The sequence below is a fragment of the Medicago sativa genome, chromosome 1 (genome assembly GCF_051527215.1).
Source record: "Medicago sativa cultivar Bolivia chromosome 1, Bolivia_mono, whole genome shotgun sequence".
Classification (NCBI taxonomy): domain Eukaryota; kingdom Viridiplantae; phylum Streptophyta; class Magnoliopsida; order Fabales; family Fabaceae; genus Medicago; species Medicago sativa.
The window spans coordinates 21,677,861-21,749,949 of NC_140749.1; the positions used below are offsets into that span (position 1 = coordinate 21,677,861).

At 37.3% G+C, this 72,089-nt stretch overlaps 3 protein-coding genes across 3 annotated transcripts; all 3 read left to right on the forward strand.

The window, feature by feature from the left end:
- Positions 1–13,424: 13,424 nt before the first annotated feature.
- On the forward strand, positions 13,425–19,396 carry LOC146953605 (uncharacterized). The gene is made up of 6 exons (XM_085748960.1): positions 13,425–13,498; positions 13,683–13,796; positions 13,963–14,011; positions 17,300–17,403; positions 18,610–18,869; positions 19,135–19,396. The coding sequence occupies exons 2-5, from the start codon at positions 13,698–13,700 to the stop codon at positions 18,865–18,867; spliced, it is 510 nt and encodes a 169-aa protein (XP_085605086.1). The 5' UTR covers positions 13,425–13,498; positions 13,683–13,697; the 3' UTR covers positions 18,868–18,869; positions 19,135–19,396.
- Positions 19,397–24,794: 5,398 nt separating this feature from the next.
- Positions 24,795–26,962, forward strand: LOC146953606 (uncharacterized). Its single transcript, XM_085741925.1, has 3 exons — positions 24,795–25,112; positions 25,263–26,822; positions 26,951–26,962. Exons 1-3 carry the CDS (start codon positions 24,795–24,797, stop codon positions 26,960–26,962), a joined length of 1,890 nt encoding a protein of 629 aa, XP_085598051.1.
- Positions 26,963–37,556: 10,594 nt separating this feature from the next.
- Positions 37,557–38,078, forward strand: LOC146953607 (uncharacterized). The gene has a single exon (XM_085741944.1). It carries the CDS (start codon positions 37,557–37,559, stop codon positions 38,076–38,078), a length of 522 nt encoding a protein of 173 aa, XP_085598070.1.
- The last annotated feature ends 34,011 nt before the right edge of the window (positions 38,079–72,089 follow it).

The following is a 72,089-nucleotide window of genomic DNA, read 5'->3' on the forward strand; positions in this document are numbered from 1 at the left end:
AAAAGACTCTTTTTTGTGTTATCGAAGGGTTTTAGACAAATTAAAAACTTGTAAACATTACTAAACAACAATTAACATAAACGGGAAACAAACAATCAACATATAGTTTTACAAGACAATTCCGACATAAACAAATGGAAATAACAACAGGAAATGGAGGTCCTCAAGCATAGGAAGTGGAAGCATCATCCTCAGACTCAGACTCATAGCTGCAGTATCGTGCATAGAAGTCACGGGCACCCCTAGCCCTCTTAGAGTCTCTCATAAGCAATCTATCTTTCTCCTCAATCTCTCTCCTAGCCTTAGCTAACTCTTTCTTTAATGTCAGGACCTCATGAGTCTGCTGCTCATCCTTTCCATCCAAAGTCATGATCAAGTTCTCAGCCTCATAGTATCTAGCCCTCCACTGATGCTTCTCCCTACTCTCCATAGCTAGATGCTCCTGATACATCTCCTGGGTAGGTGGGAGTAGAGGCAGAGGCATGGTAGGAATAGATGCAGACACATATCTCATAGAGGGGTAAGGCATACCAATCTCCTCAGCTTGGTTTATCACCCACTGTGTATAGGCTTCATGAGCAACACCGGACCTTACACCCATGTGCTTCACCTCTTTCTTCCGAAGCTTGGACCAAGCTCCTATGAAATCCTCTCTTATGCCTGTGGGAGCATTGGAGTAGTGAAAGAAGTAAGGAGCCGTAGCAAGATTGATGGGTTTATCTTTCATCGGGAAACCAAATTGTCGCAAAGCGAGCTCCGGGTTATAGTTGATTCCACCCCGGGTACCAAGAAGAGGTACATTAAGAAACTTTCCACCACCAAAGATGATTTCCTTGACTCTAGAAGCGGGAGTGAGCCAAACCACTTCATTAGGAGTGAGAGCCATAATCCTCTGTGAAATAGACCAATTCCTCGGATTGGCGTGGAAAGACTCCGGAAGGTGCGAAATAAACCACCTATAGAGGAGAGGCACACAACAAAGAATGTATCCACGACCCTTGCCGGAACGATCATGAATAGCATGGTATGTGTCAGCTAGCAAAGTAGGAACCGGATTCTTGGAGTGGAAGATCATAATAGCATTCATGTCCACGAAGCCATCAAGATTCGGAAAGAGAATAAGCCCATAGATGAGAAGTGCAAGAATAGCCTCAAGAGTGTCCTGACAAGTGGTATTGAGGTTGGCTTTCCCAAGAAGATACTCTGAAGTGAACCCTCGGATGCGTGCCTTAGTGATAAGATTCTTGGAGACATCGGTGGTCTTGAGATAGAGATCCTTAGCAATAACCAATGGAGTAGGAGGATTTTCAGGTCCTGAGAAAGGTACCCCCTTAGCAATAGACAGATCCATCAAGGAAGAATAAGCCTCTAGAGTAGGCACCAACTGAAAGTCGGGGAAAGTAAAACACCGATACTTCGGATCATAGAATTGCACTAGAGTGTGCACAAGCTTCTCATCCACATTAGTCTGGAGAATAGTAAGTAAAGCCCCGTAACGACGTCGGAAACCAGTCGGATCCTCAATCTTGAGTGCCAAATCTCTCAAACTAGCCAAATCCACTTCCTTGAACTTGTAGGAATTAGTCCTCTTCATTCCTACAATTTTTACAAATTCAACTTGTCTAAGCCCTTCGATAACAATGCATGGAAAAAGTTTATGCATGTATGCATGAATGCATGATTATGTTCAAGTTCGGAGAAAACATGGTGGGTTGAAGTTCAAAGTCGAGGAGTCACGGGTGGACACGGTGTCCGGTGAAACTAGGGCTTTAGGAAATAGTAACCGGGTTCTAAAAAGGTTCCCAAATTGCAACCTCTCCGACGTATCTCATGGTGTCACGAGACAACACTCGCTCCATGATTATACGTGGAAGGTCTAACTTGAGTGTAGTATCGCGTGACGACTAAAACTCGAGACAACACTCGGTTTAGCCTCCGCACTACGTCCTAGAAAATGGCCATGGATGGGTTTGGTTATCTACGGTTCATAGCGTCATAGAACAATTAGAAGTAAAGTGCCTAAACGCGACAACACGCGCCGACAACATCACCCCCAAAATGCCTCAGCTATGTGGGATTGATCGCATAATCCTAAACACGAGGCAACCCCCGGAATGAATTGTCGATTATATCCCTCCTAAATCCTAAGTTCACTCAGCCCAGGTGCAGGACTTTTGCTATTCTCACCCCACACGTTTGCAAGAAATTAAACATTTATTCACATAGGAAAGCAAGTAAAAGAAGCAAGTAAAAATACAAGCGCGAGCGTGGAAATAAAGACTAGGCGTAACTCTCGAATCTCCCCAGTGAAGTCGCCAGCTGTTTTATCTTGGTTTTCGGGTGTCAAACATTGATTACGTTTGAACCTTTTAAACCGGTGATATCTTATTTTTTCTTGGGAAGGGAAAAAGTAAGCAAAACCCTTGAGAATCGAGGTCCGGGAGTTGTTTTCGCTACGGGAAGGTGTTAGGCACCCATAACGACTATAGTATCCTATAGGAACCGTCTTTAATTTCTACGCGTGCGCTTTATTTTTGAATGCTATTTTGAAAGATGTTATTTAAACCTAAGAGTTTCTAAGTGAAGAATTGGAGGGAGAAGAATGTGTTTGAATTTTTATTTTATTTGAATTGAAGGAATTTTATTCCCTGCCTACGTACCCGTTTAAGGGATCAAATCCACCGTAGTTCTCTTCCAAAAATGTTTTTGTTTTTGGTTGGTTGATTTTAAGTTTGAAAATGGATTTTGAAGAATGAGAGAGAGAGGCCTCAAGGGCATGAGAATTAAGAAAAGAGTGAGGTTTGATTAGTCATTTTGCAAAAGAAGTCAAAGTTTGATTATTTTTCATTGAAGTTTGATTAAGGAAATAAAAGGAAAATTCAATGAGGTTTTGACCCCAAGGTTTATTATGAAAAATGTTTGAGTGATGTTTGTTCATATTTTTTTTGGAAAGATTTTTCTAAGTTTAAAGCCTAAACATACATCTAAACATGCAATCCTAAACATACATCTAAACATGCATATTCTAGCTATATACCTAAAGTGGTGTGTGTGCATGTGTCGGTGCTTGTGTCGGTGTACATTATTAGAGTCCATTGTCCTTATTACATCATATCCTAGATACATTCTATGGCCTCTTTGCCAAGAAAATTAAAAGTGCATAAAGGAAAAATATTACAAAAACTCCTAAGTGTTTACATTCTAACTTTGGTACAAATTAAATTGCAAGAAAGAAATAGAGATGAATATAGGATGAAATGGAGATGCTTATGAAATGATGAAACATGAAATGAAAGGAGTTAGTAGCACATGACAATATCAAAGGAAATAAAGCAAGAGAAACACTAGAACATAAAGGATAGAAAAAGAGTGCAAACATGGCTAAAATTTGTTCATAGAATGCAAGAACCATATGACCTATAATTCTCACATTCCAATACATTTTTAAAGGTTTAGAATCAAGTCTTGGAATGGGAATTAAGGCAACATGATTTACTTGGCATTTTAAAACAAACTTCAAGCATATTTGCATTATTTATTTACACAAGTAACTTGTAAACTAGGTAACCTATTAAGATTCATTCTCATGTGTTAATATCAAACACAAACAGTAGCAATAAACCCACAAAATCATATAACATGTATCACAAACAATTATCAAGAATTTAAAATAGAATTAGACAAAATTTTCATGACTTTTCACAAAAAAAAAAAATCAAGGCAATAAAGCAAGAAAATGCAATAATATTTTTCATCAAGATTTTCAGTAAACAAAATGCATAAAAACATCACAAAAATTAACAAGAACATGTACAAAAATTTATAGAATTTTCAAGTAATTTTGATCATAAACAGAGGTGTAAAAAGCAAAACAGTGTTAGGAAATAGCAAAGATGCATGAGAAAAACGAAATCTGCAGAAACACAAGCGCAGGCCCAAAGTCTTGATGGATATGGACTATCCAAACGCATCAGGAGCGTTGGATTGATCCAGATCCATCAAAACCCTAGATCTGAGGGTCCAGGACAAGCAGCGCATGATAAGGCAAAGCAGGCACACCATAACATCAGATCTCAGGCAAACACGTGGCATGAACGGCCAGGATGAGAGGAGGAGGAGCTGAACCGAAGTGAACCGGCCGGTTCAAATGTCTATAAAAGCGAAGGGAGGCCGGTTCACCTCATTTCCTTCCCTTCACTCTCTCTCTCTAGGTTTTAACTTAGAGAGAGAGAGGCTCTCCCTTCTCTCTTCCTCGTCGTTCACTTCTCTGCCGGTTTCTGGAATGAAACGGCCGGAGAAGATGAAGATTCATCGGAATCTTCATCAACTCCGCCGTGAATTCCAGATTCCGGCGAGCTTTGAACTCCGATTCACATGAAATCAAACCCTAATCTATACTACTTTTCACACTGAGTTCGAATTTGTGCTTAGATCTTGCAAACAAACGGTGAATCTTCGTAGATCTACATTTTAAACTTCGGTTTCGAATTTTTTTTCGTTAAATCTTTTCAAGAACGAGTTCAAAAACTCCGATCTACTTGTTTTCACCGTTTATTTTCTCAGAAAAACCTTCGATGAAGCTTTGAAATGAAAACTAGAAGGCTTTGAGTTTGTTACCTGAGTTTGATCGGAGATTTATGCGAAGAGTTCTTCGGAAAACTTCGTAATCGCCTCGGATTCTTCTGGTAAGTTGTTCGAAGCCTTTGAGACCGAAAATAAATCGGTGAATCTTCTTCTCTCTCTTGACTGGTTCTTTGGTTTCTCTTCTTCTCTTCCTCAAACTCTGTGATCACACCGTTTTATCCTCTGGATGATTCGGTGTTGGAATTGCAGAATTCTTAATTCGATGATGATGATTCCTTCGAATCTCTGAGAATTGTGAAGCAAAATCACCTTAATTTTGAACTGTTTTCGTTGAATTTGAGCTTTTTGTGATGAAATTGGTACGGTTCTGTGAAGAATTGAGCTTGAATTGAGTTAGGGTTTATGAATTGGGGATGAAGTTCTTCATGATCTTCATCGTGTTTCTGGAAAACGGTTTTGGATTCTGTTAGAGGAGAGAGAATGGGTGAAAATGCGTTTGTGTGATGTGGCCCTGTGTGATTGACGAAATCTGACACTTGTGATGAGTTGGCCTGCATTTATAGGCCAACTAGTGATCCCTAGACCATTGTGGAACTGCCACGTGTTTTGGACCTACTTTGGACTGGATTCTGGACTTAGGACCTGAGGGACTAATCTGCAATTTGTGAAAATTGGAGGACTGGAAAATAAAAAAGGACCATTCTGCAAAACTTTGGACAAAAAGGACCTTAAAAAAAATGACTTAAGAGGACTAAAAAGAACTTAAAGATTCGAAAATAATAAAAAAAAACTTAAGAGTAAAAATTTAAAACCTAGGAGGACTTGAATGCAAATTTTGGAAACTTTGGACTTGAAACGAAAAAATAATAAAATTGACTTAAAAAACGTAATTTGAAACAAACGTAAAGCGAAACGACTAAAATTTGACAAAACGGACTAAAACGAACCAATGGCCTAAATGAGGTACTTTAAAGTAACCTCTCTCTGCCGAAATTTCGTGTGAAATGACCAAAATGCCCCTGGGGCTAAAATGACTGAAAATGACTCAGATACAAATTTTAAGATGGATTTTTAACAAGAAATTGAAGCAAAGACTCATACAAGCAAAGTTAAAAGACTCAGAGACAATTTTTAAAATTTAAACAGGGTTTTAACACATGAAAAGACTAAAATGCCCCTAGGGGCAAAACTGACTCAAAATGACTTCAAATGCAACTTTTGGAAAGGGTTTTGACATAGAATGAAATGAAGACTTATTCAAACTTATTTGAAAGGACTCAAACAAAAATTTGAAGATTGGAAGAAATTTTGACACAGGGAATGACTAAAATACCCTTGCATGTGAATTTTGCAAACAATATTGAAATAAAATGCAGAGAAAGATGCAATTGATCAGAGCCAGTTCAAATAGCTTGCAATGCAAGAAACAGAAGAAACAAGTATTTTTAGGTCCAAAATTAGGGTATAACACTTAGCAGACTGAACAAGATCATGCATCCACTAGTAAAGGTCCTTCCATCAGAGTTCAGAAGAATCATCCTCAAGAACTCATTATTGGAAATCCTGATCAAGGGATCACAACCAGAAGGTCCAATGGGGTTATTTCCAATTCTTGTTTTGTTTCCAAGTTTGAACAAAAGAATGTTAAAAAAGCTCTCAATGATGAATTCTGGATTGAAGTAATGCAAGAGGAATTAAATTAGTTCAAGAGAAGTGAAGTGTGGGATCTGGTTCCAAGACCAGAAGGTATGAATGTTATTGGTACATAGTGGATTTAAAAGAACAAGTCAGATCAGAATGGAATTGTGACCAGAAACAAGGCAAGGTTAGTTGCTCAAGGCTATACACAAGTAGAAGGCCTGGACTTTGATGAAACTTTTGCTCCATTCCCATTAATCATATTGCACTTGTCTAGATGACGACCAAATTAATAATGATATTAACTGTCATTAAATTATCTTTCACTCTCAATATTTTTATTGAAATTTTGTTCATTGTACAAAACTTTCCTAGTTCAACCATTTCGCGACACCATATATCAATGATCAATCAATTTTAATGAAAATGTATGCGTACTTCGGGAATCTTCTTTTTCTTGCTCGATGATAACAAATAAAGAATGGAAACAACCAACCAAATGTAGTCTATTATATTGGAAAATGTTGTGCATTATTTAAAAAACAAAATACGATAATACAATAAAATTATTCAAATTCATTTCCAAAAACTAACATAAGTCTTAACGTAAAAAAAACTGATAAATAAGAACAACAAACAAAATTGTAACCTAAATTAATCTAAGTACATTTAACACTAAAATACTAAGTCTCATTCATCCCTGCTATTGGAGCAGCAACCATGACTTCCGCGCCTGGATGAATTTTGCGAGCATCATTCATTCGCTTCCGTTGTCCTCCAATTTTGAAGTGTCCATATAGAAGTGATCCAAAAATTAAAATGCAAGGTATAATGTCTCATTCTATCCGGCCATTAAAGCACCAACCACGATGTTCATACCCTCATTAATATTGCGTGCAACAATCATGCGCTTCCACAATCCTCCAATCTTGAAATGTTTATACGGGCCTTTTGTTATAAAAAAAAAAAAACACAATCATTGAACCTCTTCACCAACACTTGTGACTCATTGTTGTTTGGATCGACCAATGTTGCATAATGACCGATTTGATCACCAACATCTATAGCAAACACATTTCATAGCATTACGGAACCTTGAACACACACAAATTTTTGGCAAAAATAATTTTAAAAAGAGAGATACAAATTTGTGCACCATTATGGACAAATAATTTAACATATAAATCTTATACTCTCGCATGGTGTGCATCAAACTCCATGTAGTATGTTCTATATTTGATCATTAGTTTGTTTACGATCTTGTCCAAATTAATTATCAGATGCGGGACTAGATGTGCTAATACATAAAAACAACAGAAAAGGCTACGCGTTAACAACATTAGAAGAAATTTTTTTTCGATAAGGCCAAGAGAAAGGTTGGGTATCCGGGAGAATCAGAAGCATCCCAACTAGGTTGGCACCCAAAAAATTCCCTCATCCTCTTCCGCCTTTCCAATACGTAAATTTTATTAAAAAAAGGAAAAAAAATTACAAAGAGGGGGGACTAAGCCAATACCCTCGAAAGAAAAATAAATATATACAGAAAACTAGGGACATAAGTAAATAAGGAAATAAAGTTCGGCTTCCCATTCCTGACCCGAGCAAAATCTTCCCCCAAAGATGGAGGTAACAAAGTGAACCACACCGTGTCATGAAACAACAAACACAAGCCGGGAATCATTGTTGATGATTCCTTGGATATTCCAATAAATTATATTCATTTAAATGGTGGTCGAGAGTGGGTTCTGAGTGAAGTTTTCTGAATAGTCTGTAAGTTCTTTTTTTTTCTCTATGACAACCTCTATAAATGGTGTTTCGGTCTCTGCTGCCTTTGCCAACCAAGTCTGCATAAAGTTTAAGTCCTTCTGCAGCACCGAATCAATCTTAGCATCATCCGGGGCCACAATGCTACCGATATCAAGATGTGTATTTTTTACGGGAGATAAAATAGGCATATAATTCCCCTCGAGATTATTTTCAATTAGCTCATCGGAAACATTCTCAAGAGGCATACTAAAATTATTCTTTTGGAGTACAGGAATATGAGAGGTGGGAATTACCATAGGAGTCGGTAAAACTGCGGGCACTGCCTCTGATCTGACAGGAACTACTTCCTCCGTGGCTGCCTGAATAGGTATATCACTTGGCTGCTCCAAATTCTCCTTAACATGATTGATCGTGGTTGTGTCTGCCACATGTTGTGCATCTGAATTCTCAATCGCTAGAGTAACACTCTCTTGTTGGGTGTGATCAGCATTCTGATGCTCCTCTGCCGTGAGTGTAATGTCTTGCTGAACGGGGACAGGGACCGGGACAGCCGTGGCTGAATTGTGTGGTGCTGGAGGTGGAGGCACCTCTATTGTCGGTTCTGGAGGTGGAGGCACCTCTGTTCTCAGTGCTGGTGTCACATCTTGTTGAGGGCAAGCGAATGCAAGCGATGACCCTATGCCGGAAGGATTTTCAGTAGTAGGAATCCATGTCTGTTTCTTTGTTGGTACTGGTTTTTTCCGTTGTGCAACTGCTTGTTTGTGAGCATTATTGTCCTGGCGGGGGTAAAGCCAATACAAAAAAATAATAAAATAAAAATATGAAACAGATGAATATTGGTCAAGTAGTGATACAAAAGTAATGTCTCTACATTATGATTAGTCATTGCAGAAATGAGAGATGAACATTAAAGGACGGTGTTTTGACAAATGAGAGATACCAAAAGTTGAGATCTGAATTTAGAGAAGAATGGGTTGATGCGTAATTTGTATATATGGGAGGGAAAATTAATTTGGAATTTGAATTTCATATCTCATATAATCTCTTGATATAATCTCACGATTAATTATGGCACGTTGTTAAATATCATGTTAAATGTAACTTAATTGAGAGCAACAAGGAAGGACAAATTTATCCTAATCGAAAGCAACTGGGAAAATTACGTCATTGTAAATGGTTTGAAGTAGGGTGTTCGCGGTGCGATTTGGATCGGTTTTGATGTTAAATATCTTCCGATCCAAAATAAAATTCACATGTGGTTCGGTTCGGTTTGAACGACTATTCTAAAAAAATCCGAACTGATCCGATGTAAATATATGTGGTATAATTTTGATCGATTTTTGGATATCTAAAATACAAAATATATAATTTTTTTATTTACTTTTTTTAAGAATATAATTTTTTTATTAATATTAATATTACATAAACAAGTTAAAATAATAGGTTTGATTCAAAATATATCAAAAGATTAAAATTACAGTATGAAAATTATCAATTATTTTTAAAATATACAAAGTAATAATAATTGAGGTGTGTGTCGGGGTGCGGCATAGATGAGTCAGCATCCCACTTGTTTCTTCATTGTGTTGTTTTTGGTTCATTATGACAGCATATCAGGTCCTGGATTGGTATGTTTGGTGCAGACCCTCACAATATTAGTGAGAATTTCTTTCAATTTACTCATTATACAGGTCATTCAACAGGCTATTCAACAGGCTATTCAATAACATTGAAACTTCTATTCAATAACATTGAAACTTCTATTTTACAGCTCATATGAAAAGTTAAATTTCATTCGTTTTGGTGGCTAAAATAAAATAACGCCACGTTTGTGTACGGTTCTCATAGATGGTGGTCGGTCCATTTGCTTTGTTTGGGTATCGACTATTTGTTTTCTGGGGTGGACCCTCTGGTACACCTTGTACTGAGGAGCTCTCACCGTCGTTGTTAATATATCCCATTTTAATTTCTTAAAAAAAATAATATAGATTAAATTAGATTTTGTCAAAAAAATAGATTAAATTAGATATATAAGATTAAAACTAACAAGATTTATAATAAGGCAATATATAATACTAATAAAAAATAAATAAGTATTAATTTTTAGATTTGCAGTTTGTTTTGGTTTGGTTTGACCTTGAAAAAATGATCTGAAATCTGATACGATTCAACCGGTTTTTACAAAATAACAACCCAACGCATCCAAAAATATTCGGTTTTTTAAATCAGTCTGCGGTTTTATTTTGGATTGATTTAAATGGAAACAAAATTAGATTTAGCGTTAACTTAACCATACAAGCTTTTATAATATGAGAAGAGATTAATATTCTTTGATTATGATTTTTTTAAGTGGAACATTTAATATTAAATTTTGGTATATTTAATAGTAACATTTTCCTTTTTCTAAAAAAAAGGTAACAATCCCCCATGAGCTTAGTTCATATGGTAGGGATATTGCATTTTATATGCAGGGGCCGGTGTTCGAACCCCGAACACTCCATTTCTCCACAATTAAATTTGTTGAGCTATTGCCACTAGGCTATTTGACAAAAAAAAAATAACAATTTTCTTAAATATTTTGACTAACAATGAATACAATTATTAAATACTTATTACTTTTGTCTCTATACCTACGACTCCAATGACCAAAATAAGGGTTACAAGTTCTTTTTTGAAAGAAAGAGAAGATGAGTGACACTGACAACATTTATTTTGTATCTTTTTCTTCAATCAACATTAAATACTATATTGAAAACATAAATTAACTCTCTCTTTAAGGATAAAATTGTAAAAACAATAGAAATTAAAAAAAAAAATTACCAATATCAATTTTCTTAATTCCCGTTATTTTTTCAAAAGGACCCTATAATTAGGGACAAATGCAGTAACTTTTAAATCTGAGCCACTTCGTAAAATCTAATAGTTGTGTTCCTCTCATCTCTCACAATAAACATTCCTCTCACTTGATATATATATATATATATATATATATATATATATATATATATATATATATCCAGAGACACTTGTTTCCCCAATTAATAACTAGTTACATCTTAGGTTCCACAGATTTTACTCAATATTAGTAATGTCACTTCGTAAGTACTTACTATAACACCCTAAACCCCATGTGCAATAATCATGAAATTAATCGAATAAATCAAAGAGTTTAGATGCTATATCTATATTTTTCCACAAACATGCATAATCTGGTTTTCATGAAAATTTGCAACGGAAGACAATCATCATGAACAACAAAAAACATGAAAGTCCAAGTTAGTAAAATTGCACATTTTCATTTGGACAAAAAAACAAATATCCACTAGTGTAAATCAATTTAAAGTAAGGGATAGTTTAGTAAATTTCATTTAATTTTATTTTTCAATAAAAATACATCCATTTTATAATTTTCTGGAAAATTACGAAATTATCCCTCAAGCTATTTGTTATAAAATAAAAGTGGGACTATATTAGCAAATTAGTGCAAGTTAACAAATATGTTTTAATGAAAATTACTAAAGTAACCCTCAAGCCATTAGGTTTAAATAATAAAGATGAAGGGTATTTTCGTCCAAATGAAAATATAGAAAAATTACTAAACTATCCCTCAAGCTATTTGTAATAAAATAAAAATGGGTCTAAGTTAGTAAATTGGTGCAAGTTAACAAATATGTTTTATTGAAAAATACTAAAGTATCCCTCAAGCTATTAGTTTTAAATAATAAAGATGAAGACTATTTTTGTCCAAATAAAAATGTGTACTTTTGCTAACTTAGACCTTCATGTTTTTTATTGATCTAAGTTAGCAAATTCCACACAAATTAAACTTGTTAAGGTAATAAAAATTACGATCAATTTTATAAAATTTCCTATTCTCAGTGGTTTGAAAAAGGTTAATTGAACACATTGGGAAAAAGAGAGTATTTCTTTAGACATCGTTTTGGATTGTCTAATTATCGATTTCTTTAGGTCGTATTTTTTAATTATTGTTTATTCTGTTATGTTTTAGGGTTTTGATCCCCCCCCCCCCCCCCCCCCCCCCCTCGCCCATATATATTTTTTCCCTTTTTTTTTTAGAATATATAATGAATAGGCGACATAGGATATGGTCTCTGAGAGTACTCAACTTTGTTGGAATTTCTCAGCCTCCCCTTGATGTCTCACCTTTCACTTGGTTCATCGGAAAAAAATCATTTTTTTCCTTTCATTAATTGAAAAAAACATTCAAAATTCAATTTAAAATTCTTGTGAGAAGTCCAGTCCACATTTATTACACTTTAATTTATTTTGACTTGAAAGATATTAAAAGAAATATAAAATATTAGTTCATAAAAAAAGGTTTTTCTTCCATTAATTGAAAAAATATACAAAATTCAATTTAAAATTCCAATGAGAAGTCCACATTTAATACTCATTAATTTATTTTGACTTGAATGTTAAAAAACTAAAAAACAGAAAAGAAGTATATATTTTTTATTATAAAAAAATAATAACAAAAACCAATGTCAGTTTAATTTGACTATGGAGAGTTTAAAATATATGAAACAAAAAGCAATAACCATTTCAATAATAATAATAACAGTAACGACGAAGACGATTATGATGATGATGATAATATCTATACTATATATATAAAGAGAATACATAGTTTTGGACATTCTTTTATGCTTCCAATTATACCCATAAACAATTTGTCTTTTTTTTTTTAGTAGTGCCATAAACAATTTCTCTTTTCAACATTACCCTCAATTTTTAATACAAATAGCACATATGATATAACAAATAAATAAGAGTAAATTCAAATATAAAAATAAAAGTGTAACAAACTAGATAACCATATCTATTACTTTTTCATTATCCCAATTATACTTTTAAACAACCTTTTCTATAATAAAGATTGTTGTCACTGTCATTAAAAAGATAAGAATTTAAATTATATTTTTTTGTTATATTGTTGGTGTCTTTAAAATAGATAATCATGTTTTTTTTATTTGTTATAATTTGAAAGAAAAAAAAATCATTCATAGTTTTACTTTTGATCAAAATCAAAATTTTATAAAAAAGCATTATTCATAATTTTCAAACGTTAGTGCAATAATAATAATAATAATAATCTATACTGATATATAAAGAGAATACATCATTTTTGCTGAATTTTTATTGATCAATTTCACTTTCTTACCAATTCTCTTATAAATAGGAAAAAACTTTTATTGATCAATTTCACTTTCTTACCAATTCTCTTATAAATAGGAAAAAACAAAGCACAAATAAATAAAAGAGATTATGATGAACACAGACAGTATCAGATACAATATTTGTATTTTGACTTTGCTTTTTTTTTTTTTTTATAAAGTATTTTGGCTCTCCAATTAGACAAACAAATGCTATTTTACAGAAAAATATTTATAAGATAAGATATTGTCTCCACTATTAAAAACTCTTGCATATTTCCCTCCCCAGGTGCCCAAGCCACATAGACATCTGATTCATTCAAACTCACTATTCTGTATTTTTTCTCACCTCTATCTAGTTTCTGCATGAATTCAAATTCAAACGTGTTTTTTTTGTCAATTCTTCTACCTTTCTCTTTTATTTTTCTTCTTTTAATTTCTCATCTACTCTAATTATTGATTTTCAAAATTGCATTGGTTCAGAATAAATTGACGATCTTATAACTCTTCAAAAATCAGGATTGAGACTTCAAGATGAGTGAGGGGCCCTCAGAACCTCGTCATGTTCCCTTCATTGACCTTGAGGATAGTGATGATGATGTCATTGAATCTTCACCTAGATCTTTTGCTCAGGTTTACGTCCATTTTTTCTCCATTAAACCCTTGTTCATTTAAATCATTAATTTTAGATTATTTAGTATTTAATTTATTATTACTTATACTAAAGTGCTTAATGGATTTAAGATTAATTTGATAGAAATTGATCTTCTTTGTTTAATTTTGTCTTTCCTCATCTTAGGCGAGCGCAAGGAGAAATCGAAGAAGGGTGGGAACTGGCTCGAATTTGGGTAAACACTTTTTGCTATCGAAATCTAATAAATAATTTTGTAGTTCAACTTTCATTATTATTTTCATTATCATTTTGTTGTTGTCAGTTGAAATTATGAAATGTTATATCTGTGTCAACTTTCATTTTTTTTTTTTTAACATTTTTATTATCATTTTGTTGTTTTCAGTTGAAATTATGAAATGTTATATCTGTCACATATGGAAACGATCTTGCTGCACTCACCCAATTATGTTTTTGAAAATATTTATTGTTTGATCATCTGCATGTTGTGTTCATGATTTGGACTCAATTGCAATTTTAAAATGATTTTTTAAACAAGAAAAAGTATTGTAACCTCCGGTTCTAATTATAAGAAAGAACGGATTTTTTTCGATTAATTAAATAATTGATGAATATGATCTATAATATTGATCAGATACATCAATTATTTAATGAAACTAAAAAGTTAAGTGTTTCTTAAAAACAGGACGGGATGAAATATTATATCAATCAGAATTGGTATCTGGAAACACATTTTTTTATAACAAAACTCAATTTCTACAGCATTGTTCACCTTATCTCTGTACGGTAATATATTTTTTTGTCACTATTAATTTTGTTAAAAAGATAATTGTTATTTATATTGTGGCCTATGCGATGTCACTACTTTTTTTATTTTTATAATGTATTATTTATACCATCCGAACTATATGACATCAATTTTTTTTATTTATATTTTTGGTGTTAGCCCTTCAGTTATCAGGGGAGGGCCTTGATATTTTGGAGTTTGACCAGGAAGTAAATAACATCTGACCAAAAATAGTTTCACTTAGGAATCGAACTCAGGTTTTTCTCAATTACTCGTCTTTGGTAGAGCTCATTAACCATTCAACATATTACCCCCATTATGGTATGGGCCAATGTTCAACCCCACATATGTTCCATGTGAATCCTTGCACAAGGTCCATTAGGGTAGTGACCCAAACTGAACACGGGATCACATGTAAATAGTTACCGCAACTTAGTCCGTGTGGCACTAATCTCACAGGCAGCCAAGTGTTCGTAGCTATCCCTAAGGAGTACAACTATTCCTCAAGAACAGCTTTCCAAGTAAAGGTATAATGACCAAAATCCTAAACCTACTTTATAATTAGTCATGGATATTGAGTCGGGTACACTAGCTTTTACCCACATATACCTATCATTCCACGACGCTTACTTACTTGACCATCAGAGTGTTTGGAGGTTAACTACCCACTTATCCTGTAGAAGAAGACTACTGCTGATGGAAGTGCACCAATCAGAGGTCATTCAACATCATCACCGAAGGATCTCAGGTCCAGGATGATCAATGTCAACTTTACTGAGGACCGAACCTAAAACAAATATTTGTATTCCTTTTCCAAAGTGAGATCCCATGGTTCACACACGTTTTTGTCCGACAGTTGTCGATTGGTACACTCCTCAATAAAAAGAAATCAAAATACCCACCCATTTGCTAAATACCCCTTCGGCAGGGGAGCCATTCACCATATCCTCCGTACATAAGAATGGGTCTATCTCCAACATCTCAGGAGCACCTAACCTTCCGGTAACGTCAACCTTCAGCTGAAAGGGGGGCCCAGTTTCCCACTCTATCAATGAGGTTACCAAAGATTTGAAAGAACCTCGATCAAATCCCTCTAGAGAAAGTTAAGTGAAAAGTTATCTCCATAAAAGTACAACGTGCGTTCTCCGTGAAGAAAGAAATACGGATAGCCCTATCCAGGGTTCAACGATATAGATCTGGTTAATGGGACGCATTGCAACCTGATGGTAGTTCAAGCCATGCAACATAATTTACACCAGCCTTCTCACTACTACTGGCCACGCAAAGAGAGGGATCGTTCCCACTACGAGGGTTATGACCTGCAAGGTTTCAACATATCTTGTTCACGATCTTGTGGCTTGGTGAAACTACTTGTGAATTTCGGGAGGGGGGAGTTTCGAAAGACAGTCAATAGTCAATTATTGGTTGTTGGCATCCCATCGATATACAACTGTACCATTAGATGCCCATTTTGGCAACTTTAGGCACGACATTCTAGTCGATTCATGTCAAAATGTGGTACATAGTGATAATGGAGTCGTGGGGAGCACCCTATAACGGGGTCAAAGCGAGGCACAAACTGTTGAAGAATACTCCCTCCGTCCTAAATTATAATAAAAAAGTCTCACTTTCTTTGTCCTAGATTTTAAGCAAAAAAGACCAACTTTTATCAGATTTAATTATGTTATTTCAAAAGATCATCTTTTCCAATGATAAAATAAATGCAAATTGCACTCATTTTGGTCCCCCTTATATTTTCTCAATAACTAATAACAAATGAAAATTGTTTTTGCATCTTTCTATGAAACTTATTCCAAGGATAACACAAGAAACTATATTACAAACTACTGTGTTTTAGTTTTCTTCATTAATGTGAAATGATTTTATTTTATTTTTTTTATAATTTGGGATGGAGGGAGTATATTCACATTTATGCATGGTCTGTCTGTTAAACTGTTGACATGAATAAACAAATGGATAGGGAATTTCATATGGCTAGATGTATTTCCACCAAGAATATTATCAAATTTTCTTGGCTCAATTTGGTGAAGAATAGAATTAAAATTCTGTGTCAAGCGCCAATATTCTTTCATAATATCCTCTTTTAGACATAATAATAATATCCGCCGACAACTTTTTGTTCCTAGATACACACCACCAAGCTTACACATTTAGTATACCATATTTCTTATATTCAGGTTTGCACTCCAAATAGACCCCAAGAAATATTGTCCCATGGAATGAATATATATATATATATATATATATATATACAATAATTTACCTTTAGAAACATGCATATAACTTAGAACCTTCCACTCTACCCTGTTGCAGAGACAATACTCTAAACACATCGGGAATAAATCCAAAGTTGCCAACAAAGCCGTTCATAAATTGTAGTTATGTAAATACTTTGCAGAAAAAAAAATATAACCACACCAAACCGGCTTATGATGTTAGGATTCCTCCAATTGTAAATACTTTGTCAGGTCATTTCGTATCTTATGTGAGACTATTTAACATACTTCATGAGTAAATGGATCAATACATGTATTTAGTTTTTTTAATACAACATATCAATGGACGTTGCTTTGTATTTCAAAACTTTTATTAATATATGGAGACTTTTCGTGATTCTTGTATTGAAATTTCTCATTTTATTATCCTCTTTAATACTATTGTCATTTGAAATAGCTCTTTTGTTCATGATTATTGCAGGAAGTCAAACCATACCAACTTATGCTATGCGCACAAGAGAGCAACGCAGAATCGAACCAATTGCTGATGTTTATATAAATTTGGAAGTCAATACTGGTGGGGAGGTAATACAATTCTTATCTTCTTCTCTCAATTAAAATGTTTATATGAACCTTATAACTCGTGCACTTATTGATCATGTGAACTTGAAGATGTTGTTATCTACTTCCTCTGTCGTATTTTGATTGTTGCTTTAAGCAAAAATAATTATAATTTACAAAATCTAGAAAGAATTTAAAATATCTTCATTATACACTTGACCATTCAATACACCGAGCGGCAATATTAGTCGTAATAGCAGGGCTGTATCCGAGACAAGGCGAGGAGGGCGACCGTCCTAGACCCCAAAAAATAAATTCATAATTTGGGGCCCAAAATATAAAATTAAGGGTTCATTAAGTTAAAAAAATAATAATTAGGGAATGCTAAAACCATATACATTTTAATTGAAAAAAGGACATATTAGAGAATTGAATATCACATTTCCTAACGTAATAAAAACTATCATCTTCGAGAAAATTATTTTCACACATTAGGAATTCAAATTTTTCTTTTATATATACTTATTAGTTAGATCCAAATTGTAGGTTCATCCGTAGGCCACCAGCATCTGAGAAACGGCCCTGCGTAATAGTGGTAGATATTATTTTATTATGGAATAAATTATACTCCCTCCGTTTCAAAATGAGTGTCGCTTTAGCCAAAAAAAATTGTTTCAAAATGAATGTCGCTTTCAGTTTCCAATGCAATAATAACTTTTTCTTTTCAATTGTACCCTCCAATTAATACTCTGCACACTACTTCCAAAGTATTACTTTTAAAACTAACCATTAGTTAATAAGGATAATTTGGTAAAATAACCATTATCTTTCTTTTAATCATTGCATTTCTTAATATGTGTGTAAACACCTAAAACGACACTCATTTTGAAACGGAGGGAGTATGATATATCAACAGTATATCAAAAGTATACGAGTCATGCTAACCGGTGTGTGTCCCGAGAGCACCGGCTAAAGAAGCCAAAAAAATAGAAGGTTTTAAGTTGAAAATAACACTTTTTTAGACTTTTGAGACGTTGACTGCACAACTTCTAATGTCATATCACTGTATTTAGTTCTTTATCCTGTGCGAAAGGGGCACCGATTAGCATTTCCTATAGTATATTTTTCCAGTCATTGATGTATAAAAATATTCCTTAACCAGATGAACATGCATTTTATGGCAGTGGTTTATTGGTGTTTAAATGTCTAACTTGAATATTTCTTTTACAGGCTGAGAATGCCAAAAATTCAGCTGAAACTAAGAAGGAAGCCTTAGAGCCTAATATTGAAGCATCTGAACCTCCAGAGGAACCTAGATGCCCAATATGTATGGATCCTTTTGTGGAAGAAATGACAACAAGGTGTGGACATATTTTTTGCAAGAATTGCATCAAAAATGTAATAAGAATACAAGGAAAATGCCCTACTTGTAGGAAAAAGGTCACTTCAAGACAGCTAATAAAGGTGTTTCTTCCATCTTTCGGTTGAAGGTATGACCCTAATTTATAAGTTGGCATTGTAGTTTATCAGGACATAACTGAATTGATTTTTGTTTTTGATATTCATCTTATGGATAAATCATAATTCAAACATAAGATTGTGATCCTACTATTATAAATTATTAGGATGTGAAACAATTTGCAACTGGTAATTGAAGTGCCTTTATGTAGTTTTACTTTATAGATGCAACAAGTTGTTCTAGAAAAAATTTCAATTACCATAATCTCATTTTGTTTTTATTTGTCTAATCAATAGAATCATCTAAGCTGTGTTGCGGAAAATTGGAAATCCAGTGTGCTGCTTTGGAGATTGTTGAGTGATTATATTATTTCTATTAAGTTCCTTGTAGTAGATGTTTCAAAATTATCATGTACCAGATTTTGGCATTCATTTGTCATATTCACAGTTTTTCTTTTCTTTTCTTTTTTGACAAATTTGTCACATGTCACATGCTTACTTAAAAAGGTTTGCTGGGTACAATTGGATGCTCAATAACTTAGTTGGTAAATTCTTGATACCCATCTGGATTGGCATGATACAAATGGTAGATTTAGAAAGTAATTTTCACATAGCTATTAAGCAAATTATAATTCATAACACATTTGACTAATTACCAAGTTACCGTTGGAACATTAGTGTGAAGTTGGAAGGAAATTGAAAGTTTTAAAGATTAAACAGCAAGTCATGAGACTTTGAACTATAGTTTTGTGAATTAAATAAAATCGAGTGTGGGAGGTCCTACATAGAATAGAACATACAAATTAGTAGTGTTTATATTATGGTATTTGATGATAACTTTGTCAAGTGCACCAAACCGTAGCAATAATAAATTGATAAGTTATCATTGTCAAGTGCACCAAACCCTAGGAATAATAAATTGATAAGTTATTGTCTCCACATGAATTGTCGTTCAACTTTGCGATTTACTAAACTTATTGAATTAAAAACAGTAAAGGAGTTTATGATGTTTGCAAGTTTGATTGATTGCATAATATGAGATTATATTTTGGTTGATTTAGATTTTTAATGGTGATTAGGTTTTGCTTGAATCCCCTGTGTCTTCTTTTTTGGATCAACAAATGTTTTGAAATTAGTTATAACCTAGACTTGATCATAAACGATGATTCTGATTTGACCATGATAAATTGGTGGGATGCTCCTGTATTTGTGCATAGACAAAGGCTATACTTTTTGGCTTTCCTTTAAGATGAATTATATCATAATGTCATACCTAAATTCAATAATCAGATTAAAGATAATCAAGCAATTCCTAAAGTTCTTGTTCAAGTGAGATCAAGATAGTCAGTCATATACGCAAACCTACATATTAGGTTATAATCAAGTTGAAAAGCATTATAACGACCGGAACAAATAAAAATTATATAAGACTATGATCTTAAGTGAATAAAGATTTTCATCAATTGAATCAATACTGTAGAACAATTGGGAGGTAGAAACCCTTCTTTAATGCTCTAGATGTCTTCTTTTATGATATTTCCTCGACTTTTCAATGAATTACAGTGTGTGCAAGGGTCTCGTTTTATAGTCATCTTTCCATTTAGCTTTAAGTGAGAATTCTAAGCTGTTTCCCCTGATTCAGCTTTAAAAACAGGTTGGAACACAAAATACTCTACTAGTATGTGTGTGGTGCTTTTACCCATCCACCTTGGCACTTTAGGCAGCCCCCAGGGCTTTGAAACTCCCCCACAAGGCTGAACATTGTAGATTTTTTGTCTTTCTTCGCGCGTTCTTCCGTCTTTAGATGCCTTGGGACTTGATATAAATTAACCTAACTTGTATTATCTTCCAAAACCTTCCAAGCTACATTAATCTTCATTCTTCAACATCTACAATCATTCGTGTGGTGTCTTGTTTTACCAAATTACATAATTTATCAATAAAAATACTCAAAACACCTATGGAGTTGCTTGTTGCATGATTAGGAAAGAAACTGAATTACAATGACTCAAATGAAAAGAATATAAAATATCTCTCAAACCATGAACAACTCCTCTAAATTATCTCAAATTATCTTCAAATGCATATTTAACTAACTAAAAGCATAGCCTAAAATATCATATATTGCTCTCTCATCACAACCAGAAAATTAAACTGTTGTTTGTCTACAAGTAACAAAACAGAAACAAGTCATAATATGCATAAAATTTTCAAATTACATACCTTTTAGAAGAGGGTGCTCAAATCATTATTCATCCCATTCCTAGCTTTGACTAACTTACCACATTCTCTCAAACGAGGCATACCTACAGAAGATAATCAACTTTCAATCATACAAAATTCCAATTATTATCTTCCTAAAACCAGTAGGGATGGTCAGGGCATTTCCCACTCCATTCAACATGTTTATTCATCTTTCTATGAACTTGAGGCAATTATAAACATTCGTTCAAAGTTAAGTATTTATCATACACACTCTAAAAGTCTTTTCAAGGTTATAATGTGGCTGAGGTTATATAGGTGTAATATATTTAGGAAAGTAGGCTAAAAATAAATTGGAGTTAGATTGACTACGGATTCCCTAAACAATAGAGCACTTCCTTTAACCTTCATCTTTGTTCCAAAACAACAATCAGGTACTAGTAGAACTACTTATTATTTTTCTGTGTTTTATAAGAGACAGAAGTTTTGTTCTTGGCTCTTGCACTACAAGAATTTTTCCTTTTACTGGCGGAATTAAACCCTCACTAATGCAAAAATTCCCTCAGTAATGCACATTACTGGCGGGTTGGTGTCCCTCAGTAATACTGGCGTCAGTAATGTTACTGACGGATTTTTCCCTCAGTAATGGAGATGTAGTCATGACAAAGCATTACTGAGGGATTATTCCGTCAGTAATTACTGACGGATTAATCCCTCAGTAATGTTCCAACCTGATCCGTCCAAGTATCATTGACGGATTTATCCGCCAGTAATGTTTATGCAGATCTGCATTACTGACAGAAATTTTCATCAGTAAAGTACTTCACACTTTTTTTTGTTGATACTTTCCCACATTTTTATTTTAATTAAAGAAATATAATCATTTAAACATAACTAAATTAAAGAAGTATAATTGTAATTTATTAAGACACAAATTAATTAAATGACATATCATCAAAATATTCGTACAATGCATAAATAATTTTCGTACAAAATCATAAATATTTCAATAACATTCGTACAATCTAACGAATTAACAGATTAAACTAATTATCATAATATTTGGGCATATTCGATCCCAATCTCCCTTTTGATGATCTCCCGCTCCTATTTTCTCCTCTCGCCGTATTTTGGAGATTTTCTTGCGAAGCATGATCCATATAATTAAAATTTTCATAGTATCATGCTGACTTCGAAAAGCTTCAATAAATGCTCTCATGGTGGTCTGTACATATATTCAAAATTAAATAAATATAGTAAGTTATCGTATGGCAAACATTATTAAGGTTAAGCTTGTGAAAGAAACACACAACTCACAGTGCAAGAAATACACATAATAAACAATACAAATAAGGCAAACCACCTAATTGATCTTATAAATTAGAGAATAAAAATTGATCTTATAATTAGAGAACGAGGTAGTGATAGTTATTTAACCCTCTAACGTGAAATATATCGCCCGGCGTCCACCTGCAATTTGTTCATGTTTTTAGTAGAAAACCCAAACTGAATTAAAAAGTGGGAGGGCATCCAAAGATTGGTGTCATTTTTCTGTCCACGGCATTACCTTCCCCCGAAACAATTTATAGAACCATTGGCTAGAATCAAAGACTATCAAAATTATAGATTCAATTGCAATTTACCAATTTCTAGATTCAAATTGTTTTAGTTGAATTCTCAATACAGTGGGCAAATCAATTGCGATTTACCAATTTCTAGCTTCAAATTAAAATTCATCTATGCGCACACAGACACACAAGAAAAGAAAGTGGGATAAAAAATAAGAATCACATGGTACCTATTCCATTGATGGCATGGTATGTCCAGCCTTCTTCCACAATAACTCTGCATAACTCTGCCGCGTCCATGTAAAGAACACGGACACATCACTAAACAATCTGCAATTTTGCACTTGTTAACAAATAGGTTGATCTTCAAACACTTTGTCCTAATATCCCAAGCTATAATTTCCAAACTTCCTCTCACTATATCATTGTCTCAGTCTTCTTCACAACCTTATCCCTTCATGCAACATATTAGCATTATAGCGATCTGCAACACTTTATTCTGCTGACACACAATCTGCACCACTTAACCATGTATGAGAAAAAAATGACATCTTTAAAGAAACTTGTTAAAATGATAACTTTGAAATTACAAAATGGAACAATTCACAAATAGTCTGAAGAATAAAATCCAAAAGAGGTCATGAACTTAATTATATATAAGTATAAAAAGTTCATTTGCATGTGAATATGTGATGGAACAAGTGTAACACTTCCTTACCTACGTATATACCAGATAATCATATTAAACAAAAGGCCCCAAAAACAATAAGAGTTAGTGAAAGAAAAACCAATTATATCACAAATAGAGAACTACAAAGACATCTTCTGATTAAACTAGTTATGTGTGTACAGAAATAAATCATATATCCAAATCTAAAAAATTCTCTAATCTCCGATCCCAAATTCACTTGATTTTATTTTTCTATTTCCTTCTGGGTTTAGAATTGAACCACTCATTTGATTCCAAGCCCTTGTGTTCTGGACCGGCCAAAGAGATTCTTGGCCCATTTACTTAGGCCCAATATCATTCAAAGCCCAAACTCCACGTTTGGCATTATTGCTCACAACGTACCCCCTCGCCTGAAGGGGGGTGCACGAAGCAAAGAGACCGGTTCAAACGAACCCCAACGTCTCTCTTGCACGTTGTGCACGTTCCCGCAATAAAATCTTTGGCGGTTACACTTCTCACGATTTCGTAACCGCCAGAGCCAAATGTGCCTCCTTAACAGCTCTGCAGCCCTCCACCTCTATAAATAGGGGACTCACCGCAGTCCCCAAGGTAGAACTCTATCTCCTTCTAAAACCCTCACTCTCTGATCTCTACTGACTTGAGCGTCAGAGTGCCTGCAGGTACACACCCCCCATCCGCTCCAAGAAGCATCCTGACGCATTCCACCACCGTCACAACCACCGCATTCAAAGCACCGGCAGTCTCCTTCTGATCAGGTACGATCAGTGGCGCCGTCTGTGGGAAATCACAAGCTTCCCCGTTTTTATCCCTAAAAACCAAAGCTTTCACAAAAAACTACCTTGGCTGCCAACGGTGCCAAATCCCAGCTACGAAGTGAGGTGCGTATTCCTCAACAGGATGGCGTAACATCCTCACCTTCACCTGTGGATACACCCAGGGAGGACCCAACTCAGGTACTTCCTATCCAACAAAGGCCTTTGCTAGGTCCCATCCGCCCTGCAGAGACGCCAGAAGACGCAGCGTGAACCGGCGTACTCATCAGCAACCTGATCCGCACGGTTCAACGACAAACGTCGTTAATCGAGGAACAAAACCGCCGGCTAATGGATCTGGAACAAGCACGTCCGACAGTCCAAACCCGGCGATCTCTCTCCCCAATGCGTAACAGAAGAGGAGGGAGCCCCGACCGGTCACGTTCCAGATCCCCTCGACATTCGGCGAGCATTGGATCTCCATCCTACTCCCGGAGGTCGACAAGAAGGTCCCCCCGACGGTCTCCACCAAGGAGATCCCCTCCCAGAAGGGCCCCGTCGCGAAGATCCCCTATGCGCCGCACTCCACCCAGGAGGTCTCCACCCAGGCGCAATAAATTCTCCCGGTCACCTTCCAGTTCACTGGACACCCGTGATACCCGAACCGATCGTAATGCTTATGGTCCATTCACACGGCGCATCCGGGAAGCTCCTATCCCTCGCGAAATGGAAAATCCGCCGTAAATGGACTCGTACGATGGAACTACCGATCCGGATGAGCACATTGAGAACATCGAAGCAGTTCTCACTTACCGATCGGTGCGGGGCTCCGTTAAATGCAAGCTCTTCGTCATAACTCTGAGGCGAGGAGCCGTTACGTGGTTCAAGAACTTGAGGAGAAACTCCATCGACTCTTGGAGCGACCTCTGCAACGAGTTTACCACCCACTTCACCGCGTCAAGGACGCAACTAAAAACGGTGGCTTCCCTCGAAGCCATCGTCCAAGGAAGAAGCGAACCTCTCCGAGACTACATCGAGAGGTTCAACAAAGAAGCCGTCCAGGTCCGGGGCGCAAATGAGACAATGAAGCTATACCTCATTGCCAAAGGCCTACGCGACGAGACGGACGTCAAGAAAGCTGTCCTCCTGGATCGCCCAAGGACTCTCAATGAGTTCCTAGCGATCCCCAAGATCTACATCGCCTACGAATAGGCTTTGTACGCGGACAACCTCAACAAGGTCAGGAAGGAGGAACCTGCTGCTGAATCCTCCAAAAAGCCCTTCCATGAGAAAAAGAGGGAAGGCAAAGCTGCTCGCGAAAGCAAGGGACCAAACAGTCACTTCACCGAGTACACTCCACTGGCTATGTCAAGGGAGAAAATCCTCTCCGAGATCGCTGTAGCCGATCTAACAGAAGTCGGCATTGAGCCGCCAAAGGCTCCAACTCAGGAGATAAAGGGAGTCGACAAAACAAAATACTGTCGGTTCCACAAGTGCCACGGACACACAACCGACGACTGCATCCATCTGAAGGACCCCATCGAACTCCTCATCCAAAGGGGTCGACTCAAACAATACGTGAAAAATCCAGAATTAGAAAGGAAAGCTGTCGATCTTGTCGGTGACAGTTCTGAACCTGGCCGGACCATCGCCATGTCCGTGGAACATCTAGGTGATTTCCCAGACAACGTGGAAATCACCCCCTATTCATGCACCTGGGAACAGTTTCCTACTGCCAACATCGTCACTGGAAGGACGCTGAACATTTCCATGGGCAGCATGAAGAGGAAGTTCCAGGAGCTCATGGACATCAACACTATGGCCCCATCCGTCCGAGGAGGAAGGCCACCCTTGGCTTTCTATGACTCCGAACTGCCTGGTGGAGCTTCAAATTCTGCCATCCCTTTGCTCGTGCGAGCATCGATGGTCAATGCAGATGTCCGACAAGTCCTGATAGACACAGGGGCCTCATGCGACATCATGTACACCAGCCTGTTCAGAACTCTTCAACTGACGGAGAAAAACCTTTCTCCCTACGTTGGGGATGAACTCTATGGCTTCAACGGCTCATCCACTCAACCATGGGGGTACGTGGAGCTACTGGTCACCTTCGGCGAAGAGGAGGCCAAAAAGACAATAAAGATCCCATTCCTGGTGATCGACTGCCAGTCTCTCTACAATTGCATTATAGGGAGAACTGGGCTCGCCCAGCTAGGGGCCGCATGTTCAACCGCTCATCTGAAGTTGAAATACCATGCGAAAGACGGCAACATTGCCTCACTCAGCGGAGACATTGAAGCTGCAAGAAGATGTTTCCTCCAAGCCAACAAAACCCAGAACTCGGTTTCCCAACCCAGTAAACCTGCTGAGGACAAAGGGAAAGCTGCTGCGAGTACCCTGGACGCCAACTTGGTCGAACTTGACCCCAGGTTCACCAAGGAGGACCTGAAGGAACAAAAACGGGAGAATAAGGATCCGCTCAACGCGAAACTTCTTCGACCTGTTCCTGATGGTGAATTCGAGCTGGTCCCGTTCGGCAACGACCTCTCGAAGAACTTCAAGATTGGCAAGGATCTCCCCGAACTTGTCAAGAACCAGCTGGTCGCCTGCCTCAGGGAAAACGCTGACCTGTTCGCCTGGAGCGTAGCTGACATGCCCGAAATCGACCCTAGCGTCGCCTGTCACCAACTTACTGTGGATCCCGGAGTTAGTGTTGTAGCCCAGCATCGTAGGAAGCAGTCTCCCAAGAAGTCAGAGGCTGCAGAAAAAGCTGTAAAAGACCTCCTAGAGGCAAAGTTTATTTCCGAGGCCAAATACACTACCTGGCTCTCCAATGTTGTACTTGTCAAAAAATCTAATGGAAAATGGCGTATGTGTGTTGACTATACCAATCTTAATAGGGCCTGCCCTGAAGACGCATATCCTCTTCCTAACATCGACAAACTCGTTGATAATTCCTCTGGCTATAAACTTTTATTCTTCATGGACGCCTATTCTGGGTACAACCAGATACCCATGGCTGAAGAAGATAAAATGAAAACAGCCTTCATGACCGAATCAGGGAACTATTACTACAACGTAATGCCCTTCGGTCTACGAAACGCGGGGGCTACTTATCAACGGATGATGAACAGAGTTTACGACAAGGCACTTCTGGGCGACATTCTAGAGGTTTACATGGACGACATGATCGTAAAATCCCAACAAGAGGTGGATCATGCCGCTCATCTCAAAAGAGTGTTCGAGCAAACTCGGAAATACAACATGAGACTCAACCCAGAAAAATGCACGTTCGGAGTCCAAGAGGGTAAATTCCTCGGTTTCTATCTTACGGAAAGAGGAATTGAAGCAAATCCAGACAAATGCCGCGCATTTACTGAGCTTCCAACACCCCACTCCAAAAAGTGCATCCAAACACTCAACGAAATACTGACCGCTCTCTCCAGGTTCGTGGCCAAGTCCGCTCATTAAGCACTTCCTTTCTTCAAACTCTTGAGGAAAGAAACGAAGTTCGAATGGACTGACGAGGTCAAAGCTGCCTTACAGCGCCTCAAAGAAACGCTTTCTGCGCCACCAGTGCTATCACGACCAGATCAAGGTGAAGTACTGTACCTATATCTCTCGGTTTCCTCTGACGCGGTAAGCGCCGTCCTCATCAGAGAAACGACGGAGGGGCAGAAACCAGTATACTTCACCAGCAAAGCATTGTTGGGACCTGAAACAAGGTACCAAAGGATCGAAAAGGTGGCCTTCGCACTCCTCACCGCAGCCAGAAGACTAAGGCAGTACTTCCTAGCGCACACGGTGGTAGTCCGGACGACCAACCCATCAGGCAGATCCTGGGTCGTCCAGACGTGGCTGGTCGGATGATGAAATGGTCACTCGAGCTATCCGAGTTCGACATTCATTACGAATCCAGAAAGGCACTAAAGGCTCAGGTGTTCGCCGATTTTCTCGCCGAAATGACTTTCCCAGCTGAGGAAAGCCCTGAAGAATGGACCGTCTTTGTAGATGGATCATCTAACGCCAAGGGAAGCGGAGCCGAAATAATCATCGAAGACAACAAAGGTATCGTTGTCGAAATTTCCCTCGCTTTGTCTTTTCCTGTTACAAATAACACTGCAGAATACGAAGCCTTCCTAGCTGGCTTGCGAACCGCCAAAAACATGGGGGCCACAAGGGTGAAATTTTTTACCGACTCGCAACTAGTGGCTTCCCAAGTCACAGGAGAGTTCCAGGTAAAAGAAGACCACCTCCAAAAGTACGTCCAGTTAGTACTAGAGAAAATGAAAGAATTCGACGCCGTAGAAGTAATTCACGTTCCCCGCGAACAGAATACTCGGGCAGACATTCTTTCGAAACTCGCAAGTACACGAACTGCGAACGGAAACAAGACAGTAATACAAGAGGTCCTCGGCGAGCCAAGCATCCAGAATAGAGGGACTCTACATCAAGAGGTCAACTCGATCATCGGACTGGAAGATTGGAGGGGACCCATCTCTCTATACCTAGAGAATGGCGAGCTCCCGACCGATCAGCAAGAACAGACAAGGTTGAAACGGAGGGCCTGCTCATTCACTTTAGTGGAAGGAACCATGTACAAAAGAGGTTTCAATATTCCACTAATTAAGTGCCTAGGACCCAACGAGACCCAAGAAGTCCTCGCCGACATCCACGACGGCATCTGCGGACAACATCTTGGTGCAAAAGCTCTCGGAAAAAAGGCCCTACGAGCAGGATACTACTGGCCTACCATGCTGAAAGACGCCCAAGACTATGTGAACCTCTGCGATAAATGCCAGCGACACGGGGAGATGCACCTAGCACCCCATGCTGATCTAACGTCCTTGGTCTCACCTTGGCCTATCGCATGGTGGGGCATCGACCTTCTGGGACCATTCCCCAAAGCCGCTGGGCAACTAAAATATCTGGTCGTCGCAATCGACTACTCAACCAAATGGATCGAAGCAGAACCATTGGCGAAAATCGCAGCTAAAAACGTACTCCGCTTCTTCAAGAGAAACATCTTAGCAAGATTCGGAGTGCCAGCATTAGTGATATCCGACAATGGTACACAGTTCACGGACCAACGGTTCCAGGACTACTTAAGGAATATCGGCATCAAGCAAAGCTTCACCTCCGTCGAACACCCTCAAGCCAACGGCCTCGCTGAGGCTGCAAATAGGGTAGTTCTGTGAGGAATATGAAGGAGGCTAGATGCGACCAAAACACAGTGGGCGGAGGAATTACACGCAATCCTCTGGGCCTACAGAACTACTCCCTATTCCACAACTGGCGAGTCACCTTTTCGACTCACGTACGGGACAGAAGCGGTCTTACCCATTGAGCTAACCGAACTCACAAGGTGTACGGACGCCAGCGCTAACTTCCCGGCCAACACGGCAAATCTACGTGAAGAACTCGAATTCGTCGACGAAGTCAGGATAGGGGCAACCTTGAGAGAGGCAGCACTAAAACAGAAAATAGTTGCTCGCCACAGCAAGAAAGTCATCAAAAGAGAATTCGAAGTAGGCGACCTCGTCCTCCGGCGAAACCAGAAGGACTCCGAAGAAGGGAAGCTCGCCGCCGACTGGGACGGCCCCTTCAGGATCCGGATGAAGACCGAGACAGGAGCTTACGGACTCGAAGACCTCCATCAAAATGCAATTCCAAGGACTTGGAATGCAGAAAAACTCAAAAAGTACTACACTTAGATGGCAAACAACGCCAACTCACTCTAATGTATGTACTTAGTTCGATACAACGAACTCATCGCTCCCCGTCGAGCAAATAAACGGAATAGGAAAGTCGTGCCACTCTGAATCCAAAAAGAAAAAGGATGAGAGGATTTTACATAACAAATTCTCTTACTCCTCAGTATGTACGCTTACCGCTGCGACATCACTGCTCGGCATGTTAGGTAGAACCCCAGCTCGCGATGGGTGTTTCACGCCTCAGTGGAGGGAACTTAGAAAAATTTCTCTCGTTCATCCGCTGTTACACGTCCATAACTTTGGACACACATTCAGATAAACAATCTCTTCGATGTGAAAACACTTCTAACTAATACTCCGCGTAAACAGTTAGAAAACTTCTTGCATGAGCTCTTCCTTGCAAAACTACGCAAAGGTAAAAACTTTCCAAGCGAAGTCGATTATTACCTGGAAAGCAAAAGGCACAACTTTGATTTCATCAAGTCAAAGCTACCAAACGTCGGGCGGTCGTACAAGACTCTCCAGTCGTTAACTCACTTCGTCGAAATAATGACTGCGGGGGGGGGGGGGGGGGGGGGGGGGGGTAGCCCGTCCTGCTACACTCAACTTAAAGAGCTTTGCGATCCAAAAGCAGACAAGTTCGAAAGTTGAACAACTAGGAGCACACGAATTATTGCAATCTGTCAAAAACACAAGGCAGATAGATAATCCGCTCTTGACAGCAGCTAAGAGCGTACGAATTATTACAGTCTGTCAAACATACAAGATAGATAGATAATTCGCTCTCAACAAATACTTCAAGCAGTAGTAAAGCCTCACGCAACGAGCATGCAAAATTCAAAACATTGTACTTAAAAGTAAAACATACAGAAACAAGTATAATTGAGAATGAAACAATCATATTATAAGGTGCTAAAACCACTAAGGGTGCACAATGTCATTACAAGTTGGTTGTTGAACAAGAGATTAATTACATGGCCTCATCAGACCTGGGCTTCATCAACACGCCCGTTGATAGACGTTTGGCAAGTGCACCAAATACTATCGAAGTAGTAAAAATATCGATCCCACGAGGACTGTTTTAACTTCAATAATTCAATTGCGTTATAAGAATAGGATGTGTAAAAGTTTATTTTGATTTGCCACTAGGCGGTAGATTTGGTTTGATTTTAATTAAATCAAGTAACAGAAAATAAAGATTTGGTTAAGAAAATATGGGAGAGATGAGATCAGATCCGTCGAATCCTCTAAGTTCCCCTAATTGGTCTACTGCACCTATTTGTTATGAACCCTCTTCTAGTTTACGATGACTAACAAGTTAGCCCTAATCAATCCCTTGAGTTAGGACCCTCTTCTTAAACTACAGCCCCTAATTCCTTAGGTGGTCTAATAATTCTTGAAGGTTTTACCGAACGTTAACCTATTATCACTAACAAACGATTATCTATTCCTAGACTAACCCTGTTTATTAGAACAATTCAATTAGGTCTAAGTTTAAAGCCATGGTCAGTGGTCATTCATTCTCACGAAATCAAGTTATATGTGATCAAGATATAAAAAGCATTAAGAACAATTGAATTGAATAAACTAGAATTGAATTCATAAACAAAATAGAGTTTCACAGCAACATGTGTCAATTAGGGTTACAAAGATTCATCTCGGTTCTAATCTCTAAGAGATTTAGCTACTCATAATCGAGTTTACAAATAGCATAATCAATGAAATAATTAAAACATACATGAATTGGTCAAAGGATGAAGAAATCGTCCTTCTAGCCGTCTCCGATGTCTCAAAATCGCACTTTGCTCTCCAAAATCGTAACCCTTGTTCTTCTGGCTGAGTGCAGTATTTATAGAAGTCATGGGCCTGACCCGTCAAAATCGCGCCGCGCCATGTATATAGGCGTGCCGCGATTTGCCTCAAACAGGGAGGATGTAATTTTGCTTCAAAAATCGCAGCACGGCTTGAAATTGGCGTGGCGCGATTTCCTTCGAACAGACTTCAATATTTGAGCTTTTTGCACTCCAGAACAGTATAAATTGCATGAGAACTCTATCAAAATGTCACAATAAGTCCTAAAAATTACGTAATGACAGCATGTCATCACCCGTCTTCTTCCTCAGGATCGGGAGGCGGAACGATCACCCCGTCTTTCACCTCGCTAAGAGGGTGAATTCCTTCGACATTCAGCTCAATGCCAGGGTTCGTCACCTTCAACTGGGCCATCGCCCGATCAAAGCCAAGCTGGAGGGCCTCCATCAAGCTTCCTTCCAGCTCACCAATCCTGTCCACAAGGCCAGCGCGCCGCAGGACAGCAAGGTCTTCTGCCTCATCATCCCCAGGGAGGTCTGCCTTCTCCAGAGTCTCCTCCAAGGAAGCCTTCTCCTCGGCCAGCTTCCGAGAAGATGCGGTCGCCTGCTCGAGAGCAGTCTGAGCTCCGGACAACTGCTCCTTCAAAGAAGCAAGCTCACGGTCACGCTCTTCAGCGACGGGCCTCTTGCTCCTTTGATCCTCCTCAAGAGCAGCGACCTTGGCGGTCAAAACATCCATCTCCCGCACCAGAGCGTCGACTGGAACCTCACTGACCAGAGAAGCGTTGTTCAGAGCAGCAGCGACCTCCAAAGCCTTCATAGTGGCAATAACCCATCAGTTATTGCCTTACTCCGGCTAGCTGGACCCAGATCCTGGATAATCCTCAGCTCAGAATCATCCAAGAAAAGGGTCGATTGGGGACCACACAGCTCCGGCTCGGACCACACCTTCGGCAACTGGAGGAAGTCTCCCTTCTCAGAACGGACGGGAACGGCCTTGATCGGCGTGATTGGATCCTCAGAGGACACCCTCACCCTATGCCTTTTGGCAGGATCCTGCACCAGCTCCTCAGATGGCTCCTCCCTGTCCAAATCCACCACAAGACCAGGGGTTGAGCTAGGACCAGACCCAGAAATCATATGCTCCAGAGACTGGACATTTTTATGCTTTTTCTTGGCCGAGAGCTTCTTGATGGCCGCATTCACGAGGGCTCCCAAGTCTTTCTTCATTTTCTCTGCAAACACAAGACAAAAGAAACTTGTCAGTTAGGAGAAACAAAACAAAATGACAGCAAGAAGACAAAACAAGAAAATAAGCTACCAAGACAGGCATCAGAATTATCAGAGGTCAACAACTCATAAGTATTGATGAAGCGGGGTTCTTTTACTGGGGTCTCGTCCGCATTCATCAAAGGGTCACCCCATCGGTCAGTCTTAACCCTTTGGGGAAGGGACTCAATGAAAGCCCAGAGTTGTTGACGACGGCTTTTCTCTTCATCAGTCAAAGTGGCAGCGGTCCGACCGAAGTCCTTCGGTTCATAAGCAAAATGGTCCTGAGACCAGCATAGGTGGAAGTAAGAACGACGCTCCTGCCCGCCTTCCTTAGCAGCCTCCAAAAGATTTTCCAAGGCGGCCGCACTCTTAGGCCGAACCAGAAAGAAACGCTCTTTGAAACTCCGGATCTTCCCAGCAAAGGCCTCAAACATCTTCGGGGTCTGGCGGAAAGAAACCCAGTCCGTACCCCGCTGTATGGTGAAGAAGGAGAAAAAGACATTCTTGGAGGCAGGGACGCGAAGATAATCGCACAACAGCTCAAAAACCCTCATAAAGGCATAAGAATTTGGATGAATCTGGGTAGGTGACAGCTTGGTCCAGCGAAGCACCTCCCGCTGGAAGTTAGAGAAAGGGAGCCGAAAACCCATGTCCTTGAAAATCACTTCATACATGGGAAATACGTAATTTTCATACTCCGAACACACCCGGTTGGACATGCTCGGCAGAATCAGTTCCCAATCTCTACCGTCACCGATGAGGTCAAAAGGTTCTTCGTTCACACCATCAGCGGCAAACACCGATTCAGTCTCTAAAGGCTCCTCTCCGGGCCTCATAATGACGGACGCAGCAACTCCCTCGTCAGCCATGACAGATCTGAAAAAGCAAAGGAAAAAGTGAATCTAACAGTCAGATCCACCCTTCCTTCACCTATCAGGTCGGCCATGGCAAGGAAGGGATCAAATCGCTACCATAAAAAAGCAAAGAGGTCTAGAAAATCTACTCACGCATCGAGGGGATCTACCCTCAGCGAACAGACCCAAAGCTTATGGAAGAAGCACAAGCCTGAGGCCAATGTTTCTCTAAACACTAAACAGAAAACATACAACATACCTACAAACTCTTTGATGCACGGTGGAAAACGCCTGAACCAACGGCGGAAACCACCGAGTCAAACTACTCCTGCCCTAAGAAGCATGCATTCCTACGGTTTCTAAAATTAGAACAGAAACTAAAATACAAAAGTAAAAGAAACGAGTCTCAGAACTCTACCTGTGTGGAAGAAGAGATTGAAGTTGCGGTTGGGATGCGAAAACTCGAAAGAAATTTGCCTGTGGAAACTGTGAGAAATCTCTAAGTCTCTGAGAAATTCGAAAATACAGTGACTCTCCAAAACAACAGTGGAGCTATTTATACTCGTTGCACAAACCACCCAAAAGTCACAAAGTATATCTGGTACATCCCTTCACTCGATACTCCTCCTCTAAAGCACTGCTTCGACGACCCAGATTCAATCATACCCCTTCATCCAAGGGCTATGATCCTTCACTACGTTTCTTCAAACGTCAGGATCCAATCAACGGTGATGATGGCACCTCAGAAATACAACCCGAGAACACGCTGGAAACTATAGGCACTCAAGTGCTACTAACAGCCTACACACGTGTCACTCAGAAACCAAAGGTCATGTCCCCTCAACTTCTTCCTCGAGATGCTGGCATTAATTACGGAATGACATCCGGCCAAACTGCCTGACGAGGGAATCTTTCCATCCGATCTCACCGCCGGACATACGTATACCGGACTCCGCCACATTGACAGGCGAACTTACATCGTTAGAGGGAGAACAAGCGCTTCGAGACAGGCGAGCCTATCTGGCCCAAAGCCTCAGCATTCTCAGTCCGCCTCGCAAACGATCCTTCAAGTCAAGGCACACATAAGTCCGCTAACGAGATCCATCTCTACCTCTAGCACGGGGGTATATACCAACTGAATTTCCTTTGAGATCGGCTCCTTACGAACAAAATGCCCGCACTTAAGTCATCACTCTTTATCAAGAGCAACGACTTGGGGGGCTACTGTTCTGGACCGGCCAAAGAGATTCTTGGCCCATTTACTTAGGCCCAATATCATTCAAAGCCCAAACTCCACGTTTGGCATTATTGCTCACAACGTACCCCCTCGCCTGAAGGGGGTGCACGAAGCAAAGAGACTGGTTCAAACGAACCCCAACGTCTCTCTTGCACGTTGTGCACGTTCCCGCAATAAAATCTCTGGCGGTTACACTTCCCACGATTTCATAACCGCCAGAGCCAGGTGTGCCTCCTTAACGGCTCTGCAGCCCTCCACCTCTATAAATAGGGGACTCACCGCAATCCCCCAAGGTAGAACTCTATCTCCTTTTAAAACCCTCACTCTCTGATCTCTACTGACTTGAGCGTCGGAGTGCCTGCAGATACACACCCCCCATCCGCTCCAAGAAGCATCCTGACGCATTCCACCACCGTCACAACCACCGCATTCAAAGCACCGGAAGTCTCCTTCTGATCAGGTACGATCACCTTGGATTCTCTAATCTCTGATCTCGAATTCACTTAATATTTTTATTTAAAAATCAAGGAAATAAAATGGGTATAAATAAGTAAAACAACTTTGAGTAACCCATTTAAAAATCCTTACAGATCCCATTCAAAAATCCTTAAAGATCCAGTAGTAACATCTCATATCTACAAATAACAAAGAAATTAAATAAAGTGAAATCTTTAAATAACACAAAATCAAATGAAAAATGAAAACTTTTAAGTAACCCAAATCAAGTAAAAATCAAAACTTTAAGGGAGAATTAGGTGAATCAAAGGTGCCCATGAACCTGGTTTAGTAATAACAACTAATAAAAGTTAAATTAATTAAGGGTAGGATGATCGGTTACTCACCCGATTCTTCTTCGACATTCTCCTCGATGCCTATGAAAAATTGGTCAATCAATGGGAAAAGCTTAACAAACGAAAACTCAAAATCTAACTAAAATAAAAATAAAAATTCCATAAATTTGGGGGTTTTTTACAATACCTTTTAGAACTTGAAATCTTGGAGTCAAAACTAAGAGAAGCAAGTAACAATCCTTCTTATAAGTGCTCTTCAAGGTAGGAGAGAGAGGGGAACATGAGATGAATTTATCTTCTTTTGTTACAATTTTAATGTCTAAGTCTTTGATTTACTCGCGGAAATGAAAGAGTACTGGCGGGTATCAGAACATTATTGACGGATTTAAATCGGCCAGTAATACAATGTCTTCTGCAGTGGTCCTACATTACCGTTATTGTGGGGGAAAATCCGCCACTAATTCGATGCAGATTGGTTAATAACATTATTGATGGATTTATCTGCCAATAATACTAATATAATTACTATTTATTTCTTTGTGTGTAATTTTCTGAATTATTGAGGGTTTTTTCCGCCAGTAATGCTATTGAGGGTTTTTCTTGTAGTACTGAGAGTTTAGACCGTCGGTAATTATTGAGGGTTTAAATCCGTCAGTAATGCGATTTTGAATTGGTTAGTAATTAAGGGAATTCTTGTAGTGTTGTGTTTTTTTTTAGATCACTTTTTGATGGTTTGTCTACATTTTCTTTCAATTTTTTTTTATAACCAAGTTCTACTAGTACCTCACTTAAAACTTGAAATGTTTGTAACCAAAAAAAAAACTTTAAATGTTTCCAATTCCAATGTAATTAAAAAATAAGAGATAAAAATGCTAGAATCACAATCAAACGACATTCAATCTAATAAAAGGAGATAATCTCACAATGTGCGGTATGACAGCTCAAATCTATGTTGAGAGATGAGCACATTTTCTTTAGTGCTAGACAACTCTTCCAAGAGTTGGATTACTCGCACGAGTTTGGTGAAAGACATGAAAAATAGAATTTTTGGGTTCAGAAATTAAAACAATATAAAGTATTTCACCATTCTATCTAATACAAAGAAATTAAATAGATATAGCATTTTTGGGTTCAAAAAATTTTAACATGATTTGTCACCAAAACTACAACGAAATTATTGCATGGGGATCAATGGGGTTTAGTATAGGATGATGATAACAACAACAACAACAAATCAAAGTGGCTTGAAAAAAGTTCAAAGTACCAAACAAGTGCCTCATGTATTACAAGATATTCAAATGAATGGTCCATACCATTCTTTGTTTTTAGATCGAGTAGCGGAACATAAAATTTTAGGGGATCGAAACATTACCTTTTGCTCGAGTGGGATTTTGTCTTAGCCTTTTCAATGCCACACTTGGATGTGTGTTCTACTACGCAATTAAAGCCGACATTGTAATTTCATGACCAACAATGTTAGATAGAAAATGTCATTAGAGTTAGACCTTACAATCACTTCTGCTTGCTCCACATTGATTAGTGCTTTAGCAGTTAGAAGGAATGATCTTCCTAAAATAATATTGCACTCGAGGGGGGCGAGGGGGGGATAGGTAGGATCCTTCAGATTGGTTCTCAAAAGGGATGGCTAGAATTATCGGGAATGGTCTCTCGACCTAATTTTAGCATGACCCCTGGTGTGGGCCGATCCTCCTTAGAGATTGGTTCAGTCGCCTTTTTCAGCTATCCCTCCAGGCTGATGGGTTAGTGGGGGAGCTTGGTGCGTAGGAAGGGAGTGTGTGGGCTTGGGATCTTAGGTGGAGGAGGCCTATGTTTGTCTGGGAAACAGATCTGCTTAATGATTTTCTTGTGGTTGCGACTAGACACTCCCGTGTGGAGAAGGATGATGTGTGGTCTTGGACTCTTAGCCCTGATGGTCGTTTCTCGATGAAGTCGGTGTACTCCTTTCTTAGTAAAGGTTCACTGGCTATAGGGGCTCCTCAGGGGGATATTTTGAAGGCTATTGCCAGAGTTTGGAAGTCGTGGGCCCCATCTAAAGCTATTGTTTTTTCCTGGCAAATCATTCTCGATAGGATTCCTATTAGGAGTAATCTTGTTAGGCGTGGTATTCCTATTCCTGAGAGGGATATGGAGTGTGTCTCCTGTGCGGTGCTGTCTGAATCCTCGGTGCATCTTTTCGTTACTTGCCCCACGGTCTTTTCGGATTGGTATCAAGTCTCTAGGTTTTTGGGTTGGGAGTTTGTGACCCCCCTTATTCTTGAGCCACATTTCCAGGCCTTCACAGGCTTAGGACAAGGGAAGAAAGTTAGGTTAGGTCTGCTTCTGGTTTGACATGCTGTTATTTGGACCATCTGGACGTCCCGGAACAACCTTATTTTCTCTGGTGGTGCTCTCCGTGAGGAGCCCGTGATGGATAGAATGAAACTCTTAGCTTGGAAGTGGTTCCTAGCTAAGTACCCCGCTAATTCCTGCACTTATCATGAGTGGGAGGTGCAACCCATCCTGTGTTGGCATCAGTAGGGTTTTGGTGGCAGTTTCCCTTGGTTTGCTTGGGGGTTTGGGTGGCGGCTTCTATCTCCTACTTTTGGCCTGTTTCGAGTGTATTTCTTTGTTATTATGTTTCTGTTCTGGTAGCTATCTGTTTCAGTTGGTGGTTGTTTTTCTTTTTTGTTTCCTTGGTGTTGTTTTTCCTTTCTTGTTTTGGTGCGTCCCTTGGGGGTTTGTCCCAGGGGTTTGCTACTAGGTGGTTTCGGGAGCGTCCTTTGGCGGCTCTTTTGGTGTATCTTGTACAATATTGTGTTATATATATATATATATATATATATATATATATATATATATTTGCCATTAAAAAAATGGTTGGTTGAGAAATACTTGTGTCAGGGCCGGCCAATAGATTAAGAAGCCTAAGCAAAAAATTTAATGTGGCCTTTAAAATTATTATTTTAATAGAATATTTATATAAAATCAATTTTATGGAGACCGAAATTTGAATTTATGACCAAGAGTAATCGAGGCATTTTTGATAATTAGGTAAGCTATGCAAATATCTGTAATTTATATTTGTCATGTAATATACATATAACAAAATTAATTTTTTAGAGACCTTTTTTTCACCCAAAATTTTGAGACCTAAATCCCTTGCTTGGGTTGCTTGACCCTTAGCCCGACTCTGACTTGTGTCAAACAAAACTCCTTCATATTCCATGATCACAATGTCAAGAGGAAACAAAAATTTATCTATTTGTTGTAACACCTTCTGGAAAGTTTTAGTTTAAACCCCTAAAGTCTTTTGAAAGTCTCTAATGCCATTTTATTGATCCTTGATCCGCAGTAACAAAAAGTGTCACCCATGAAGTGTTATTGTATGCATCATGGAATATTGAACTTCCGTTGGTGCTGCTTCTTGCTTGAAGGTTTTTTCCTAATAGCATATCTAAACTTCCTTCTAAAATACTCCCTCCGTTCCAAAATACATGTCGCAGTTAACCACTACACACATGGCAATACACAACTTTGACCATTAATATCTTTAGTTATATATAATAAGAAATTATAAAAATTTGATATTTTGAAAATATACATTGAGACAAATCAAACAACATCTTACAAGTTAACATTTGTATTTATATATTACTTAAAAAATATGGTCAAATTTAGCTATGTGAATAGCAAACATTGTAAAATTGCGACATGTATTTTGAAACGGAAGAAGTAAGTTACTTATTCCTTTGTTGATCCTTTTTCGACAAATCTTTTAAGAAGTTTATGCAACATGTCCTTCAATGATGCTTATCTGATCAATAGGACACATAACAATCATATCCTGATGGTTGTTTGAGCCGAAACATAATGCACAAGACTGCTCAACAATGTCGGTCTTACAGAGAGAGAGAGAGAGAGAGAGAGAGAGAGAGAGAGAGAGAGTTCCCACTACAAGGATTGTGAGCCTTTAAGCTTTCAACATGCTGTGTTCACGACCCCATGACATGGTAAAAGTGCTTGTGAATTTTGGGACGAGGGAGTTTTGGAAGACAGTCAATAGTAAATTTTGGTGGTTGATTTCCTTTAGATATACAACTACATCATTAGACACCCATTTTTAGCAGTTCCAATAAAAGCTTGAAACAACCTATATCTAAGGAAAATAAAAGACAAACTACCTTTGTTCGCGTTGTTTTGAAACTGGGTTTCGTTTTTTTTTTAAGGATATGGTCTGATTTGTGTTTCGGTTTATAGGGTGGGTTTGGTTTCGGTTTCGGTTTCGGTGTGGTAACGTGTTAGGGTATGGATGTGTTGGCCAGTTCTAGATTTGCGATATGGATGATGGTACTAGATTTGTCTGTGCGCTTGAGATGTCATGTGCGGATTTGGTTTTTTGGTTGAGTATGTGTTTGGTTCGTTGGAATTGTTTATGATTGTGTGACTAGAAATTCGATTTGTTGTTCGTGGTTATGTTTGGGTTGTGTGTGTTGGCCGGTTAGGGTTTGTGGTAATTGAGATCAGTTTGTGTTTTGTTGTTTTGTGAGGAATTGTTTTGTGAGAGATCAGTTTGGTAATTGAATTCAGTTTGTGTGTGTTCTTGAAGATTTTTGGATTGAGCTTTTTCTGTGTGGAATTCGTGTCCTTGTTTCTGATGGATCTCTGTCTTTTTTATTCAAAACCTTCGTTCTAATTCTGGACCAGAATTCATTCTCATTGAATGAAATTCAATGTGTGACGCGTTCTGGTGAAAAATAAGGAAAGCTGACTTTGGTGATTGCCACTGATGGTGGCGTTGGACAGACTTTTTTGGACCCCTAGTCTGATTATTTTTGGACTCATTGGACGAGTTATTTTTTGGACATTTGGACATTATTCTAATAAAATAAAATGATTAAATAAAAAAAAAACTATAATGTTCCTTCAAAAAATAAAACTAAAATGAAAATAAGATAATAAAAAAAAGCAAAATAAAAATATAGATAAAAGATGGAAATAAAAGTAAAATAAAAAGATTAAAAATAAAAAGACTAATAATAAAAATAAAGTGAGAAGAGGGCCCGAATCGGAACAAAAATGAGGTATTTTAAAATACCTCTCTGCCGAAATTTCTTTTGAAAAGTCAAAGACTATTCAAGGTCAAACGGCGTATGAATGTAGGATCTTAGGTCAAAAATTGGGGTATGACAATGTAGATGACCATGGATCTACACACACAAAAAAATAGAAAAAAAAGAAAAAAATCAAGAGCCAAAAATGGTCTCTTAAAAAAAAGTACATTTCTGTCAAAATAAAAAGACAGATAATTCTATTGTTTTACCCATCTTGTTTGAATCAAGGAAGGAAGGATGGCAGTGCATTAATGTTTTATCAGGAATCCCTAGGTTAGTGAACTAACTCCAAGTTCTTCTGTAAGCCTACATTCCCAAATTATATCCACCTTTAACCTAAACCAAATTATAACCCTCAAAGTCCTCCTAGTGTGTGAATAACTTTAACTTAACTGTTTGTTTAGAATTGTTTCAAATTTATAGCAAGGTAAATTCATGTGACGACTAGAGTGGGAAAATGTCGTAACCAACCCTACTGGCTTTAGGAGATACATGCACGTATCTTAGAAAAGAGTATGGCAGACAATAAAGGTTACTCTCACCAAGCCAGACCCGCTTGAATGTATAGTGGTAAGCTTAGTTGCTGCTCTTCTATCAATGTGAAGAATGATTCTTAAGCACGACTCCCAGAACGGTATGTTTTTCCTTAAAAAAATGCAAAGAATAAATTTCGTTTTTCTTTCGTTGCTTGAGGACAAGCAACAATCTAAGTTTGGGGTTGTGATGACAGGTCATCTTACATTATTCTTAGCAAGTTTTTCAGTTTATTTTAGTAGGAAATAGCAGCAAAAAAGAGGATTATTAGAACGATTGCCTATGATTTTGGGACTTTGGTAATGTTTTCTATATTTAAGTATGTAATTCTAGTTTTCCCGAAACATAGCAATTTGAGGGGGTTGTTGAAGTAATTCACGAAGAAATCATGCAAATCAGCAAATCAAGAACAACAGAAGAATTGTGAAGATTCAAAACTCAAGAATAAAGATTTAAGAGGCCTCAGAAGACTTACAAGTGGGATGAATTCTGTTCCCAAAGTACCGACGCAAGTTATTTGAAGACGAAGACCTAAAAATGACAGAAAATCAGAGATTTTGCACGGAAGGAAGGCAGAATGCGCCTAGGGAATTTGAAATGCGCCTAGGGCATGAAAACTTATTTCATGCACCTAGGGCATTTCCCATGCTCCTAGAGCATGCATGGGGTTGTAAGCTATGTGTAACGCCTGTCGTAATTATTGAATTATTTTGATGAGTTTTAGCATATATTTATATGAATTATATGTGTGATTTATATGATTTATGAATTTAAGTGGTTTACAAGTTTTATAGATAAATTATGTGATTTTCGAGATTTATGTGAAGTATATGATTTTGTGAAGTTATAATGTTGGTGTGACTTATTTTATTATTAAATAAAATAAGATATGAAAAATAAAACAAAAATATTAAAAATGGGGCTGTGAGGTGAAATGAGTAAGTTTAGAGGTGAGTAGAGTAATATGAAGAGATAAATAGGGCAGACATAAGTTAGAAACGTTTTTACGTAAAAACGCTTTTGGAGAAAAAGGGAGAAAAGTCAGAAAAGAGGAGAACAAGAGGGAGAGCTGCGATTTTCATCAAACAAGGTAAGGGTGAGACTAACTTTTGATATTATTAAGTGTATGATTCTGAAAAATGAATTTAGCATGATTAGGTTGAGTTTTTGTGAGAATCGAGAATTAGGGTTTATGACCGATTTTGATGATTGAACAATGAAATTTAGTTAGATTGAAGCCAAACTTGTGCACATACCTTAGATATTCCATATGGTGAAAATTAGATTTGGATTTGAGGTTAGAACCATTAGATTAGGCGGAAAATTGAGAAAAATCTGATTCTGTTCGAGCCTGATAATCATCGCTCGCCATTGCGAGCAAGAACACTCGCCATTGCGAGGGATGAAGTTCATCGCTCGCCATTGCGAGCTAGAACACTCGCCATTGCGAGCAAACCCTGTACTCGCCATTGCGAGCAAAGTAGCTCGCTGTTGCGAGCAAACCCTTTTAGGTGTTCCAGAGAGCACGTTTTGCTCGCCGTTGCGAGCAACTGTACTCGCCATTGCGAGTAACACTGTTACTTGCCTAAATTGTTTTCCATGCGATCCTTTCGCACGTGCAGTCGTGAGTTGATCTTAGAAGTAAGAATGAGGGTTGTTTAAGATACTTCCAGATGTCCAGAAGCCTGTTTAGATGACTGAGATTATTAGTAATGATGTATGGTACTATTATGATGTTTTATGATATTTACGTTGATGTAATTCATTCCTCAATTGACGTTAATACATTCAAGCACTATTATATGCCGTATCTTGCTGTTGTCCAATGCTGTTGACCATTTAATGTCTTGAAGTTGCATGAGTCGGTCTAAGTTGTAAAGATTTATGAAGTTGTCCATGTTAATGGAATTGTAAGTGATGTTATGATGTTGTCTAAGTCGTAGGAAGATTGAGTACATTGCATACTCATTAAAGATGGGGGCTTGAGGCCCGACAGCTTAATGCTCAAACTACATTGGGGGCTTGAGGCCCGGCAGCTTTATGCTCACTTTGTTGAAGAGCCTATTTACGCTCATATATGTTGGGGGCTTGATGCCCTGAATGGTACCACATGCATTTGCATATCAAGAAGTTTACGATGATATAAGTTGTGAAGAGCTGCATTGTCAAGTTGAGTCGCATTTGTCGAGTCAAGTGTTGAGTTGAATATGATGTCTGATGATGATTTAAAAGATGATGTTGATTACGATTTACTGATGATATTTGATGATGATATTTGATTATGAATTGATATGATGCTAAGTGATAAATGTTGATATGTTAAAGATGTTTCATGTTGTTAAATGCATTTTGATGAATTATATGCTTAATTTATTGACTGTGAAATTTCACCCCTTCTGCTTGAAAATGTTGCCCTTCGTATGGGTAACTTGCAGGTAATAACACTAGAGGCGTTCGTGAGTGGACTCCTCACATTGTGTCTAGGTGCTCTGATACGTAACGGGATGGGGCTTGCTTTTACTTTTATTCCTTACATGTCATTTATGAACTTTTTTATGAATAAATATTGAACCAAGACTTATGAGATTTTTTTGATGAGGCCTGCGTGCCAAAAACTTTTATTAATATGTTGAACTAATTTCCGCTGCGAAGTTTCAGATTTTATGATGTTGAATTTTAAAGGATAATTGTTATTATCCATTTTATGACCTTTAAGAAGTGTGTGACATTCCGTTTATGATTTAAATACTCCGATTTATTATGAAATTTTTTTGTTGGGAAAACGGGGTGTTACACTATGCACCCTGTGCATGCAAAAAGTCGGGGCGCAACTGTCTTTTCCTGCTTCCGTTTTGGGTAAAGCCCGCACTTTTAGCCCAAACCCAGGTAGAAACTCTCACTATAAATATCAGCCTTACTCATTCAGAATATCTCGTTCAGAACTGGAGCAGTTCAAGAGGAAGGCGACTTTAAAGCTTCAGGAGAGTTTTTATCTTCTCCATGATTTTCGAGGGTATGTTTTATCTTTAGTAATTTGTTTTTAGTTATCTTGTGTAACTAAATCTTTTTAGGTTAGAGTTCTAAGATGAACCTCTATATATTTTTGTTGGATATTTATTTAATTTAATTTGTCGTTTATTTATTTTATTTATGCTTTTGTGCACTATAGAGTTTTATTAGATTATAGTTTTTATTTCTGTGAGAGGTGCAACCCTCGTTAGGTACTTAGGTTGTGACAAGACCTAATATTGCTATCACTAACCGGATGCTTATATCTTGATATTTATATCCCTTTACTGATAATTATCTGTCTAGGAAGTAAGTGATTATTAATTAGCCAAAGATACCATAGGAATTGTTGACCCTAGACGTAGGTACCCAGTGGCTAGAATCCATTGGGTCGTGTGGTGCATTACCGAAGCTAGAAATTAACGGGTTAGTAACTAGAGAAACAAGCACCTAGCTGTCCGACTTAAAGCTATAACCTGGTAAGACCATTCTCTTGAAACCCTTAGTAAGGTAGACATAGATTAGGGATGTCCGTTTGTAGAACTACTAAGTAAGCTTAGAGAGAATGTCCTATGAGTGTCCTAAGATTCATAGATGGGTAGACCTAAGGGAACCTTGGCCTTCATTGCCTTGGGAAACACTGGAAAGCCAATATAAAGTCTATGTCTCAATTACCTTTAAATTAGCAAGACCCCGCACATAAGGATCATCGTGCGATCAACCGGTTCAGTTAGCCATCGGAGGGAAAGGCCTAATTAGGTATCCAATGGCTAAAACTCATTGGGTCAGGTGGTGCCCTACCTATTTAGGAAACTCCCAATGGCCTTATCACTTTTATAGTCACCAAAAGTTAAATAAACGTGACATTTAAATTACGTATTATCCAACAATGAATATACAGAGGGGATTCGAAGAATCCTAACCGCTGCTTACTTTTCCGCAACAAAAAACAGGTAAATTCACTCTGTTGCAAACAGATAAAAATTGCAATTAACTTTTATACCGTCAAACTTACAAAATAAAGTAACTAGAATTGTTCGGACGAAAGGACAATCCCTGTGGATACGATACTCTACTTACTAACCTTATTACTTGATGAAAACAACTGGTAAACTCTCCATTGCGCAACTAATCGAAAAAAAGCACGAAAGTGTGTATCACAAGGCCAGTTTCTGGAAAAATATATGAAGGATAGATGGCTTTTCCCTCCCTTGATGAAACCTCCATTCGCTGTGTGGGGCTTATTGCGCTTAGCGAATTTTCAATTTCAAAAACTTTATAAATAGAAGTGGAAGTCATTGTCAAACTCAATAGATTCTGAACCCAATATATAGTAGAGAGAGAGAGAGAGAGAGAGAGAGAGAGATGACATATAGTGATTGGAGCCTCTGGAGGGCCAAGAAAGCTTGGAAATCCAAGATTGAACAACTCTTTGGTGTTGTTCATCTGAAAAATGGGTAACTACACTCTTTCTTATGTTGGGATTGAATGTAAAGAGGTAGGAATCTGTGTAATATACTTAGTCTGACTGGTTGTATATGATTTATGTTTTCCATATATTTTTAGTCTAAATCATTTCTTAATGCTTTGAGCCAATGTAGGATGTCGCAATTGATCTTTTGATTTATTTAAACCTAGTAAGGCTGGCTATCTGAGGACATGATTTAGATTATGCATAGGTACCATCACCCAAGAGATCACGGGTAGGTCTATATTCATGTATAAATTATAGAGCATAGGTCATAGAAACAATCAGGTATTTTGCCACCGAGCATCAGAATTTAGTCGTCTCTATGTTATTTTGCGTCGTTAAACTCTATGTTTGGAGACGTACGCTGAGGAAAGGGTGGTGGCCGGACCTTGGGGGTGTGCAAGAAGCTCAATGGAACTGGGCCTCCCCAAGGTATGGGCCTTAAAAAAAAATTCTAGCCCCACTAGTACTACTAAGTGTTAGGTGAGTTGTTTTTTTGGGAGGTTGGTTTGAGGTTCCTCATGTATACGGTAGTGATTTTCACCTTTGGATGTACCGCATATATACGGCACCTTGTATTTATCTTTTAAAAAATTTAAATAGAACATTGTTCTTAAAAGAAAATACATTTTTATTTTATTACGGGCCTCTTTTCACTTACAGGACCGAGCCTCCGGATTCATAGGAACAACCACTTATATATGAGGCATCAAAAATATGCAATCGATTAAGAGGAAACATAGGAGGAATAGTTATTGAAATTCAATCTCATCACAACTCTCTCTCTCTCTCTCTCTCTCTCTCTCTCTCTCTCTCTCTATATATATATATATATATATATATATATATATATATAGAGAGAGAGAGAGAGAGAGAGAGAGATGACATATCTAGTGAGAATGACTTTCTTATGTGAGAATGTGAGAATATATTATCATTCCTTTAGATTAAAATGAAGGACTTAGATTTAACGTACCAATAAAAACATAACATGCACCATCACCGTCTTCTTTTCATCTATACGATTGAAAAGAAAAACGTCATCGTCACCTTCTCTCTGTACAGGAAATCAATTGTTTTTTCTTAGTCCTAGAGATGAACAGACAATAGAAGGAGATGGTGAGGTTTTTTTTTTTTCAATCGTAGAGTTGAAAATAAGAAAGTGATGGTGCACGTTATGTTTTTACTGGTACATTAAATCTAAGCCCTTCATTTTAATCTAAAGGGATGATAATATATTCTCACATAAGAAAGTCATTCTCACTAGATATGTCATATATATATATATATATATATATATATATATATATATATATATATATATATATATATATATAGAGTTTTGCTGCAATAGACCCACTTCATTTTATGAAGGTCTATTTTAGATATTAGGGTTTTATCTTTTTGAGCAATGAATTTTCGTTTGGGCTGGATTTTCAAAAGGGTGGCTATGAATTTTCATTGCTAATGACACTTGATATACATCATACATCACATATTGATTTGAATTAAATGGCAACTGAGCATGGACAAATTGATTGAGTGTATTTTGTTACTTTGATTCAATTATGCTGGATGATAGTTTTTGTTAAAGATGAAGACAGACATGAGCGTTGTAGCTGTTCAAAAAAAATTAATAAATAAAAAAAAAAAGACGTGAGCGTTGTATAAATTTCATACCATTTGGCTTAATATTTCTTGTATATGCAATTTTTCATGCCAGCATTCTAGTTTCATGTTTTGATTGTGCACAATCACATGAACACCAAAGGATAGAAGCAGAGTAAACAACCACGGAGAGAGTAGGGATGGCAATAACAAGATGAAAGAGAGTGTAGGAGAGTCGAGAGACAAAAAAAAAAAAATAACTTTTGACTGGAAATTACATTTGTGTCCCTTAGTTTTGATTTTCTCAAAAAGCAAAGAGGGGTTTTTGGTCCAAATGAAAAAGTGTTGGTTGCTAAAATAGACCTTCATAAAATAAAGTGGGTCTATTGTAGCAAAAGTGTGATACCCTGATACGAGATACGATACAGATACGATACTGCACCGATACGCCGATACGGAAAATTTTCAAAAATCAAGATACGATACGGCTGTGATACGTTAATAAAAAAAATTATATAATTAAATGTACAATATAATTATAACCATTTTGTTAATATGCAAATATATTAACAAACAAAAGAAACCAGTCATAAGTTTGTAGCACATTAACATAAAGTTAAATAATATTGACAATTAGGAGAGTGATGATTAGTCAATTACATACACAATATATCATAAAAAGAGAACCATCAGTGATATAATATATCCTAAAGGAACATTGTTAGTACTATACTATATTGATCAAAAAAAAAGCACTATATCAAAAAAGGAACGCATCAGTACTCAAGAGTTAAGTTATTTTAGTTAACATTAATTTGGAACTATCGGGGCAGGTAGCGGTGTAAGATAATTATCGGATACTCTCCTAATACGTATCGGGAAGTATCGGATAATTATTTTTTAAAAAAATAAAATTTAATCTTCGGATACTCTCTTGATACGTATCAGGCAGGTATCGGTACAGGATAGGCAGCGGATACGATACGTCATCCATTTTGAAGTATCGGGGCTTCACATTGCAAAACTCATATATATTTGTTCGAACCACCAAAACCTTCTATAAAAAATTTGTTCAGAAATTTGTCGATATAGACTCAAGTCGACTAAGCTCAGACTTTGTGTATAAGATATTTTATTTGTTTGATAAAAACTGGCATACTTACCATTCTGATTGGAAAATTCAAAACTAGTATTTTGCCTTTTGATAAATCACATAATAGTTTTGTAGCCAAAAAGATGTTTCGTAAAGCCAAAAATGTAGGCTCTTCTGGGGTTAGAATCCTCACAACCGATGATCTGATTGATTACGGTTGGCAATCCAGTTTAGGATTGGATCGTCATATTACATAAAATTGATTGGCTTTCATCACACTGGTGATTCCTATTCTTTTTGTCACATCCTGGTAGATATCAAATAAAAGGCTGATTAGGGGAGATCTCATTGCACGAGCGTTGTTCTCCATTATATAATACATCAACACGATTGATTTAAAATCGGCCTAATCATTTATATGAGTGAATTGGTTGTTGACCACTGATCTTTCCAGGAGTCGCTTGTGCAAATGCCTGTTATGGGCGCTAGCTTTTCAGTCATGGAAAATAGATGCCCAAGGTCTCACATGCTCACCTACATTGAAAAACCTCTTCCCACCACACTGGGATCAACAAGTCTTCTGTAAAGGTGGTGGTGAATGCAGTGACTATATGGAGTGATATCGCGTTCTATCAATTAAGGGTGATTCACTTTGTATTTAGATTACATGGCCGATTTGTACTTGTATGGGGGACAAAACTTTTAACTCAAAGGAAATCATACATTAATTGTCGAAACATTTGAAAAAAAACTCATCCATGGTATATGATCTCTTTAACGAAAGGGTTTTTTGAGTTTGCATTCATTATATTTGATTGGTCTGGTTGTAAGGAACAATCAACCTGAAATCGGGAGTTCTTCGGTTTTCTTAGTGGACCAAGGACTTTAATATACATTATGCATGACAAACGCATACCCAAGTTTGGATAAGATTTATCAGGAATATTAGTGTAATCAAACTCTTCTCAAAATTGCTAGGGCAATAAGTCCTCTAATTATTGATACTGCTACAAAAAATAGAGTCTTCAGACATCATTCTCGTATTTTAGTGGATGTTGATTTTTCTCGTCATATATTTGATGAAAACTTGGTTGAAGGAGACTAATTTGCTTTCAATTTGGAAGTTGCTTATAAATGGCCTGATTTCTGCTTGAATTGGCAAAATATAGGTCACGTCATGGCTTGCCGTTGGCTAATCCCTGAGAAGGATGATCGTGGTTAGAAACCCTGCTCATGTATAGGCAAAAATAATTCAGAAATAAGTTGAATAGAACAAGCATATATTGGATCGTCCAAGGTGTTTGAAGCACCATTTATTATTAAGGCAGCATATGTTATTACTACTGTTAAAAATGTTGATACGACTATTAAAAAATTGTTACTAATAACGACAATGTTCCTGTAAATGTCATACCTCGGGATGCAATTGTTGTTACTGATGATGCTATTATTTAATATCATATTATACTTCCTTTTTACCGTGACATAAAGGTTCATGTTGAATTTTTAATTGCTCCTACATGCCATGTAGATTGAATGTGCACTTTGGCTCAGGGTGGTACATCATTAGTGGTGTTGGAAAAAATGCCATTGACAAGTAATTCCTTCAACTTTGTCTTAAACAATGTTACAGACGAGGTGTCCAGGAATAATCTTCGGATGCCTACAAAGATCATTATGGAACTAGTTGAATAGTCTGAGCTTCAGCAACAAGCTACCAATAGTACACTCGAGGCGCCTCCTATTGAAAATCTTCTACCAATAGTGCCTCCTCATACGTGTGTCACAGTTCAAAACATGGTCGGTCTTCTTGAAGAATATTTGATTCAAGAGAAGAACAAAAATGTTCCATTCACGCCATACCTTACAAAAAAATCAGAAGAAGAAAATAAAAAAAGCAGCATACCGCACCCGATCATTGGGTCCTCCTCCAGAAATAACAGGTGGCTAAATTACACCTTTTTATTTCTTTAGGACAACTTTTCTTCTTCTTTTCTTTGTTTTTCCTTTTTTCTCATTTCACTTGTTTTTTTCGTTGTTTTTCGAGGTTTTGGTTTGCCCCCGCTCAAAATATATTTCCCCTCTTTCTAATATTTTTATTTATGATGACAGTCTTTCCTTGTTGTTTAAACATACTCTTTGTTGTCTTTGACTCTTTTGGGCTGACTTTTTCTTTTTCTAAAATTACCCTAAACTTTCAATACAAATGTCACATATAACAAATAGATAATAGTAAATTCAAATATTAAAATAAAAGTATAACAAACATGATATGAGTTTATATATATATATATATATATATATATATATATATATATATATATATATATATATATGTCCAGTTTTTGCCCTTTATCTTTTTAAAAGTGTATCAAACTAGATGTGTATATATATACTTACTTTTTCATTATCCCAATTATACTCTTAAACAACTTTTTCTATAATAAAGATTGTTGTTGTTGGTGTCATTACAAAAAATAAGAATTTAGATTATATATTTTTGTTATAATGTTGGTGTCATATATAATCATGGTTATTTAGATTTGTTAAAATTTGAAAGCAAAAATAATTTATATTTTTACTTTTAATCAAAATCAAAATTTAATAAAAAAACACCTTTCATAATTTTCAAACGTTAGTGCAATAAAAAAAGTGAAAAGATGGGAACATGTGCCCGTCTTTTTGCCCGTGATAAAAATAATAATAATATTTACAACTTAAAAATTTTGATAATTTTTTAAGATAAGTGTTGATATAAAAGTTTCAATATTTAATGTAAAATTCATTGTATTTATGATGTTCACATTTATTTTATTTTTTTTAAGATGTTCACATTTATTAAACGTCAAAGTATTTGACTAGAGAATATTAAACAAATACTATATATCAAATTTTTTTAATTACTATTTCTTGATGGTAATAGCATAAATTAATATAAATGACAAAAAAACAGTCAACAGTAATAATTACAACAATAACTCTTTTTGACTTGAATCATAAAAATAACTTCCATATATACTTTTCACGAATTATAAATTCAGAGCCCCTAAATTTTAACTCCCACTCAAATTCTCTTTCCAATCTCAACTCACGGTATGTTTTCTCTATATTTTTCTTCATTTCACATATCAATTATTCCCACTTCCTCTTCCACATCTCTTCTCATTCACTCTCTAATTCATCAAATAATCACAACAATGAAATAAAATTACACAAGTGCTTTTGAATTTTCAGGAGTGAACTACTGAATGATGATGAGTTACCCAAATTGACGATGGACATGAATTTGTTGGAAAAAATGACAATGATTTCATTGAATCTTCCAATATGATTTTTCCCCAGGTTTAATGCCCTACCTCTTTTCTAATGTAAATGTTATTTTATACTCCTTCCATCATAGTTTATTGGAGAGAACTGTTTATTTCTATGCAACTTATTGGATAATTTATTTATTTTTTCTTGAACTTATTGAGAACTTTTAAATAGGGTCCTAAACTAAAAAAATGTAAAACCATGTCCTTGAATTAATTTACATTTTTCAATTAGGTCATTTTGTTATACTTCCATTAATCAACGCTAACTAGGACATAACATTTCAACCAATTTTAAACATCTCATCCTCAGTCGCTTGAAGACAGTTAGTCTCTTCGTTAATTCTCAACATCTCCTCTTCAGTGTTAGCCCTTAATTTCTCAACTTTAATCTTGAAACCGAGCAACTATTCACTCTCACATTCTATTTTACCCTTCTCCTTCTGTAAGTCTTTTTCCTCAGACTTAATAGACTTCTCCCTTTTCTTCAATGTGTTGACTTTATTTCATGATCTTTTTCTTCCTCCATTAGTTTTTTGCTTTATTTTCCAAGATCTTCACTTGTTTTTGCAACATTTTCTTCCATATGATTGACTTCACCTTCTTTCTTTGCTACTTCTGTCAGTATATTTCTCAATCCATCTTCAAATAATTTTATTTTTTCATCCAATTCCATCTCAAACTCCTGTTTCTTCAGATCAAGAATAACATTTTGTTTATCAATTGAATAAACTAGAGTTTGAGATTGAATTTGATGACAATTGAAAATCATTTGAAGATGAATTGAGGAATATATCGGTGGAACTAGAAAAGAAAAAAGGTGAAGTCAATCAAATGAAGGAAAATGTTACAAAAATATGGATAAAACATTGGAAAATAAAACAGAGAAGCTATAGAAGGAAGAGAAATATCATGAAATAAAAGCAAAGCTTTGAACTAAAGGAAGTGGTCTATTATTAAGTCTTAGGAAAAAACATAGCGAAGGATAACATGATAACAGTGTAGTAGAAAATGAGAGAAAGCAATTGCCCAGTCTCAAGGCTGAAGTTGAACAATTAAAGGCTAACAATGAAGAAAAGTTGTTGAAAATCAACGAAGAGAGTAATCGCCTTTAGGTGTCTGAGAAGGTGCGATATGAATATCTATGTTTACGATCACAACTGAATGAAGTGCTATTTTATCATTTTACTTTTTAGATAGAACATGTAGTTCTAGCAAGATCCATCATTAATATACTCTTATGTGGTTGTATTTATATAATCTTGTGTTGTTTTTTGAAGGAATATAATCTTGTCTTGTAGTTCTTTCCCCATATTACAGGATTTACATCCAAATTTGCTGAGGAAATTTTGGACTGGAATCGTAATACTTTGAAGATCCTGCCGTGATTATATTGATTCAAACATGCTCTTTATATCATATTTAATTTTTATCTTGTCGATTATTCTAATAAATTTATTTGGATGCAAATTACATTTGAGCAAACATTCATCATATATACAAGTCTTTTATTTTTTTATTTAAAATATGAAAGTGTCAACGTCTCTTATCCTATCCACCTAAAAATATTGTACAACACCATGAGTTACAAACATGAGTTACTGTAAGATCAACAATAACCCTCCGCTTGAAAAGACTATGAAGGGTAGGAACCTTGTACTAGAGCAACTCTCGGAGGAAATGATAACCTCAAAGGGAGCGCAAGTCTTCTAAAATAAGGTTAACTTTATCTTAGCGAGTTCCTCCTACTAGGGGTGCTTCATCTAGCTAACACAACGAACGACTAACTAACAGAGTAAAATCATTAGTGTCATGCTAACACGAGTAACAAAGTTGGCAACAGATCATGCTACCAATAAACAAACCTCTCATATGTGAATATAGTCCAAAATCCTCTCATCTCTAACCTATCTCCAACCCACTAGTGATTCAACAAGGAAGTTGTAAGCCCATTACAGACCACCATTACTATTTCCTTTGAAAACTAGAGAGACGAAAAATTCAGACTTGATCAACAAGATACTTTTCCACGAAGATTAGGCATACCAAAATCCACGACAATCAGCCAAATACAACAAATTGCAAGGATACTCCTACCTAACTTTAAGAATATCCAATCACAGAGCAAGACCAATTAGATGTTCCTCCGATGCCACTTTACTAGAAGATCTAGATTAACAAAGTGCATGTCCATAACATTAGTGTGAGCCATCATTGCATCTAACTGAGGTATCAAGAACATAGCCAAATAAGGTCATATTTTCTTATGATGAAATGCCAATGAACTGATCATCACCATCCAACCTATATCATGAACATTCTCTAAGAAATGTTGTGTAAATAAGATACAATCTCAACACTAATTTCCAAAACATCTTCTACTCAGGGCCGGACCTTGGGAGATGCAAACAGCTCAATGGAGCTGGGCCTCCCTAAGGTATCGGCCTAAAAAATAAAATTATAACACTAAGTACTAAAAAAGCCTACCATGCTGGATATCATGCATCTACCACTTTAAATAAATAGTCTTTGTTTTCGACTAATTAATTGGACTTTTAGATATCAATCCAAATTTCAATTAATGATGCATGTGCATGGGTGTGGCCCTTTAATATATTGTGTTACTTTGCAATTTGTGAATCATTCACTACTCGTTTTTTGGCTTTAATTCTTCTATTGTTTAAAATTTATTATGACATGTCATGAGACATCATAGAAACAATGTAATGCAATGGCAGTCCACATTGTTATAAAACATGATATAGATTCCTTCAGAAAAATAAAACATGATATAGATGTATAATCTATTGTCTTGTTTTAGTCCTATTAAAATTGGGTCCTCTTGGTTTTGATTTTAGGTGGGTGTTTTTTTGGGGAGGGTGGTTTCAGGTTCCTCATGTATACGGTAGTGATTTTCACCTTTGGGTGTACCGCATATATACAGCACATTGTATTTATCTTTTAAAAAATTTAAATAGAACATTGTTCTTTTAAAAAAAATACATTTTTATTATATTGCGGGCCTCTTTTCACTTACAGAGATATAATCGAGTCCTTTCTTTCTTATGTGAAGTCCAAATTTTGATTTATAAGGTTTGAATTTATTTATTTTTTCAAATAAGAAATGACTTTAAACTTTTAGCTTAGAACTTCAAATAATTTTTTTAAAGTAACTTAGGTTTCAAGAAACATTTAAAAAATAATTACATATAAATGGATGATTTTTTAATTTTTTTTTTTTGAAAAACAACATTTCGATTAAACATAAAACTAGATTCTAACTGTGTCGTGATAAGGCTTCTAATTATCTCAGTGAGCTTCTCATAATGGGATACTGATGTAAGATTTTTACATACCGTATTCCTATCTACACGTAATTATATTAGTATCGTCTTCACAGGGACTAGCGTATATCACAAGCTGTTCAACATCAATTATCATTTCAAGTTATGGTTTAAAAGTTTGATTGTTTAAAACTATTCTAACTGATTTACGTTAAAATAAATAGAGACGTGATAGGGCAATTTTGCTTGGGGCTAGAGTTTGCCAACCAAGCGTAACAACTGCATTCTAGTGACCATATAACGGATTCTAGCTTTTTAATCGATATTATCACAATCACTTAACAATGTTATACCCTAATTTTGGACCTAAAAATACTAACTCAATTCTTCTTTTTTTGCATCTCAAGCCATTTGATATGTCTCTGATCAATTACATCTTTCTCTGCATTTTATTTCTATGTTATTTGCAAAATTCATGAAAAAGGGCATTTTAGTCATTTCCTATGTTAAAATTTCTTTCAGTCTTTTAAAAAGTGGGTTGAGTCCTTTCAAGTAGTTTGAATAAGTCTTCATTTCATTCTATATCAAAATCCATCTCAAAAATTGCATTTGAAGTCATCTTGAGTCAGTTTTGCCCCTAGGGGCATTTTAGTGTTTTCAAGTGTCAAAACTCTGTTCAAATCTTAAAAAATTGCCTCTGAGTCTTTCAAGTTGGTTTAAATAAACTTTTGTTTCAATTCCCTGTTAAAAATCCATTTTAAAATTTGTATCTGAGTCACTTTTAGTCGTTTTAGCCCCAGGGGCATTTTGGTCATTTCACACAAAATTTCGGCAGAGAGAGGTTACTTTAAAGTACCTCATTTAAGCCATTGGTTCGTTTTAGTCCGTTTTGTCAATTTTAATCGTTTCACTTTACGTTTATTTCCAAATTACGTTTTTTACCAATTTTATTATTAATTACTTTTAAGTCCTTTTTTGTCATTTTTTTTTGCATTTCAGTCCTTTATTTTTTAGTTAATTGCAGATTAGTCCTTTTTGTCCCAGTCACAGTCCAGTACACGTGTCAGTGTCTTATTTGTCCAGAAAAGTTTGTTACAAAGTTATGCCACATGTCACGCTCATATTGGTCCAGGAATTTACACATCAGCTATAAAAGCTGACTCAATGGTCAAAGTCAAGGATCACCATTCACTTTCTGCCAACTCAACAACACAATCACGTTTCTCTCTCCCAGATCAAAAGGATCAAACCCAGAATTTCACAAGAACTCGATGAAGGTTTGAGCAATCTTCAAACCCTAACCGTTTCTCAACAACACAATCCCACACAAATTCATACAGAATTCATCATCAATTACACCATTCAACAACAAAATTTCACCAGAAAACGAATCGAACAGTCTCAAATCCACAATCAATTGCAACAAGATTCAACAAATTCAACAAATTTGAAGAGGTTCTCAGAGATTCGCCAAGGAATCATCATCATCGAACCATAGTCTCTGCAATTCTAGCACGAAGTTCACCATTGAAATGATGAATCACGCGATCACAGAGAAGAGGTGAGAAGAGGAGGGATCGAAGAAAAGTCTGATCAGAGAATACGAAGAGAAAGATCCAACAAAATCAAAACGAAGTCCAATTCGAGCCAATCCGAAACCCTAGGGTTTCGAATCAAGTGTTGAAGGAACTTCGAATCTGCAAAAATCAAAACGGTTAGGGTTCGAACTTCTTCAGAGGATCAAAAGACGAAGAAAGAATCTCTCAATCCTCGTCAGGAATTCAATCGCTGCGAACTGTTCAGGTACCGTTCCTCATCCCTCAATTCGATCCATGTAAGATTATGTGATTCTGAGTTTATCACCGTGATGTTGCTTCGTTTGTGAGCCTAAGAGCCAAGCCTTTACATCTTTAGATCTAGCGAAATCTAGGAAGTTCTTGAATGTTTGAGTGCCAGAAATGGAAACAAGAGAGGAGGACGATGCTTTCTATGTATTTAGTTTTAAAAACGGCGTCAGATCGTCGGAGAAGATGAAGATTCCGATGAATCTTCATCTTCCTCCGCCGTCAACCACCGTCCTCCGCCTCTGTTTCCAGTTTCCGGCAAGGCCTCTAAACCTAGAGAGAAGGCAGAGCGTTTGAAGTTAGAGAGAGAAGTGATGTGTGTTTATGTGGTGTCTGCGTGTTCCAATGTATTTATACCTGCTATGATCACACGCGCGCGCGTGTGATCTTCCTTTTGCTGAGCTCCTGCAATTTTAACCATTGATTTCCCTTCTGATGTACGTGTACGGTCGAGATTGTGTGTTAAGGTGTACCTGATGTATCTTATTGTGTGCTGTGCATTGCTAACCGTCAGATCTAGGTCAAGCGTGGACCTGGATCAATCCAAAGGCTGTGAAGCCAATGGATGATCCAGGATCCATCAAAGACTATGGGCCTGGGTCTCTTTTCGCTGGGTTTCGTCTGTTTCTTCATTTTCTTGCTGTCTGCACCACGTTGCATGCTTTTTACACCTCTTGCATGTCAAAATTTCTTTAAGAAATCCCAAATAAATTTCCACCAATTCTTGATAACTTTCTTGATGTTTTTTAACCTTGTTGCATAATAAAACTTGATAAAAAATATGTGTAGCCTTTTTTACCATTCTTGATAAAACTAGTAATTTTCTTGTACTTTTTAGTCCAAAAAATCCTTTAAAAAAATTCCTAAAAAATTCATATAGGCTTCTTGATTGTTTTGTAGCATTTTGTGATAATTTTCACATATTAAAATTGGTTAAAAAATAAGGTGTTAATTTTCTTGCTATTTTGTGCTAAAAATGAATGAAAATTTGCTTGATTTTAATCCCAATTTCTTGATGAACTTTTGTGACCTATGCCACTTACTTTTATGGAGTTTTAGCCACTGTTTGTGTTTGATATTGTTGCATAATTGTGAATCTTGATAGGTTACTTAGTTTACAAGTTACTTGTGTAAATAAATAATGTAAATATGCCTAAGTTTGCTTCCAAAATGTCAAGTTAACCATGTTGCCTTAATTCTCATTCCAAGACTTGATTCTAAACCTTAAAAAAAATGTATTGGAATGTGAGAATTATAGGTCATATGGCTCTTGCATTCTATGAACAAATTTTAGTCATGTTTGCACTCATTTTGCCTTTATTTTGGGTTGTTTTCCACGCTTTGTGCTATAGTGTGTTTCTTGCTCTATTTCTTTTGATATGACCATGTGTTACTAACCATTTCATTTCATGTTTCATATATCTCATAAGCATCTCCATTTCATCCCATATTCATCTCTATTTTTCTTGCAATTTAATTTGTACCAAGGCCTAGAATGTAATATTTAGGAGCTTTTGTAATATGTTACTTTTATGCTTTTAAATTCTTGCAAGACCATAGAATGTATCTAGGGCATGATGTAATAAGGACAATGGACTCTTATAATGTACACCGACACAAGCACCGACACATGCACACACACCACTTTAGGTATATAGCTAGAATATGCATGTTTAGATGTATGTTTAGGATTGTATGTTTAGATGAATGTTTAGGCTTTATACTTAGAAAAACCAATTTTCCAAAAAAACTTGAACAAACTTCACTCAAACCATTTTCAAAATAAACCTTGGGATCAAAATCCCATTGAATTTTCCTTTTCATTTTCTTAATCAAATTTCAATGAAAAATAATCATACTTGACTTCTTTTACAAATGACTAATTCAACCTCACAATTTCCTAAATCTCATGCCCTTGAGGCCTCTCAATCTCCATTCTTCAAAATTCATTTTCAAACTTAAAATCAACCAACAAAAACAAAAAAAACAATTTTTGGAAGAGAACTACGGTGGATTTGATCCCTTAAACGGGTACGTAGGCAAGGAATCAAAATTCCTTCAATTCAAATAAAATAAAAATTCAAACACATTCTTCTCCCTCCAATTCTTCACTTAGAAACTCTTAGGCTTAATATCATCTTTTCAAAATAGCATTTAAAAATAAAGCGCGCGCGTAAAAATTAAAGACGGTTCCTATAGGATACTATAGTCGTTATGGGTGCCTAACACCTTCCCGTAGCGAAAACAACTCCCGGACCTCGATTCTCAAGGGTTTTGCTTACTTTTTCCCTTCCCAAGAAAAAATAAGATATCACCAGTTTAAAAGGTTCAAACGTAATCAATGTTTGACACCCCAAAAACCAAGATAAAACAGCTGGCGACTTCACTGGGGAGATTCGAGAGTTACGCCTAGTCTTTATTTCCACGCTTGCGCTCTTTTTACTTGTTTCTTTTACTTGCTTTCCTATGTGAATAAATGTTTAAATTCTCGCAAACGTGTGGGGTGAGAATATCAAAAGTCCTGCACCCGGGCTGAGTGAACTTAGGATTTAGGAGGGATATAATCGACAATTCATTCCGGGGGTTGCCTCGTGTTTTGGATTATGCGATCAATCCCACATAGCTGAGGCATTTTGGGGGTAATGTTGTCGGCGCGTGTTGTCGCGTTTAGGCACTTTACTTCTAATTGTTCTATGACGCTATGAACCGTAGATAACCAAACCCATCCATGGCCATTTTCTAGGACGTAGTGCGGAGGCTAAACCGAGTGTTGTCTCGAGTTTTAGTCGTCACGCGATACTACACTCAAGCTAGACCTTCTTATGTATAACCATGGAGCGAGTGTTGTCTCGTGACACCATGATATACGTCGGAGAGGTTGCAACTTGGGAACCTTTTTAGAACCCGGTTACTATTATCCTAAAACTCTAGATTCACCGGACACCGTGTCCACCCATGACTCCTCGACTTTGAACTTCAACCCACCATGTTTTCTCCGAACTTGAACATAATCATGCATTCATGCATACATGCATACATGCATAAACTTTTTTCCATGCATTATTATCGAAGGGCTTAGACAAGTTGAATTTGTAAACATTGTAGGAATGAAGAGGACTAATTCCTACAAGTTCAAGGAAGTGGATTTGGCTAGTTTGAGAGATTTGGCACTCAAGATTGAGGATCCGACTGGTTTCCGACGTCGTTACGGGGCTTTACTTACTATTCTCCAGACTAATGTGGATGAGAAGCTTGTGCACACTCTAGTGCAATTCTATGATCAGGAGTATCGGTGCTTTACTTTCCCCGACTCTCAGCTGGTGCCTACTCTAGAGGCTTATTCTTCCTTGATGGATCTGTCTATTGCTAAGGGGGTACCTTTCTCAGGACTTGAGTCTCCTCTTACTCCATTGGTTATTGCTAAGGATCTCTATCTCAAGACCACCGATGTCTCCAAGAATCTTGTCACTAAGGCACGTATCCGAGGGCTCACTTCAAAGTATCTACTTGAGAAAGCCAACCACAATACCACCTGTTAGGACACTCTCGAGGCTATTCTTGCACTTCTCATCTATGGGCTTATTCTCTTTCCGAATCTTGATGACTTCGTGGACATGAATGCTATTATGATCTTCCACTCCAAGAATCCGGTTCCTACTTTGCTAGCTGACACATACCATGCTATTCACGATCGATCCGGCAAGGGTCGTGGATACATTCTTTGTTGTGTGCCTCTTCTCTATAGGTGGTTTATTTTGCACCTTCCGGAGTCTTTCCGTGACAATCCGGAGAATTGGTCTATTTCACAGAGGATTATGGCTCTCACTCCTAATGAAGTGGTTTGGCTCACTCCTGCTTCTAGGGTTAAGGAAATCATCTTTGGAGGTGGGAAGTTTCTTAATGTACCTCTTCTTGGTACCCGGGGTGGAATTAACTATAACCCGGAGCTTGCTTTGCGACAATTTGGTTTCCCGATGAAAGATAAGCCCATCAATCTTGCTACAGCTCCTTACTTCTTTCATTACTCCAGTGCTCCCACGGGCATAAGAGAGGACTTCATGGAAGCTTGGTCCAAGCTTCGGAAGAAAGAGGTGAAGCATATGGGTGTAAGGTCCGGTATTGCTCATGAGGCCTATACACAGTGGGTGATAAACCAAGCTGTGGAGATTGGCATGCCTTACCCCTCTATGAGATATGTGTATGCATCTGTTCCTACTATGCCTTTGCCTCTACTCCCACCTACCCAGGAGATGTATCAGGAGCATCTAGCTATGGAGAGTCGGGAGAAGCATCAGTGGAGGGCTAGATACTATGAGGCTGAGAACTTGATCATGACTTTGGATGGAAAGGATGAGCAGCAGACTCATGAGGTCTTGACACTGAAGAAAGAGTTAGCTAAGGCTAAGAGAGAGATCGAAGAGAAAGATAGGTTGCTTATGAGAGACTCTAAGAGGGCTAGGGGTGCCCGTAACTTCTATGCACGATACTGCAGCTATGAGTCTGAGTCCGAGGATGACATTTCCACTTCCTATGCTTGAGGATCTCCATTTCCTGTTGTTATTTCCATTTGTTTATGTTGGAATCGTCTTGTAAAACTATATGTTGGTTGTTTGTTTCCCATTCATGTTAATTGTTGTTAGTAATGTTTACAAGTTTTTAATTTGTCTAAAACCCTTCGATAACACAAAAAGAGTCTTTTTGCATATGCATTAACACATTTCATGCATCATATGCATTTATTGGTCACAAAAAACTTCTCTCGTGCTCATTGCCTCCTGGTTTTGTCCGCCGCAGTCTGAAAAGTGGCTCGTGTTCGCAAAGTTTATCAACCAGATAGAGTTCATCAAACAAGGTTTCACAAGAGAAGAATTATGGGTAACTTTGAAGAAGAAAATGCTCAGCTCCGTGCCGAATTGGCTGCTATGAAAGAAGACTTGGCTAAGGCTCATGACACTATGTCTGCTTTGCTGGCTGCACAAGAACAACCAGCCACATCTGTCCCAATTTCTACTGAAGCAATTCCATCTATCCCATTGTCTACTGTGGCTACCGATGCTCGGTTTGTTATGCCCAACGGCCGTCCTTATGGTCTCTCGGCTTACTATTCTCCTAATACTGCTGCTGGTGTCTCTGGTTTTGCTGGTCAAGGACAGATTCCCGTATCCACTGCTATGCCTCAAATGACCACTGTTGTTACCGACCCTATTGTACACACTGTGCAACAGGTGATTGATGTTGACACTCCGCGTGGACAAGATCCCGCAATGGAAACTATGAAGAGACAGTTGAGGGAGTTGGCTGGAGAACTCCGTGAGGTCAAGGCTAGCCGGGGAAACAATGGTGTTCCTGCTAAAGCTCGCGATCTATGCTTGGTATCCCGATTTGAGGTTCCTAAGAAATTCAAAGAGCCAGAATTTGACAAATACAATGGAACTTCTTGTCCACACAACCATGTCATCCGGTATGTCCGAAAGATGGCTAATTACGCAGATAATGATGCACTAATGATCCACTGCTTCCAGAGTAGCTTGACAGATGATGCAGCAGATTGGTACACTAGTTTGAGCAAAGACAACATCCATACTTTTGAGGAACTCGCTGCTGCTTTTGAAAGTCATTATGAATTCAATACCCGTCTGAAGCCGAATAGGGACTCTCTTAAGGCTCTGTCTCAGAAGTCAGATGAAACATTCCGTGAGTATGCCCAGAGATGGAGAGGGGCAGCTGCCCGTGTTTCTCCTCGACTTGATGAGGAAGAATTGACACAGACATTCCTGAAGACTCTGAAGAAGGAATATAAGGAAAGGATGATAGTCTCTGCTCCGAACAACTTCTCAGACATGGTCACTATGGGAACTCGTCTAGAGGAGGCTGTCCGAGAGGGTATTATTGTCCTTGAGAAGGGTGAATCTTCAGCCAGTGCACCAAAGAAGTATGGTAATGGTCACCATAAGAGGAAAGAATCTGAAGTAGGGATGGTATCCGGTAACCCGTCTGCAGCTGCTACACAATTACCTCTGCCCTATCACTACATGCAGTACTCTCAACATCCTTTCTTCCCGCCATTCTATCAACAGTATCCTCTGCCACCGGGTCAACCACCAGTGCCCGTCAATGCCATTGCTCAACAAGTGCAACAACAGCCTCCTGCTCAGCAGCAACGGCAGCAACAACAGGGTCCCCGACCCAAGCCTTCTTTTCCACCAATACCAATGCGGTATGGTGAGCTGCTCCCAACTCTACTAGCTAAGGGACATTGTGTCACCAGACCGGGCAAGCCTCCGCCTAATCCATTGCCTCCCAGGTTCCGTCAGGACCTAACATGTGAATTCCATCAGGGCGCTCAAGGCCATGATGTTAAAGGTTGCTTTGCCCTGAAATATATTGTGAAAGACCTGATAGAAAAAGGACGGTTGACTTTTGAAAACAGTGTTCCTCATGTTCTTGACAATCCACTTCCAAACCATGCTGCTGTCAATATGATCGAGGCTTTTGAAAGAGTCCCCGCTCTTCAAGAGGATCCCATGTTGGATGTCCGCAATGTTGTTACTCCCTTGGTACCGTTACATGTCAAGCTATGTCAGGCCTCTTTGTTCAAACATGATCATGCTTCTTGTTCAGAATGTCTTTGGAATCCTATGGGCTGTTGTGTGGTGCAAGATGATATCCAGAGTCTGATGGATGACAAACACTTGTTTGTCAGTGATGTATGTGTGATCGTGCCAGTGTTTCATGATTCTCCTACCGGAAGTGCATCCCAAACAAGGAATGTTGAACCTTTGGTGATCAGGTTACCTGGTCCTGTACCTTACGCTTCTACAAAAGCCATTCCTTACAAATACAATGCAACCATGATTGAGAATGGAGTGGAGGTGCCTCTGGTATCCCCAGCTACAGTTGACAATGTTGCCGGTGAAATTACAACTCTGAGAAGCGAAAAAGTCCGTCCACCCTTGTTTCAAAAGAAGGTGGTGACACCCATTGCCACGATAACTCCACCAGTTGCTCCACCTATTGACAAGAGCCCCGGCCCATCAGGCCAATCTATTGAAGAGTCTAATCTGGATGAAATTCTGAGGCTTATTAAGAAGAGCGATTATAAAATTGTTGACCAGCTGCTGCAAACTCCGTCAAAGATATCCATCTTGTCTTTGCTTATGAGCTCAGAGGCCCACAGGAAGGTGTTGATGAAAGTACTAGAGCAAGCATATGTGGATCATGAAGTCTCTGTGGATCAGTTTGAGGGGATAGTGAGTAATATTACTGCCTGCAATAACTTGGGGTTTGGTGATGATGAACTCCCCGAAGCAGGGAAACATCACAACTTGGCTCTGCATATATCCGTACACTGCAAGTCCGACATGATATCCAATGTGTTGGTGGACACTAGATCATCCTTGAATGTAATGCCCGAGTCTACACTAAGACAATTGAGCCATCATGGAATTTCTCTGAGGGGAAGCAGCTACTTGGTTAAGGCTTTCGACGGATCTCGCAAGGATGTTCTCGGGGAAGTAGACTTGCCAATCACCATTGGTCCTGAGACATTCCAGATCACTTTCCAGGTTATGGATATCAATGCTTCTTACAGCTGTCTCCTCGGAAGGCCGTGGATTCACGACGCTGGGGCAGTAACTTCTACTTTGCATCAAAAGCTCAAGTTCATGAGGAACGGTAAGATTGTCACTGTGCATGGTGAAGAAGCATATCTGGTTAGCCAAGTGTCATCTTTCTCTTGTGTTGAAGCAGGGTCCGCTGAAGGGACGTCATTTCAAGGCTTAACTGTTGAAGGTGCAGAGCCCCGGAGGGCTGGTACTGTTATGGCTTCGCTGAAAGACGCCCAGAAGGCTGTTCAAGAAGGACAAGCTGCAGGCTGGGGCAAAGTGATCCAGATTCTGGAAAACAAGCGTAAAGAGGGCCTTGGATTCTCCCCAACCTCTAGTGTTTCAACAGGAACTTTCTACAGTGCTGGGTTCATCAATGCTATTACTGAAGATGCTGCTGGAAGTAGTTATGTGCCTACATTTGTTGTACCAGGAGGCACTGTGAGAAATTGGGAAGCCATTGATGTTCCTTTAGTCATGCATGCTTCCATGTAATGTGTCTTGTTGCTCATGTTTTTCTTTGTTTTCAAAATAACAATCCTTTCGCTCTGCCCAAGGCGAAAGTGATATCATTGTAAGGGCGTGTTTGTTTCGGCATTGCCGTTATCAATAAAAGTTGTCGTCTTTCTCACGACTCTTTGTTTTTTACTTTTTAGTGCCTTTTTCTTGGAAATAATGGTAATGCCAGAAAAAACCGAAACATCTGTATTTTCTTATTAATTTCAAAAATCTGCATGAAAAACATTTTTTCTAAAGTCATCCCAATCATATTATGCAGATTGAACCACAATAAACCCGTTGAACACAGTGACCCTATGGTTCCTCCAAATTTTGAATTCCCTGTATATGAAGCTGAAGATGAGGATGATGATGAAGAGATACCGTATGAGATCACTCGACTGCTTGAACAAGAAAGAAGAGCCATTCAGCCTCACCAGGAAGAGATTGAACTTATCAACCTGGGTACTGAAGAAAACAAGCGAGAGATCAAGATTGGTGCTGCACTTGAGCCAAAAGTGAAAAAGAAGATCACTCAGCTTCTTTCTTTGTTACTTCTGTCAATATATTCCTCAATCCATCTTAAACAAATTTTATTTGGCTAAACTGCACTTTTTGCCCCTTAAGTTTCGAAATGTTGTGATTTTTGCCCCTTATTTAAAAAAATAGCAATTCTGGCCTCTTTCATCCTAAAATTGCTGAGAAGACGTCACATGTCTCAAAAAAGGGGTCATAGTTACAACTTTTTATAAAGATAAGGGGTCAAAATAGCATATTTCCCTTATGTTAGGGGTCAAAAGAGCATATTTCCCTAAACATGGGGTCACTTTTGCCATTTTTTTTAATAAAGGGTCAAAATCGCAAGATTTTGAAACTTAGGGGGCGAAAAGTGCAGTTTAGACATTTTATTTTTCATCCAATTCCATCTCAAACTCATGTTTATTCAGATCAAGAAGAACAATTTGTTTATCAACAACATTATGAATTTCAACCTACAATGAATCTAGGCCTGAATTTAACAAACAAATAAAATATAAAAAATAGCAGTGGACTGTGGAATTCTTTTCAATTATAAATATTGATTAATATTATCGCAAGACATTAATTTATTATTAATCTAACAATTTAAGACCATTTTTCCATTTTCTTGATTATCTAAAAAACATGCACCCGTCCCTGATAATTGTGCAAACTTGCTGATCAATTATCTATGATGTTTAATTGGATTTAGTTGTGGAAGTGCAGTAAGGAAGACAAGAATAAAACTGAAATAGCTAAACAAGGTAATTAATATGATACTAATTCATTTACAATAGTGTTTGAATGAAGTGCTATTTTATCATTTTACTTTTTAGATTAGATAGAACATGTGTAGTTCTAGCAAGATCCATCATTAATATACTCTTAAGTGCTTGTATTTATATAATCTTGTGTTCTTGCTCTTTCCCCATATTACAGGATCTGAGATCTCTACAGGATCTACATCAAAATTTGCTGAGCAAATTTCGAACTGGAATCGTAATACTTTGAAGATCCTGGCGTGATTATGTTGTTTCAAACTTGTTCTTTATATCTTGTCGATTATTATAATAAATTTATTTGGATGCAAATTTCATTTGAGCAACATTCTTCATACATGCGAGTCTTTTATTTTTTATTTAGGGTCCTGCTAACCGGTGCACCTGGGGCACTGGTTAAGCATACGAGAATTATTACCATAAAAGGAAACTATTTTTGACTTTATTATAAATTAATTACACAATATTAATGCATTAACTACTATATAATTTCCTTTTTCATATCCTTAACCAGTGCCCCGGGGGCACCGGTTAGCATTTCCCTTTTATTTATTGCTGAAAATGCATTTAAAATATGACTCTTAAATCTTGACATCAGACATACAATATTAATGTGTGTTCATTTATTAGTTTGAGCTCTTTATATATATTATTTTTATAAATAGTAAGTTCATAAATACTCAGTACAATGAGTACAGGAATGATTAAAGGTCTCACCAAAAAACCACTGCCATCAGGTGAATTTTATCATGTCCCCCAATTGTTCCACAATGATCTTCTAGGGAAAAAAGATTCTTCTAGAGATTTCAAAATTGATCACACAATTCAGTGTTAAATCAAAGCCATACATAAACACAAAGACTGCAAATAAACATAACAAATAAACGTCAAAACATCGATGTCTCTTATCCTAACCACCTAAAAATATGATAACCTGAAAGGGAGCACAACGAAAGTAACTAATGCAGTAAAATCATTAGTGTCTCTAAATGGGGACAATGCATTTCCACACATTGACAGGCATATAAGGATGACATACATACCTCTTCCATCTCGAGACAAGCCTAATAGAAAAGATTATCGTGAGGGGCTCTCAATTATGTCCCTTTTAGGATTGGATCCTTTTAGGATGATCATGGTATTTGAAAAAATTACATTGCAAGAATCGTTCTTCCATATCCTAGAGATGGAGAGAGAGAGAGAGAGAGAGAGAGAGAGAGAGAGAGAGAGAGAGAGAGAGAGAGAGAGAGAGAGAGAGGTCAAAAATCGTCAAGGTTTTGTGGAGATTAGACCTTCAAGATATGAGTTATGAATTGAGACAAGAAACTCAATGGAAGGGTAGCATATGTGAAGATATTGTCCAACAACATAACACCTACCTTACCACTAATAAAATTTCAATACCTCTAAAAAAAATTGAAACCGTTCAGCCTAGGGATCTTATTTCCATTAGAGTGAGCCAGCATTTTCATCTAACTGAGGTATCAAGAACATAGCCAGATATGGTCATATTTTCTTCTGATGAAATGCAAGGAACTCATCACCATCCAACCTCAGTTATCATGAACATAGCCTAATTTTTATTTAAAAGGTTCAAATTTATTTATTTTTTCAAATAAGAAATGACTTTAAACTTTTAGGTTTGAACTTCAAATAATTTTCTTTTAAAGTAACTTAAATTTCAAGAAACATTTCAAAAATAATTACAAATAAATCGACGATTTTTTTTTTTGGGAAAACAACATTTGGATAAAACATAAAACTAGACTCTAACCGTGACGTGATAAGGCTTCTAATTATCTCAGTGAGCTTCTCATAATGGAATACAATGCAATCTTTCCACATTGAATAAGATTTTAAATTAAGAACATAAAGTTAAATAAGAAATTTGAATGAAATTAATTTCAATTCATCAGTAATGTGGCATACAAAAAAAAGGAAAGAGAAATATATATAAAAAATGGCAAAAAAAAATATCATTTGGAGTGGTATATGAGTGGTATGGAAAAAAAAAGGTGTCAACCCATAATTTCTCCCTAAAACTTACGAGTGCTTATACATAAACAAACATAGGTGGCATACACCCCTTAAACCCCCACACATAAATGCAACATGTGACAATGTGGGTCGAAAATAACTACATATCATTTGTTACACATTACCAGAATACCCTCCCACATAGGGTGTGTACAAGGGAGGTATGCAAAAAGGATGTCTATCTATATTTTCCCAAAACATAATCTCAATACTTCCTTGATCCTAGCCATTTCCCAAATCCCCACTTGCTTAATGAATTACACCTGCAACCAAGAATGTATACTTGGACTAGGCAAAAAGGGGAAACTAAACAATTTATTGTAGTAAAATCAATTGGAGTAGACGATTTTATCATATACTAACTTTCCCATTTTTTAGTATAACTGCATGAGGTTGAGTGGTCTTTGATCTGTTACATAATAAATATTGAGTTTAAGTTATTGGCCTTTATATTAGTAAGCTAGAGTTCATTTGGTTTTATTATATATTCTCTTATAACCTTTTGTAAGTTATTTGGTATTCTATGAAACCCTAGCCGTCTTTGTTTTTCCTATTCCCTCTTTCTTTATTTTGTATTGGTGTATTGTTAACATCGTATCAAAGAGCATGGTTGATTCTCTCTGATTGTAGTGCTTCTGTTCGTTAAAAATTGAGTCTTGATCAAATTGGCTTTTGAATTTGCAATCGATACCGATTGGTTTGGTGTTTGTTTTGCTTTTGGAAAGTAAGAAAATATAATAACGTGAGATGGAAATTCCCTTGCGTTTTGGAAGATATCAATTTACAATTGTTTAGTGGATTGCAATCCGTGAAGTGAAGGTAACAAATTCACAATTGTCTTTGTATTCTTCATTACCGATTGTATTCTTTTTTTGTTTTGATTATTTTTATTGGTTGGTCAACAAATCAAAGGAATACCTCCATTCATTATTTTTGGTCATACAAATTCCAACGTGTTGCATTTTATTTGGCGAGAAATAAACAGTGTGTTTTGAATTATTTTGGTTGTGTCATAGTTTGTTTGAAATGGCTAGTGGAAAAGATGATTCTCTTCAATCTATTAGTGTCCAACTTAATCGAGAAAATTATTCTTATTGGAGCTATGTAATGAAGAATTTTCTGATAGGAAAAGATATGTGGAGTTATATTGATGGAACTTATGTTAAACCGACGAACAAAAAAGAATATGTAGATAAGTATGCAGAGGCTTTGAAAGCATGGAATAAAAGTAATTCAAAAATTATTACTTGGATCAATAATTCAGTTTCTAGGTCAATAGGTATCCATGCTTGCAAAATTTCACACTGCACAAGAGGTTTGGGAGCATTTGAAACGTTTGTATGAGCAGTCCAATTTTGGAAAACGGTACAACCTGGAGAATCGATTTCTTAGAACATAAATTCTTCATTATCCCAAGAATACCATTAAACAACTTTTTCTAAAATAAATATTGTTGGTATCATTAAAAAAATAAGAATTTAAATTATATTTTTTTTGTTATAATGTTGTTTTCATTAAAATAGATTTTTCATTATCTCAATTATACCCTTAAACAACTTTTTCTACAATAAAGATTGTTGGTGGTGTCATTAAAAAAAACTGAATTTAGATTATATTCTTTTGGTATAATGTTGGTTTGGTTTTTTTTTTTTTAATAAAGACCAATGAAATATAAGAAAACCCGGAGCTGCCGGAACCACATACAATTAGTTCATATTAAAACGATAAAAAGATAAACCTAGACTATCTCTCAAAAGATAGTGAGACAAAAAAGTGGGAGGGGAGGTCCACCACTGAGAGGAGAATGTGGCTAGGCCCTGCCCATTTTTGGCAAGAGCATCTGCCACCATGTTACCTTCCCTAAGGGTGTGAGTGCAAGAGCAATTGATCAATCTACTAAAATGAATACAATTGGACCATCTAGCAAGCATCTGCCAAGGTATGCCAGTATCCTTATGGAAGGTTGTAACCACTGCCACAGAGTCAGTTTCCATCCAAAGCTGGGAGAGATTCATCTCTTGAACCTTCACCAAGGCCAGCATAAAAGCACAGAATTCAGCTTCGAGAGAAGTTGCATGACCAATATTACTAGCCATAGCTCCCAAAAAGTTGGAGGAAGAGTCCTTAATAACAAAACCAATAGCACCACAGGGATTATTTCCAATGGAGGAGCCATCACAATTAATCTTGACTATGCCAGAAGAAGGAGGGACCCAAATAACCTCGCGAACCGGAGCAATATATTGCACTTTAAGAGGAATATTAAAAAGATTAGAAACTTTATAATCTGTCAAGGCCGAAGCTCCTTTAACAATAGCCAAGTTAAAGCTCAGGTGCACTTCCGCAAGAATGACATTGAACAAAGATGCCAACTCTGGCCATAAGGAGATTAAGGACGTTAGACACATCAATATTCTGATCCGTGCCTTTCCGTAACCAATCCCAAAGTTGAGCAGTAACATGGCATTCAAAGAAAATGTGTTGAGATGTTTCATCTTGGCTTCTGCAAAAACAGCAAACAGACACAACAATGCAGCCCCTCTTACGCAAGTTGTCATCGGTTGGGAGCTTATTATGAATAAGTCTACAAGAGATGAAAGCTCTAGATGGGGGATGTTATACCCTAATTTTGGACCTAAAAATACTTGTTCAATTCTCCTTTTCTTGTATTTCAAGTCATTTGATTTGTCTCTGATCAATTACATCTTTCTCTGCATTTTATTTCAATATTACTTGCAAAATTCACATAAAAGGGTATTTTAGTCATTTCCTATGTTAAAATTTCTTTCAGTCTTTTAAAGTTTGTTTGAGTCCTTTCAAATAGCTTGAATAAGTCTTTATTTCAACACTATGTCAAAATCCATCTCAAAAATTGCATTTGAGTCATTTTTTGAGTCAGTTTAGCCCCTAGGGGCATTTTAGTCTTTTCATGTGTTAAAACCCTGTTTAAATTCTAAAAATTGTCTCTGAGTCTTTTAATTTTGCTTGTATAAGTTCTTGCTTTAATTCCCTGTTAAAAATCCATTTTGAAATTTGCATCTGAGCCATTTTTGGTCGTTTTAACCCCCAGGGGCATTTTAGTCTTTTCACATAAAATTTTGGCAGAGAGAGGTTACTTTAAAGTACCTCATTTAAGTAGTTGGTTCATTTTAGTCCATTTTGTCGATTTTAATCGTTTCACTTTACGTTATTTTCCATTTTTTACCAATTTTAATTCAATTTTATTTTAATTTCATTTTAGTCCTAAAAAGTCTAAAGTTGCATATTAGTCCCTTGAGTCACTTTATTTTCTTTTAGGTCCTTTTTTTGATTCGATTTTTTTTAGGTCAAACTTCTTAATTCTTTTTGGTCAATTACATTTCAGTCCAGAGTCTTAACAATTTTTGCAGATTGGTCCTTAGCACTTTTTGCAGGTTAGTCCCTTAATGTCCAGAAATTGCACAAAGGCCCTCAAGCCAATTTTCAGTCCAGTTTCGAATTAGTCACAAAGTCCAGACAGGTGGCAAGCAACCATTGGCCACCAAGGCCACATGGAAGCCTACAAAAGGAGCCAATTCATCAATGCAGGCCCAGAATCAATCACAATAAGCCACATCACACAAACAGATTCCACATTCTCTCTCCATTCTGTTACGATCAAAAAGCAAAAGGTTCCAAG

Excerpts from the sequence above, each read along its gene's own strand:
- LOC146953605 (XM_085748960.1), top strand. The coding sequence starts at position 13,698 with ATGAGTGAGGGGCCCTCAGAACCTCGTCATGTTCCCTTCATTGACCTT. Across the intron at positions 13,797-13,962 it reads CACCTAGATCTTTTGCTCAG|GCGAGCGCAAGGAGAAATCG; the intron begins GTTTACGTCCAT and ends TCCTCATCTTAG. Across the intron at positions 14,012-17,299 it reads GGGAACTGGCTCGAATTTGG|GAAGTCAAACCATACCAACT; the intron begins GTAAACACTTTT and ends TGATTATTGCAG.
- LOC146953606 (XM_085741925.1), top strand. The coding sequence starts at position 24,795 with ATGGACTCGTACGATGGAACTACCGATCCGGATGAGCACATTGAGAAC. Across the intron at positions 25,113-25,262 it reads TCAACAAAGAAGCCGTCCAG|GCTTTGTACGCGGACAACCT; the intron begins GTCCGGGGCGCA and ends GCCTACGAATAG.
- LOC146953607 (XM_085741944.1), top strand. The coding sequence starts at position 37,557 with ATGTTTGTCTGGGAAACAGATCTGCTTAATGATTTTCTTGTGGTTGCG.